Source organism: Ruditapes philippinarum, unplaced genomic scaffold (assembly GCF_026571515.1).
Source record: "Ruditapes philippinarum isolate M1 unplaced genomic scaffold, ASM2657151v2 ctg4213_1_1_1_1, whole genome shotgun sequence".
Lineage (NCBI taxonomy): Eukaryota > Metazoa > Mollusca > Bivalvia > Venerida > Veneridae > Ruditapes > Ruditapes philippinarum.
In genome coordinates, this window is record NW_026861985.1 from 1 (window position 1) to 71,433 (window position 71,433).

Here is a 71,433-nt window from a genome sequence, read left to right on the forward strand (position 1 = left end):
AAGGGGGAAAAATCCAAAACCTTTGTTCAGAGACTATCATTTCGATGTCTGCATGTCCAAAATTTTGTGGCAATTGTCGTTAGTATTTGCATTGTCTCTGTCACGCTTATTGGTCAGCACAAATTTATATCCAAAATCTCATTAAATCCTTAAGAGTCTTACTTTTCATCAAAAGTCCCTGTTTCAGCACAAATACAGCATAACAAGACTTAACCTAAAGCAGAGCGAGCAGTATTTATATATAAATTGTACATTAAAGTTTCACATTTCACCCCTAAACAAAACATAATGGACTCAACCAAAAACAAGCGTCTATTTCTTTTCTAATTATGTATTTACATGATCATGATCAACCAAAGCAAACCTACTTTAACAGCAAACCTATTGTAAAAATAATACTATGACCACAGCAGATTTCGTACAGAAAATAACACGTATCTCAGGGTAATAGTGGATATTAGCAAACCGAGAACAGAAATAACACCCGAGGTGGAACTGTGAGTGTTTTCAGTTCAAGGGTTGCTGATAATCACTATTACCCTGAAAGACGTGCTTTTTTATTATATTGAACTAACATTTTAATGGGTTTTATTACTGCCATGCATTAACATCGGTATTGCGGCCAGGGGAGAGAATTAGAACTAACATTACGTTGTATTAAGTCAATATAGATTACTTGCCCCTGGGAAATATTGCAAGGTTATATTTCAAAAAAACTATTTTTTTTGAATTTTTATCCCTAATTTTGACTAAGGGTTTTAAAACAATATAATTTTAAAATTGGCCCATTCAAATTATTTTAAAATTGTACACTAACAAGTAATTTTTTTATTGTTTTTTCATATTTTTTGAAACAATAAATTTAATTTTTAAAGTAACTTTTTTTGTTTTTACAAAAACCACTTGCTATAACTAAAACATGGAACTTAAAATTCTATCACTATTACCGATAATATGCAAAATATACCCCCTATATACTATAAAAAAACACAAGGAATGAAAAACGCCTTTTCCCCACCCGAAAATAATTTACGCGAACAAATCAACAAAACAACGGACGAAAATAATCATCTGGCCATTTCGATAAACAATACATAATGCATCAAATACCACCGATAACTTTTTTTAATTTCGTGCTATATATGAATAATTCAACATTTTTTTTGATTATTTCCTGCGATCTGAGTTTGTCGCCGACTCCATTTCGTGACGTCACTGGATGTTTGATTCGAGGAGAATAATATTTATTAATATTATTTTTTTAACAAGTTCCAAAATAAAAACAAGTTTGCAAGTAAAATACTGTCAAACTAGAACAAATGACTGATTTATTTCTTACAAACAGGGCTGAATTTACTTTTGATGGGCCATATCAAATAAGTACTCAATTTTTTTTTTTAAAAACGAAAGTACTATTTCAAAGATTTACCGTTCTTGTTTGCGGGGTTTCCCTTTCAAATGTATTTATAAAAGTAATTGTTAAAAAGGTTTTACATGAAGATGTTTAAATCTACTTTTACATAGAATAATTTGGTATAAAAGTTTTTATACATACCTGTTTTTTTGGAACTTATTAAAAATAATTTCAATAAAATATTATTCTCCTCCATTCAAAATCCAGTGACGTCACGGAATGGAGTCGGCGACAAACCTCAGATCGCAGGAAATAATCAGAAAATGTTTGAATAATTCCTACACAGCTACGCGATTTTTAAAAAGTTATCGGTGGTATTTGATGCCATTTATGTATTGTTTATCGAAATGGCCAGATAGAATAATTTGATCGGGTTTTGTTTTGTTGATTTGTTCGGCGTAAATTATGTTCGGGTGGGGAAAAGGCGTTTCATTCCTTGTGTTTTTTTATAGTATATAGGGGGTATATTTGGATATTATAATTAATATTGGTTATTTGATAGAATTTCAAGTTCCTGTGCTGCAACACAACGCATTTTGACGTATCCGCCTGCAATACGGTGACGTGTAACAAAGATGAGGTATTCTTTGAATATCATATTATGTCATAGGTTATAGTGGAACTTAGTATTCACTTTATTACGTCACTAAGCGGTTCTATGAAGTACTATGAAAAATAAAAGGCTAATATGAACGGAATTCAATATAGTTTCGACTTTTGTTCTTCAATGAAAATTAACACACACAATTTTAAAGAAATATGTACAGCGTTTTCATTGGATGACAAATAAAGCTGGACACTTAATATAGATATTATAACTTTTGCAATATGAGGCAAGCGAATGCACATTTTCAAACGTCTCTTTAATTTTACCTAGTCTTTTATTTTGATATATATTATTATATTTAAAGTTTTTGTTGATGTCACCCTATTCCAGATTTGTATGGTAAAAACAATTAAGTCATCAAGTAATGGACATACCAATTACATGCTCGGATGCGCAACTTCAACGGTTTGTATTTATTTTCATAAATTTCTGTGACTGTGATTAGATGCAGTTACAATTAATGACTTTCTGCCCCAGTTTCCATCTTCGTTTATAGACTAGTCGTCTATTACCGTACTGTGCAATTTTTCCCTGGTCAAATTGACCAATTTTCTTTAAAATCGGTGAAGATAATAACGAATTATGCCGAATTTTCTTGGATGTTCAAAAACAAAATCTGGAACTTCAACCTTTGATATCTAAACAAGAATATTGCACGTCACAGGTTGTCTTTTCCAAGGAATAAAATAACATTTAAAGGAATTTTCGCATTCTCTGTTATCATACTTCGTTTTCACATTGTCATTTCGATTGTTATAATATAGGCAGCCTGTCAAAATCATTAAATGCATAAATTAAAAATTTCAAAGGTAATACGACCGTATGTATATTGTAAATTGCTAATTGTTCTATGGTTATATGTAGTATTGTGCAACTGGATCAAAACGGGAGCTTCATTCAAGATCATTGAGTATTGACTGTTGTAACAACGATCTGTGTAATATGCCCCAAACAACACCAGCAACAACAACAGCAGCAAAAACAACAACAACTGCATTAACAACAACAGCAGGTACACAAAGAGAAATTGATATTAACAAATTATAAAGTGCTGAGTTTTCATGATTAAATTAAGCAAGCACCATGTTTAATTTTATGAGGTCATTGAGTTCAATGAATTCTTCTGGACGAATACACAGGTGTCAAACCTATATTAGACGAGTCGCTAGACGAGTCTGAAAAAGATCTTGTAGCTGTGTACGAGTCTAATAGAATTAGTGTTGTTCTCAACAATGTATAATGGCCCCTTTTGTTTTTCACTTCTGACTCATTCGAGAATAATAATTAATTTTTATCAAAGTAATGAAAAAGTTCGGAAAAATAGATTTTCTATATAGGATCTGAATAATACATATTCTAAAACTAATACGATATTCGTACATATTCTGAGACAGATGTTTCAATAAGTAAAATCACCTTTATTTAAGCGCCAGATCCGTGCATATCCAACCCATGCGTTTTTGGCACGTGCTCAACAAGTTCGGATAGCTTCAGATGTACTTGTGATCACGGATACACCGGCCGGATTTGTGATACATGTAATGAATTTTCTTTTATATCTTTTCGAATACTAAAATATTTCTGAATAAATGCTCGTCATTTAATTTTCCAGACATGATTGCATGCGTATATATATAAGTATACGACATTGCTTGATCGTTGGCTCAGTATTGTTTATAAATTCTCCCCTTTAATATATGCATTAAACGGAAACATGTGTAAAAATAAATTATAGCGAGCGGCAATGAGGAAGTATTTTTCTATGGTCTTGCATTCATATTTCCATTCTATAACTACTAAAAGAACTTAAAATAGAATCTTGAACCATTTTTTTCATGAGCTTTTTTGTTTAACACGGGGAGATCTTAAAAAAAACCAATTATATTTATACAAATACGATCACAGTATTCGAATACAACACTTATTTATATTTCAGTCCATGACCCGTGTCACTCAAGCCCGTGTAAATTTGGCACGTGCTCACAATCTGGAAGTTCATTTACATGTACATGTAATCATGGATACACTGGACATACTTGCGATACTTGTAATGAATATAGTCTAACATTTTACGCCTAATATTAATTGTATTCATTCATTAATTAAAGAAATATCAGTGAACTTTAAAATGATAATTATGATTTTCATGATGACGTCATGATGACGTCAGTAGTGTTACATAGTAGTATAGGTCCTGAGTAGGAATTGCCATGTTTAAAAGATCATGTAACACATTTTTTATGGTTTTAAATCATAAATATGAAGCTCAAATTAAGATTTATCAATATTGTAGATTCCAAAAAGCATTATTATATATTAAGATATAGATCTATCTGAATTTAACATTTCATGTAAATAAATTTATGTTATCAACAACATTAGATCCAGATCTATTTCCTATAAAGTTTAAGTCAAACTTTACAATAAGAAATGAATGCATATATTTAAATGATTACATATAATATGCACAAATATTTTCAGTACATATTTTACATATTCTTCGATGTTTGAAAATTGTCTTATTGGCATAATTATGTACATTAATAATACTGCACTTGTTTGTAACGTCGCTTTTCAATGGATAATCGTGACGTTTATAAATATAGTTTTATATACACGGCTGCTGTCGATTCATGAAGAAATCTAAAAATCTTATTTTTTTTCTCTAAAAAATGATGCTTGCTGTATTATAGATTCGTTATAAAGATTGTTGACAGGTTATATGGTCGTATTTTAACGGCTGTTTGTAATATAACCCTCGCCTAGCGGCTCGGGTTATATTTACAAATAGCCGTTTATATAGGGCCATATAACCTGTCAACGACATTTATAAGTAATAATATATAATTTCACTAAGTGTGGTTAACCACTTTGATCACAACATACAGGATCTTATACAAGGTGATGCAAAAACAATTAAGAAAGTTTTAATCAAAATGATTTTTCAAACGTAAGTTCATTTGCAACTGTAAATGTTAACTCGTTTCTGCTTTAAAACACTTTCACACGTATTGTGGCTGACGGGTTGCCTTAAACGATAAGGCGTCAGAATTTGCAGCAATCGTTTATCCCTTTGTGATCGTATGAGCTACTTCATTGGTTTGAATTACTAGACTCTATGCATATCTTAGCTCCAGCATGTGAGGTGGTGTTACTTTGCGTTAAGTTAAACCAAATAAAACCAAACACATTTATTCGTGTGATGCAATATACATAAAACCGATAGTGTCCATATCACCATTTTGCTTCTTGCCAAGAATGAGCTTTAAATGTTTTTTCTTTATTCTAGCATTCAGCAATTGTGTACCAGATCCATGTCTTCACGGCTTTTGTTCTGATCTTGGATCTTCTTACAAGTGTACATGTGACCATGGCTACAATGGAACAAACTGCAATATAAGTATAACAAATTACTTTATTCATTGCAAAACTATCATTTTCATTATCATTTTACATTACTAGTAAATGATACGATTATGTATCAACTCAAAATGCCTTAAAATATTTTTGGCAAGTATCATTCTTCAAATCGAATTGCATGAAACTATGATCAAAGATCAAATTGCTTTCTTCATAGTAGTAAAAGGTAATCAAGTGGTAAGACAAAAGCTTTAGGATCAACATCTACCGGGTTCAAGTTCTACTAAGGACACTGCTTATTTCTCAGGCAGCGAAACTTGCAATATATTCTTTCACGTCAGATAGTTGTAAAATAGGAATCAAATATGGCGGTATAACATTTCGGCGTCATACGATGTAGAAGCTGTATTGGTAAAATAAATGGTAATAGCACAATGACAATAGGTAAACGCCGTTAATTTTGTAAAAGTGTCAAGAACTAGAGTGCACTTAAAGAAAATACTTGTTTGGTTCGGTTGTTTTAAATGGGAATTGAACGCATTTTCTTGTGAATATCGCGGCGGTCGGTCAACTTAACCGGCTTTCCTGGATGATTAACCAAGAATTACAAATTTCTCCGCAAGTGATCACAAATAATTTGTTAAATCAGCGGAGAAAGATATGTGACCATTAGCTCTCAATGTCCAAGATCAACTCTCACGGCAAAAAAACTACTCCTTGCCCGAGGATCGAACCATTTGTCGCAGAAGTAAAAGTTCCGATTTCCTCCCTGTCACTGTATGGGACTGTACATTGGATATTATCGTGTTTTGAATCAAAACAAAATCGAAAAAAAAAAATATCCAAACGTCAGAAGAAAAAAAAAGAAGGAAACAACAACAACAAATCCACCATTTGTCAGCTCATATGACACTGATATAACAAGGGTTTTATATTTTCCCTTAATACATGCCAGATATGACCTACATACTAATATCAACAAAAGTTCAAGATTTACACCAAATATCATATATACTGTGTACACTAGGTGCGAGCATTATTTGCTGCTGTATATGTCATTTGATTGTCTGGAAAACAATTGTATGTGAGACTCATAAAGAAAATTGATTATTTTGTACTTGAGGAAACATTTCTCCTATAAGAAACGGTGATTTCTTCAAAATCAATTTTCTTCTTGATACTTGTAAAAAGTTCATACATGGCCTATTTTAAGGGATATATTGAATCAAACCAAAATCAATTATTTTCATATGAGCTAAAAATAGATATTTTCTTACCTTTGGTAATTTCATCCGTTTGGTTTTGACTCAAAACACGGTTATATCGGGTGTACGGTCCCATACCGTGCAATTGATGTTAGCAGGCGAACCAGAAAAAAAAGAAAATAAATACTGTTTTATAAGTTTTTTCTATGTCGGCGGGTGTAAACAGCTGGTACTGGAAGCAACGCCTCCTACAATTCAAAAGAGGTTTCATCTAAACTTTTAGAGAACCAATTGCGAAAATATTTCCTAAAATATAAGTCCCAGGTCTTGCGACTTGACTCTTTCTAGCAATGCTATTGCTATTTTCGTTTTACTTAATGAATTATTACATGTAAACGAATAATGACATAAAGTATCTTAAGCCTTTATTATGTCATGTCCTTTCCTTTTTCATATGTAAGTGAAAAGAGATACTTTCGTGGGTGTACTAACTAATATCTCTCTATGAAGAAGAAGAAATAGAAAACAAAACAAAAACAAACAAACTATTTTTGTGACACTTCATTTTATATTTTTTTTGGTTTTTATTTAGAAGACCCGTGCCAACTCTTGCCTTGTAAACATGGAGTATGTAATTCAACATCAAATGGGGCAACGTCGTGCACGTGCAACGCCGGATATACAGGATTTTATTGCGATAGTATGATAAAGTTATTTAATTATTTATAACATATAATAATAAGCTTAATTATCTTTAAGAAAAATAATCATGAGATGTGTAACTTTTTAATACCATCTGGGTTAGAAAGCTGGTAATCCAAATAAAATGAGCCGTGTCACGACAAAACCAACATAATGGGTTTGCGACCAGCATGGATCCAGACCAGCCTGCGCTTCCGCGCAGTCTGATCAGGATCCATGCTGTTCGCTATCAGTTTCTCTACTTGTAATAGAGTTGGTAAGCGAACAGCATGGATCCTGATCAGACTGCGCGGATGCGCAGGCTGGTCTGGATCCATGCTGGTCGCAAACGCACTATGTTGGTTTTGTCACGACACGGCTCAAATGGTAATTGTAGTAAAAACCATTTCATTTTAAAGCTGTACGCCTCCAGATGAGCCAAAATTTTTTAAGAAAATCAAACTTGTGAAAAAGGTAGATCTACTAAGATTTTAGAAAAGTAAAAAGTTACAAGATTCAAGTAATAATTTACATGATATGTATGATAAATGACTGATTTTGCAGCATGTATCATCGTATTTCTACTGCGTGACTTACGCAGTAAGAGCTATTTTTGCATATTTTGACCTCTTTCTTGTAATTTTACGTGGATTGTAAGTATGTTAATCAATTGTAAATTACCGTCTTTGTTTACATCACAACTTTTATACTTATAAATACATTTTCAAAATTTTAAGGAATATTAACATAAATGCTGTAACTTACCAACCATTATGTAGTACATGTAAACAGATACTCGTATGTAAAATATTGAATTATATAGCGCCGAAGGGAATTCAATTTTTTAATTATTGGTCAGTTTGAGGCTTATATCTTATTTAAATTACTACAATGAGGTTATAAAACTTTTTCCTGATCTCAAGCTCGAATCTCAGGATTTTCATTGGTCAGTCCACATTTTGAACCCGTTTTTGACCAATTAAATACCTGAGATCAGACTTTAATATTACAATATTGTTTATAACCATCAGTCCAGATCTCGAAATTTCTTGTTACTGTTTAAATCAGTTTCATCACAACCACGGGGGAGGAACTGTTACACGGAGGATGGAGTTCTTATGATAACATGTTTGCAGACCTTATGATAACTGTCACGGAGTTCCATGAAAATGTTGAAATAAGTGGCAGTAACAAAAGTTATCATAAGAACTGCATAGTATATTTTGAGTTATCACAAGAACCTCGGGAAATTTGAAAAATCGGGTATATATTTATTAGCCTTGGCTTTATGTTTGCAACACTCCATTATAATTACGTAATTAAAGTACAGCAACGAAGATCACATGAAAAGGTCAATAAGTACAAATGAGCAAGTAATTTGAAATTTTTACTAAAAACTTCAAGATTTGTTTTTTTAAAAAAGGCGATGAAAATGGAATTAAAGGTTTTTGTAAACATAATACAATATGTAGGGCAAGCTTAATTATCAAAGTTGAATTTAGCATCACAGAAATCCGTAACGTTATCCAGGAACTCCGTGACAGTTATCATAAGAACTCCAAACAAGTTATAATAAGAACTCCAAACAAGTTATCATAAGAATTCCAAACAAGTTATCATAAGAACTCCATCCTTCGTGTAACAGTTCCTCCCCTGTGATAACGCACATTGACCAATAATGCGAAAATAATGCCGAGTATAGCAAGCCGATCGAAATTGAAATTGTATTAATAACATAACCTAAAATGGTATCAGAAAACTATAAAACACTAGTTTACATATAAAAAAGAAATCGTTATTTTGTAGTTCCCAATCCATGTAGCCCAAACCCATGTATTCATGGACTTTGCTTGAAATATGGAACAACTTTTCAGTGCCATTGTTCGAATGGATATTACGGACACCATTGCGAAAAGAGTAAGTTTCAAAGGAATACGCCAAAATAAAATGTGTATTAAACTATCATGTCAAAGAATAATGTTTATAATATACATAATATAGTGAATGAGGTATGTAAAACTACACGTATAATTGTTAAGTATATGTTTCTTGTTCATGCACATAGCGCATTATGATTAAAAACGTGAATAATAGGAAGCGTGTGGGTCAACTTTAGGGCAACTGACAAGGTTAATTGAAACTTGCCATGTACGACACTGGCTTAAGCAATATCCAACATTAAAGAAACTCCACTGAGGTACAAAATCACGAAACAATAAAATTTTAAATTCTTACATAGATTAGCTGAGGCACTTTATATGTAAAACAATTAAGAAATAAACTAAAAAAAAATCGTAATTGTGCTGTTTATAGCATAATTTATATTATTATTAATTATATATGTGAAAAGCGTTGAAACTCTTTTCAATTTTGGGTCATTCTTCACAGTCAGAATAATTATTCTGGAAAAACAGAATGAGAGAATGATCTGAAATTTTATACACAAGTTTAGATCTACATGACATCAAACATTATCCCGAAATATTATTTCCAGTTTTATCTTGTTAAAAACCTCAGTGGAGTCCCTTTAATGCATAAATATAGTGATTTTTTAAAAAAAATTTAAGCATGTGTTCAAGTGGCGTAAATCATCAGATCTGAACCATAACATGGTGGCTGTATATGACAAGTCTATTGTCAAGGCTTGACCGATGTTGCTTAATGAATTAAATATCTATCTTCACACTGTAATCCTTTGTAAAGGTTTTGAAGATCCAAATTCAAATAGCTTGCAATTATCACATGATCAATTAAAACTAGCCTGCGACATTTGGGTGTCTGTCGTTTCGTGCGTTCTTTAGAGCTTCCGTTTTTGTCTATTTCATTGGTACCGGTATTAATTCTTAATAATGTTTCCGTATAGATTCAGGTAATATGCATCTAACATGATTTTGTTAACTATTATTTGTCAACAACAACAACAACAATCACTTTTATTAGAAGCCACGTCACAATAGTAACAATATGACTGATTAACATAAAATAAAGAGTGGGTAACATGATACATAATACAAATTCTACTTTAAACTTTTTTCATCACATGGGGACAGTAATTATATTGTCAAAACTGCTGAAATGTTGTTTATGTTTCCAAATATACATTTATGATTAACTGATAAATAGTTAGTACATGTACATACATGTATGTAATACAATATATATGTTTACTTATAGAAAAGGTGTAACAAAAGAGTAGTATAGAGCATTATGATACTAAAAAAAAATAATAATTAACACATTTTGTTATTATTTCTTCTATAAATTGTATAGTTATTTATCAAATTATCATACATACTAATGAAAACTAATGCAAAGGAATATCAGGTGGCGTGAGAAAATACTAATACGTCACTACAGGTGCACGCTTTTCACGTACATAGACAATACTACGATATTGCAAATATTTACAACCGCTAAGAAAGGCTATAAATATTAAATCGTTCGTTTACTAAGATAGTCAGGGAGCAATATATGAAAATGAGGAAGAACTTGAATTCATTTGGATTTAACTTAGAAAATCGTTAGGCCTGTCTTGTTTAGCTATTAGTCTTAAAGTGTTCAATAATAGAACGTGCTAAAAATACAATATTTTTAAGAAGATCAAAATTTTCTGTTGATAATAATTCCTTAAATTTCAACACGTTTGGTCTACTGAAAAAGTAAGTTGGGATGTATCGCTTTCTTTGCAAACAGAAAAAAGGACACACTAACATATAGTGAAATTCATCACCGACTTCATTTAACATACAAAGATTGCATTTACGCGCTTCATATGGAAGATGTGAGTTGCGCCACCTTCCTATTTCAACAGGTAATTTATGATTTCCTGTTCTAAAATGGAAAAGAGAATGAATGTTATAAAAATCATGAATAAAGGAAAAAATCATTTATTTTCTAATTCGCTCTGCTTAACCGAAAATAAATTATTTATCACCTAATAAGAGTTGTGAAACCTTCAGTCTTAGGCAGAATAAACAACAACACTCAAGTAGGATAAAGGCCTTCGCATTGTTTCAATATCGAGAAAAACAAAGGAGAGAGTTATAAACTTTAACCAATTTAATTATAACGTTCATAATGTCGTAACCAATATACAATATCAATTAACTTTAGCTATGAGAACAGCCTATATATAATCATAAAATATTCGACAAATTAAACACCTAAACTTCTTGACACAGATAATAAATTTTCTATACTGTCTTTCACATAGCCATCTTTGGCTTTCTCACTACGCCAACGACCGTGTCGTTTAAATAGTCTATCTAGTATACCAAAATTAGCAGCAGCTGTACATCCGCCACTTCTCAAACTATGAAGTCCAAACTTGGTCTTATCTAGACCTAAATCTTTTAACATTTCAAGTAAAACCTCTCTGGTTCTAGTGTAAGATAAAGGTTTAGAACCTTTCAAATTATACTCATTACGAGACTTAAGATACAATACTGAACGAAATATAAAATCTTCAGAACTATCGTCTTCGTACAAATTTACACATTTCAAATATTTTTCTAATACAGTGACTGGACATGTAATTAATCCAGTTTTAGCGATTAAACAACTTTTCCCTTCTCTGTAAATATCAGTCTTACTAGTCTCAATAAAAATTGATAAAAAGTCTTCATGAAAAACCAAATCAGATCTTTTAATATTAGACAGTTCTGAAAATCTTAAAAAAACCAGCGTACGCAATAAGACACATAGCAACATTTCTTAAATTCATTGTATTTGAATTATGTCCTAAATAACGAGAAACCATTTGATTAAAAATATCAGACGTTATTGGCTCTTTCTTAGAAACGGAATGACCCAGGATCCGGTGTGCAGCTTCCCTAACCGATTTCACTACAAAACTTCCACAAGGATTAGAATTGGTAAAACCAGCTAGTTCATGCGCCCATTTCACGCCGTAAAATGTTTCATCAACTGTAGATGACGATTTATTACTTTGAATTAAAGAAACTAAGTATAAACCAAAATCAATGTCTTTAGCTGGCAATGAGATTAGATTGTGACGACTTGCCCAAATACTCCAAAGTTTAAATGTTCTCTGGTAACACTTTCCAGTATTAAAAGCTTTGGACTTAAGTAAAACGTCTGGAAGCTTGGAAGCCAGGGAAGACAACTCCGTATCCCGTTGACAATCAGAAAATAATCTTTTACCAATGATATTTCTGAAATGTATAAAAGGAGAGAAAATATATTAACTTGTACATGAATAACAAAATCATAACAACTGAATCCTCGATTCCACGAAATCCTCGATTTCGTTATCAAGCCCTCGGCTATACATTTTGACCCTCGATCAATGTTATGTAATACCATATACCTAAAATGTGTCAAATATCGATCTAAAATGATTTCGCGATAGCATATCTTATTTAAAAATTCAATAACAAACAAAAATGTGTCGAATATCAAACTAAATATTCATTTATGATATAATATCTTATTATCAAAAATTAATAGTCCTTTAAGCAATGTGACCCTCGGTCAATGTCATTTAATACCTTAACGCAAACAATTGCCAAATATCAAACTAAAAATTCATTAGCGATAGCATATCTTATTTTAAAAAAATAAATGGAAAACTTGAAATAAAAGTAGACACAAATCAACTTATTTGCATAGTTCTTTGCACACTTAGACCCTCGGTCAATATCGTTCTATACTGTACACTAACACGTGCCGAATATTAAACTAAATATTCATTTTGTTATAAAATTATTTATTCTCAAAAGTTAAATATCAAACTTGAAATAAAGTTATGCAGCAATCAACTTATTTGCGTAGTTCTATGCACCTTTGAACCTCGGTCAAGGTGTTTAAAATACCACATCACTAACATTAGCCGAATATCAAACTAAATTTTCATTTTATGATAAAATGTTTAATTGTCAAAAGTTTAATACTAAACTTGAAATAAAATTATGCAACAAAATATCTTATTTACAAAGTTTTGTGTACATTTGACCCTTGATCAATGTTATTTAACACCAAATCGCTAACACTTGCCGATTAACAAACTAAATTTTCATTTTGTGATGAAATATCTAATTATCAAAATCTAATAGCAATCTTGAAATAAAATTCTGCAACAGCAACTTATTTACACAGCTGTTCTTTCTTATTCAAAACGCACTACTAAGACTTTGCTTAAAAACTTATCAGAACCAAAAATAGATTTTTGGTTAAAGTATTGTACAAAAATCTCAGAATTTGGTTTAAATGCAAGAATGTCCGCAATTTTGCTCTTTATAACCGCGTTATTACCAAATATCATGGACCAAAAAGGAGCCGCCGGCCAGAATGGAGCTACCAACGTCCCTTTGGCATTACATGTAATTATATGATTAACAGTTCTTGAAATCATGTTTATCGGTGGAACTAGCCAGTTATTTTCTCCTGCCCAGTCCAAAGAAAAAGCGTCCACACCCTCTGTACCCGGTACCCAAACTAAAGAATTGAACCGATCTACCACGTGGTTATAATGATTTGCGAATCTGTCAACCGTATGAGGGCCAAACATAGCGTCAAGAAAATTGAAAAAAGCCAAAGAAACTCCCCAATCATCTAAATCAAACAGCTTACTCAAATAATCTGCGTACAAATTTTTATCTCTGGGAACCCATTGCATATAAATTGATATTTGATTTTTCAAACACAATTCAAACACAGATAACGATATACTATGTAAATCGGATTTCATACTACCGCTTTCAATTATAGATACACAATTTTGATTATCTGTGCACCATTTGAGTAAACGACCTCTTATCAAAGGGAGAAAACTCTGCAAGGCAAACAATATAGCGGTCATTTCCCGCCAGGTAGAACTGGTATTTTGTTCAAATGGAGACCAATTTCTATGGCAAACGGCGGTCGGATAACCTTGTATGTAAGCTGCGCATGCGTGTTGACTTGCATCAGAATAGATTGTTACTGAACTTATATCAGATACAAATAACTTTTTAGTCAGCCTTATAGTAAATGCTTTCTCCCAAAACTGTAACTCTGTAATTACTCCTAAATTCGAAACATCTATAACTGAATTCCAACTAATCCTACATTCAATAGCTCTGTGTAGATTTTTGGTCATGAGCTTACACACATTTCCTAATACTGGAATCAGTGAAATAATTTTACCAGTACACCTCGCCATATCTCGCGCAGACACGAAAGGAAATTTACCTATGATAAAGGTAATACACTGTACTACGCTTTTCACACGCCTATCGGGAATTTCTAAAACATTATCCTTTAAATTCCATAATAAGCCTAACCATTCTAAATTTTGAACTGGAGTTAATATCGATTTCTGAGTATTGATCAAAAATTCCGCTTTGATGAGGACATCTTTAACAAAATCAGCATCTTTAAGAGTACATTCAAACATTTTATTTACTCCACACCCATCATCTAAAAACAAAAAAAAATATGATTTCCTGAAGACGAATGAATTTTACAATAGATCTTAAACATTTAGTCCAAATAAACGGTGCGACGTCAAACCAAAAGGTAATACAGTAAAAACATAATATTTAAGCTCAGCGTTCTCACTCCATGAAAATCCAAAAAAAGTGTGTTGTGCTGTGGCTATATCTATGTGGTGATATGCAGATGAAATGTCAAATTTAAACATAAAACCATCCTTTAACAAATAATCTGACGCAACCTTCCAGTCCTCAAATTTAAAATGTTCCTTCTTAACAAATGTATTCATGACACTTAAATCTAAAATTAAACGCTTTTTTCCCGAACTGTTCACAGACACTGAAAGAGGGTTTACCAAAAAAGGCTGAAAAGGCACTTCTAACACACAGCCAGACTTAACTAAATCAGCAACTGCGTCAGTTACAAAATCTGAATGGTCAAATGCAGATTTATTATTTTTCATGAAATATGATTGAGGAATATTGTTAAAAGGTATGACGTAACCATTTTTTACTACGTCAAAAATAAAATCAGATGCCTCTAAAACATTACACCAATAATCAGCGTGTAATCTCAGTCTACCCTTTACGCCCGAATTTACTTCAAAATTATCATCTTTAGAAACATACTGAAATTCAAAATATCTTGAATGTGAACATAATATATCAGTTTCAACTTCATTTACTGAAAAATTACAAAAAATACTATGAGCTGAAAAATACTCATCTATATCATTAAACTGTCTTTCTTCAGTTTGTTTCGGCTGGCTGTGGCTTGAATGACATTCCTCGGTTATCGCCCTTGAATCCTGCTGGGGACTGGTACGTGATAATTCCCGGGGAAGTTCTGCTGATGTCGGGAACGGGACGATATCTCTGTCCTTGAAACGATGAAGATTGTTGAAACTTTGGACACTCTGCCCTGACATGCCCGAAACCTGCACATGCGAAGCATTGGACTCTCCGAAAGGGACGAAAAGTTTCAAATTGGCTACTAGTAGTAGTAGAAATAGGATTAGTCGCAGAGGCTCGACTACTGGATAACTTTCTCTTCTTTGACAATGCCCTTGCCTCGGCTCTACGAATTTTACGATCATCGTCGCTATCACTTGCCAATTCGTCGGACTCGTATTCTGCGACGGTACCCCACCCAGCAGGGGATTTGTCTGCTAACCTGACAAGTTTATTCCTCTTATGTATTTTCTGCACTGTAGACTCAAGCAACTGAAGCGAACTTAACTGTTCTCCTGACTTCACTAAAGACTGCACGCGCTCAATGTCTTCTAAAACTTCACAATTAAAATCGTACTGTCGCTTGTTTCCTTTATATTTAAAGTCAACAGGTGAGCGTTTACTGGCAGTTTCTTGAAACTTGCGAATGCTTTTCTCTGAACACCCAGAAAATTCCTCTCTTATTTCTTCTTTGAAAGTAGAAAGTTCTTCTTTCAGAAATGATTTAAAATCAATTAAATCCTTCCCATAATTTGAAGGACATTCACCACGTGTACTCTCCATAAAGAAAAATGTGTAACGCGCACAATACGATGTGTTCAATGCAATATTGTCCTCGAGTCCTCAAGTCCTCGAGTGGCGATTTACCCGCCTTTCCATATCAATACCGGCGAGCACGAAATATTCGTGCTAACTATGTTATACCTCACTTAACCGGACAATTATAACTCTTAACCTGCAATAAATACATTTGTTTTTGAGGTCAAATGTGCCTTTAATGTAATTACATTGGCACATTAAATTAAATATATAGATTGAATACTTTTACTGTTAGCTGAAAAATGAAAAATGTCTTATTGTTTTTTATTAATTTCATAATCCAGCTTCAAGCCCATGTGCGTCTAATCCATGTGTGCACGGGACATGTACACATATTGGACACTCGTATAAATGTAGCTGTAACTATGGATACGTGGGACTAAGATGTGATGCAGGTATGTCAACATCGTGTTAATTGTCAAAAGCTTGCTTTAAAGTTAAGATGTTCGAACTAAGTGTCCTTCGTGTGGCTTATTTGTGATACGTAGTATTTCGCTCCGCTGGGCGCCAGGCAAAAAAGAAGAAACAAACAAACAAAAGAAAAACTAAAAGTATGATGGCTGATTTGTGCCATTTGTGTTTTCGCCGAAGGAAAAGTCGAGAATTAACACGTTAAAACGGCGGAGTCGCGTGACGAAAACACGCGAATAAGTGGGGGCGAGGGGCGAAGTTTAATAAATAAAATTACGCCCGTGAGGGGGCCAGACGAGATTTAAGAAATAAAACGGCGGGGGCGCGGAGCGAAAACACGCTGATTAGCACCCCGCTAATAAGCGTGTTTTCGCTCCGCGCCCCCGCCATTTTAACTTGTTAATTTTCGACATTTCACTTGGCGGGGTCGCGGGACGAAAACGTGCTAATAAGGACGGGGGGGGGCAAGTTTGATTTATTCAAGTTCGCCTCGCACCATCGCTATAATAAGCGTGTTTTCGTCCTGCGACCCGCCGTTTTATTTATAAAATCTCGCTACGCGCCACCGCGTGACGAAATTTTATTTAATAAACTTCGCTTCGCGCCCTCGCCGCTGATTAGCGTGTTTTTGCTCCGCGCCTCCGCCATTTTAACTTTTATTTAATTTTGACTCTTCGCTTGGCGGGGTCGCGGGACAAAAATACGCTAATAAGCGGGGGCGCGCGATGAAGTTAAACTTGCCCTGCACCCTCGCTAAATAACGTGTTTTCGTCCCGCGACCCCGCCGTTTTATTTCTTAAATCTCGCTTTGCATCCTGCGGGACGAAGTTTAATTTATTAAACATCGCCCCGCGCCCTCGCTTATTAGGAGTTTTCGCTCCGCGCTCCCGCCATTTTGACTTGTTAATTTTCGACTTTTCGCTTGGCGGGCTCGCGGGGCGAAAACACGAATGGCACAAATCAGCAACCATAAAAGAAAGGTTACTATTTTGTCATACTTTCGCTACGCGGGGCGCCAAGGGAAAACATGACCATAAGACAGATTTTAGGCAAAAAATCGACTCATTTGTTGTATGATCGTGTTTTCGACTGGCGTCTAGTCGGTCTTAAGGCGAAAACAAAATATTGATACGACAAAGTAGTCACTCAGTTGTAATTTCGTTTGACACTTCGCAGAGCGAAATTACAACTGTGCCACCATATCTTAGTGATTGAATGCTTTATAATAAATGGTACAAATATGCGAAATATTATGATGGCTGATATGTGCCATGTCGTATTTTCGCCTCTCGGGACGCCAGAATGAAGCACAAAAATACGACAAAGTCACCACTCTGTCGTACAAGTACAAATGTTGCTGCAATGCAGCAATTGAGAAGCTCCGCGCAAAATAAATGTGCTCATTACAGATACCTTACCAAATTATTCCTACGCACAGGTCATGTTATATTCAGATTAAGTACTATTGTAGATTTTTTCGGAATGTTTAGTAAACCATTTTTTGCATATTTATACTTGTCTTATGCACTGTCCATAATTAAAAAGAGGGGAAAATATTTAATATAAAAAATGCTTTCACTGATGCCTACCTGGTAAGGAAAGTAATTCCATTGAATACAAACAAAACTTACAAGACTTACAAGACTTGTAAATGTTATGTGACATGACTGTACTGTGCTCTGTTTCAGTAACAGAAGATAGATAATAGAAATATCAAAGTCTGTTATAAATGTAACAAATATACAAATAGTAACAAAAGGGACTAATATTATAATATAGTAATATTACATGCGTATTTTTCATGTCAAATTTAAAAAAAAATGGTTTCTTTCAATACTGAAAGTAAAACACACTCAGGAATGAAAAAATGGGATGAATTTCCAAAAGACCAATTTCAGGATTTTTTTAGTTTGTTATACACGCGTTACATGGTGATACAGTATTTATCAATATAATAGAAGACTGTTACCTGGATTTTAGGTAGGTATGAGGAAATTCATTAATATCATATTCGTGCGAGAAAAAGATATGAAAGCTATTTGACATTGGTAATATATAAAAAAACTATTGTTAATTAATTTTTAGGGAGATCAATATATATTTATTTTTGTTGAATTGTTTTAAAACCATTCATAAAAAACATTACACTTCATGTTCAAACTGCAGATCAAAGTTTCTGTTGTTTTCATGATATCTATCTATAGCCTATGCTTAAGGTGATTCCGCTTTGTCAGCCATGTTTGTTTTAACTAAAGTCTGTCCAAAGTGAAAGTAGGCCAAAATTCATATAACAACAAAGCTCTTATTGTAAAATGATGAACCATTTGAAAATACACTTCCAGGTTTATATTTTAAGGACAATTATAAACAAAAATAAAAATGATAACAATAAGAATATTTACCTTGAATGTGCTACATTTCTGAAGACCAAAACATTCTGTTGCAAAGTTTAATGCACATTTCATGAATGGCAAAATCCTTTTAAACGTCTGTTTTAGTGCCAACAAAAGCTATTTTTTTGCAGCAAATACAAAAATCTTTCAAAACTTAACTCCAAATAAATCAGTTTCTCATGTCTTTCTAAGCACATGGCCTCCATTATTTTTTTTTGTAAAAAAGTAGTGCAAGAAAACAATCATCATTTATAGCCTTATGAACTACAATTACAATGAAAACTGAACCAAACTTTAAAATCTAACCTTTTTATGTGTAACAGTGAAGTGTGTCTGTTTGTCATGTACACAAGAAATAGGTAAATGATGTTTATTTTCATGGTACTACTTCTTTACACATGTCATGGAGGCCATGTTTTTTCAAGGTCAGATTAACTACTTTCCTAAGATATATGAGTTTTTTTTTAAGTATTTTGTATTTTCTGCAAAAAATAGCATTTGTTTGCACTAAAATAGACTTTAAACTGGATTTTGCCATTCATGAAATGTGCATAAAGATTTGCAACAGAATGTTTTTGGTCTTCAGAAAAATGTAGCATATTCAAGGTAAATTTCTTATTGTTATCATTTTTTTGGTTTAAAATAGTTTTTAAAACATAGAATTGGAAGTGTACTTGCAAATGGCTCATCATATAACAATGTGAGCTTTGTTGTTATATGAATTTTGGCCTACTTTCACTTTGCAAAGACTTTGTGAAAATAAACTTGGCTGACAAAGCGGAATCACATTACTGAGGGTCCATCCGCTCGTAAGGCTACAAAAGGCAGCTTTCGCTGTCGAGTACAGACCCCCGAACATGTCACCAGGTATACCATTATCACATAGAGGTATGTTGTACCAATGACGCTAATGAAATGTAACTTTATATACTAAAGTTTAATATTTCGTAATAACGAATTGATATTTCGTAAAAACAAATTATTATTTCGTAAAAACGAATTAATATTTTGTAAAAACGAATTAATATTTCGTTAAAACGAATTATTATTTCGTAGAAACGAATTATTATTTCGTATAAACGAATTAATATTTCGAAATTACGAATAAATATTTCGTAAAAACGAAATAAATCCCGGGAAAAAATGGAATATGTCACTTTTATGGCTCCGTATTCCCAACTCCCGAAAAAATACAAAAACGATTGTATCATTGTCTTCGTTTTGTTAAATTTATTTGTTTTCTTCTTCTTTATCTAAATTTAGAATGTAAGAGAGATGTAATCCTATTGTTGGACAGCAAGTTTAATAGAAATGGGAATACTAAAGGGTTTCTTTCTTCTTTTTTCAACAATACGGAAACAATCGGAATCAATGGGATACAGATTGCTTTGGCTTATTACGATACTCAGGTTCATAGCATCTGGGAACTTAACACGTAAGTTAACTTATATAGTAATATAATGGTATTCCGGTGTTTACAGTTTTATGTAAATTATCTAACTTGTTATCCAATCGCTACACTGAGATAATACATAGTCACTGGTTGACCTGGTTTGCACAAAGAACACGTGCTTATGTTTGTGATACTGTTTGTGAGCAGTTGACCTAGCAATCAATGGAAAAGGTGTGGCTAAATGTTCCGCTACGAAAAACCGGAAAGGTCCATAAATTGGCTCAATCAAACCGATCACGTACTTTCGCAATTTTGCCTTGGTAGTAAATGATTAAGGCTCATATTTGCCATTGAACGTGACTTAGTATGCATAAATTGATCTGCTAGTATTATATAAATAACACATTGGTTTGTTGGTAACAGTAAAAATATCATCTCGAGGAAAATACTGTTACTCTTGGTGTAGCCGAGGGTAACCGTATTTTACCGAGGGATAATAGTTTTAATGTTACTCACAAACACATGTGTTATTTATTTGATTACCTCGAACAAATACTGTGATGGTCTGAAATTGTCTACTAAATCTTACTGTAACAAAAATAAACGAAGAGTAACAACTTACCTTTTAAGTTTTAAGGGTACTGTAGGCCTACTTGAGAAGTTTTTTCTCTCTTTTATTCTTTAAGCAAGTGATGATATCTACCAGTCATAAACATACAATAAGCTGTGTTTTATTAAGAAAACAAAACACTGACCCATTTATACGTTTATGATCTGTAAAATCTGATCCTTCTGACTCGTATGATTTTTGACAAAGTGCTTTTACAATATAACGATGATATCCTTTGTCTGTCCACCATATATGTAACGTTTCACTAATAAAAATTGTTAAATAATTTTTTGTTGCATGCTTTAGGCGTCTGCATTTTCCAGTTTGACACATACTTATTCCCATTGCAATTACTTCCGTTAAAAACTGATGTTTACTTTTGACTATTTGACAAAAAGACATTTTAAAAAGCACTCTAGGGTGCAAACAACTAAATTTTGTGGGTGTCATAGTTACACTGGTGATGCCCCATCGTGGTGAACTTCGAAAATAAGAATGAGTCGAGAAAAAATTGCAGCCATTTTATTTCATTTTATTTAGAAAATAGATCAAGTGACCAGATTTTATACTGTTACAATGTACTATTACCTATGTAACATTGTACAATTCTTAGTCACGTGGTACACTTGCAATAACAGTAAGAATAACTCCAAGAGGCCTATGGGAAATTAACATTTCGAAAAAAGTGAATGGTTATAATATAACTTGTCGCCTTATTATTCTTTATCTTGTTTCAGACATACGGACAAACGCAGCCTTCTGCATGATCTTTACTACTTGAATCTTCCAAAATCCAATGTTACTTCCGACTTTTCCATTGCTGTGTATCATTTACTTCAAAAGTACTACGGTATAAAACTGGCTACAGGAGCAAGCGGTGAACGCCCTCGTGTACCGGATGTAGCTGTTATAATGACCGGAAGTACAACCGGATACCGATATTCTCAAAATAACATTCGTCATCAGTTATTATTGCTTAAATCACTAAATGTATCTACTATCGTATTTGGTATTGGCGACGCTGTGGATCATAGTGTTACTCAGGACTTTGATCACTCGATATATAATTCTGACAATTATGCTTTTGATGGTTTTTATTTCGGTAAACAAGTGTTGAGCCTTGTTTGTGGATGAAACCTTATGAAAGTTATTGAATTCCAAAACAGATTTAGATATGTTGTTGTTGTTTTTGCTTCTATAAAATTTGTGATAGAATATCTGACTAATTTAAACGAAACTACTGTAACGTTTATTTTTTTCAAGAGGTCACTTATTATTTTTATAATGATTCCAGTGGATCAGAAAAAACTACCAATATTAAAGTTAAAATGACATTATGCCCATCCAAATGGGAATGACGAGTGCACAGGAGAAAGTAAAAATAACCTTATTTTGCCTATAATTATGTTCAATTTCACATTCTACACGCTCCACACTATTCCTTTCCTCTAAAATCAATATAGGATATATTATGAGTGTAAGTTTAATACTGAATTTATTGAACGAGATGAATAAAATTATATTACAATTAAATTCAGTAGTGAATTTACACGAATTTAATATTCTATTTATTACATACCAAAAATACCGTTTGAAGTGAAGAGAACCACTTTGTATTGACGGGCCTATAGTATAACGCTATCATATAGCGCGACTTGACCTTATATTAACGTCAATGTGTCATTCAATGTAAAATGAACTCTATGCATAGGTGTTCGGCGTGTTGATTGGTCACTACCCCGTGCCATCCTCCCCCGTCTAAAACTCTCCTTCCTCTCAAAACCATGTCAACTGCAATAAATATGATCAAATTATATTATTATTTGTAATAACTGTTCAATCCAAACATCATATAAAACTATAACGAACCGTTTTTTTCTCGATTTGTTAAATTCTCCATCCCAAATGAAAGTACACATGTATAAACGGATGCATTCGTATGGAGTATTTTCATTGGTCGTGTATAAACCTTAGACCAATGAAAATACTCCGTACAAAAAATAAAGAGAGCACTCTGCAGAACAATTACTTGCATTTAGATTTGGAATTTGACATATTGGAAAACGGTTTGTTATAGTTTTATATGACGTTTTGATTGAACAGTTATTACAAATAATAATATAATTTGATCATATTTATATGACTTATGCAATACAAAAAAATATTCATTCATTTCGAATAAACTGCCGTTTAGTCGGGTAATTTTGACAAAAAGCCAGCGTTCTGTCGACTAGCCTAATTAATTTGGCGTGAACGGTTTGACCCATTTTACAGACTTTTTTTCTTACTGTCAAACCGTTACGCCTAATTTTAACTGTCATTTTTCATTTTTACGCACGGAAAATTTACAGGCAACACTATCGATAGTTTGGACTGACTTTCACTGCTTAAACCTGAAAGTAACTTCAATGTCCTCTAAAGATCAATAGAATATAAATTCTAGTACTAACTTCTCCTAGAAAAAATATTAGATTGCACCTGTCTTAACGCATACATGCGATTTATTTCAAATTTTTACTGTCTTATCTATCTTCGGCGGACATGTTATGACGTCATCGTAAAAAATCGATTCGGTGAAAGCTGGTAGTAGCTACCAGTGTGTCTAGCAGGTAAGTGTGGGTTACGCATGAAGATTAAATTCAAAAATATCGGGGGAAATAAGTCTATTCATTATTCTTTAATAAATTTGTGCATTATTTAATACTATTTAAAAGTATCAATGTATTTAATCTAATATGCAATGGTAGCAAATAGGCTCCACACAAGTACTGTTGTTTAATATTTTTTAAATGTTTTAATACATGAATTCAACATTTATCAATAGGTGGTTTGCCTTCTTGTTTACTGCTAATGACTGCCAAATGTCACTCTTGGGTAAAATACTGACTTCATTTATACATGCTTATTTATATGACAATTAAGAACGTGAAAGAAATATTGAAGGAAACTATTTGAAATACACTTCAAATTATTCAGTATTTGTACAAATAATATTTCAAGAGTTCTTTTTCACCGCTTGCCGATATATAATACTATATCAAACTTACTGATAAAGTTAAATGTCTTCTTGACATACTTTATTGATTTACTAAAAAGGAACTTTATTGTGATCCAGCCATATGCTGTGTAACTATAAGGGAAGGGTCACATATTTTAATTGAAATAAATTTTAAGTAGCGGATATTTAAAAAAAGTCATTGAGAAGATCAGAATTTTCAAATGAACAGATTAAGAGACTTATACATGTATAAGGTGTATGTTTTGTTGTTTCATACTGTTTTTGGTGACACCTTTTTTGTGTCCCTTGTTGTTTTCTTGTCTATGGTAAGTATCTTCCCTTTGCCCCTAGCTTTATTTCGCCCCCTCCCCCTGCCCCGAATTTCCCTTCCCCTTCCCCTGTGCCCGTTTACTTAGTGGTCCTATTAATCATTCATTTATTTTCTTTGATTTCCTTCTCAGTTAGATTTTAGTGATAAGCCTAACCGTGCTCTCCCTTGCGCCCTGTCCCGTTTTTGTTTAGAATCCTCCTGGGCTCCTTGCCAATGGTTCTTGTTCCTGGGTCGTGTGGGGTTGCGTTCATTGAACGCCGCCTTTCCTTGTTCATCTTGTTTATCATATTTTATGTATACCGAACCGTAACAAACAGATAATGATTATCAATACAATAGAGAAAATAAGAATCCCCAAAGAAAGTCCAACACGTCAAAATTGAAAATGTTGCAGGCTCGGTTTGATTGAGCCCGTTCATGGACGGTACAAGGTTTCGACAGGCAAACAAAGAAATGTAAAGAAAACAGAAAAAACTTATCCACATATCCACCTCTAAAAAAAAAAACACCAAAAAAAAAAAAAAAAAAACACCAAAAAAAACAAAAAAACGCCTGAAACTGCAAAACCGAAACATAAATACATATGAGTGCCAAAGACGGCTCTGGTAGGTGCAAGTGCTCCCTTGCGCCGATTTAAACAGAATTCACCACTAAATCATAATAATGTTGACATTTTTAATCAACACCCACAGATGAGGTAATCATAGAACTTTCAATGTGACACATTCGAGGTGCCGTTTAATGAAAAGCGGGAACTAGATAACATGGAATTATAAATGGGTATCAGAGGTTTTGGTGTCATTTTGCTACAGTCGTTCTAACAGACGACTACAGTAATTTAAACAGACTATTTCTCCAATCTGTCTTGCATTGTTATGCTATTCTACGTCTAAATAACGGTCACTAAATTGCCGCTTCCTGTGTTTTTATCATAAACCCCGTCATATCTGTGGGACAATTGCATTTTACTGAGGACTCTCTGAACTTCCATTTTATAGTTTGAAATTCAGAATTTTAAAGTTATTTTTGGTTGTTTTGAACTACACAACTGTCCTCATTTTTTTTAAAGATAATAAACTAGAAATTGATATTGAGTGTAATATAAATTGAAATTCTTCTTTGCTTCATCATGTACATGTATAATAATTTTAATTAAATAAGATGTACCTACAATTACATTGTATTTTCGTATCCTGGAAATCATGGCAGGGTTATAAAATAAAATGACAGTTTAGAAATTTCACCTAATGACCACAGACGTTAAAAATCCAACTTTATAATTTCAACTTTGACAATTTTAATGGACTTAAATGCAGTATGATCTGACGTCGGACATCATAAACAATTTAAGTAAAGTTATCAGAGTTTCCTTTTCACATTTTATTTTGAATGCTGAAATGTGTGTGAATAAAAGAGTTATTCCTGCAATAATTCATATAAATAACATAAACAAATTGTATAGTGAAACTTGTCAAATACAATCGATTGCCGCCTCTACCTGTGTTACAGCATGGAAATTTAACAATTTTACCATGACACCGCCTGTGTCATTCCTTCTATATCTCCAAAATGGCCGCTTTCAATAATTTTCAACGATTTAAAAAATTAGAGTGGAAAATTTAGACTTCTGTTGGACTTTGAAGTATGATAATTTGGAACCTTGCATAAAAACGGTTCTCTTTCAGGTAATGTAGACCGTTTCTTTGAAACTTTTCTAGTTTTCGCTTCCAACAACTTCTAATTGGGAAGCGTCCGTGCATACAAATGCAGTTCGTGACTGGACTTGGAAAAAGACAGCGCCCGTCCAAAATTATCTCGGTGTCTCTTTGACAAGTCTAATTAGTTGGACTATCTGTCGACTTACAGTTGCGGTGACTTCGAGATGACATATCTTCTTTAAAACTGAAATGATTGTAATGACAGCTTTAATTCCTTTAAGAGTAATCAATTCCCTACCATTTGGTACCACGATATTGAAAATTGGTGAAAAAATGTTGGAATTATGGAATTCATATTAAGATGAGTGCTGAAAAATGAGAGGCGAGTTGCATACCTTTACTAAATATATTATACATATCATTTTTTTTTTTTTTTTTGTTGAGATGAAAGTAAATGAATTAAAAGCATATACCACATATTAAAACATGTTTAAAATGAAAAATACTGCAGTTTACATGGTTTTGAGAGGTAGGAGGGTTGATAAGTGGGTGGGGGGGGGGGGGCGGTTGGCCCGGAGGTAGTGACCAATCAACGCGCCGAACACCTATGCTCTTATGTAGAATATTTTTTTTAAAACATAAGGGGCTAATTACTCTTACAAGCCTCTGTATTAAGGATTGCAATAGTTTTCTCCCCTAGACTTATTGTTCTATTTATACTCCCTTGACAACTGACAGCACCCCCTGATTTCGTGACAGGAACAAAATGTCGTTTGCAATTATTTCTTTAAGGTGTGTAATAATCTTATGAATTAAAAATGTATTTATAATGTTTAATGTTTTCTCCCGTATGAACGCAGATGTTGTCAACTTGTGTTTTACCCTGGGGATGGCTGCAACAACATAAGCTATAGTATTTATGACCTGACATATATACTATTATACTATAATATTATTACAATCAGGCAAAGAGTAAATGTAGCAAACAAACTTTGAATTGCAAGTATTTGTTCATATCTTTTCGGTAGGATAAACTGTCCGAGGAGGGCCATGCATTTTCGTATGATGCAGCCGTAAAATGGCTGCCATTTACAGTATCAAGTGATTATCCCAAGCACCACCGCGACTTAGCGCGGGAATTATAAATATAGCTAACCTCGGCGCGTCGCATAGGATGGAAAATACCTGTCTCATTTTATTGTAATAATTATTTACAAACTGTGTCTTTCGGAGTTTTTTTTTATTAATATATAACCAATAATGATGTTAATATGAATAAATAATCATATCTCAAATCTGTGACTATGACTTACAATGAAATTCTACCTTTAGTGTATTAAAAAGGTTTTCAATTTCCTGTAATTTTATTCTGTGATTATGCTTCAAAGCAGTCAATTGACCGTGAATTTTCTTTTCATATTTTGATTTCCTTGAAATCATTTTTGTCATCTGAAGGCATGCAACTTTAATATGATGATACATTAATTACATTCCATGAAAATGTTTAAAGATATAAAATATCTCATGACATGTTTGTTCATTTAATGCTTCAGTCACACTACACCGTATAGCGTTAACGGACGTCCAACGCATAACAAAATTTTCAATCCGTCCATGTCCGTTCGCATGCGTTTCTTTTCCGTTTATCATGCGGCGTTTGCGCTTCTTGTCCGGCGGTCAATTGTAATGACCTTCTTAAACTTTGATAGTTTGAGTTAATGATCCACATTTCATGGAGTGTCGCGTTAAACCCGCCAGCAGTATCAAGCGGCCGTGATCCAGGCACGTATTGACCTGTTGGATGCGAATGTAGATATTGTCGCTTATGAAAATAGGAGAAGAAGGAGGCGACTGCGGAGGTGGTGGTCAAAGGCTTGGCTGGGTCCTGAGAGACGTCGAATGTTTGGTCTCTACGATCAACTCATGATGGAGCTGCGATGAGAAGACAAGCGGTCATTAATGAACTTCATGAGGATGCCTCCTGAGATGTTTGATGAGATTCTGGAACGAGTGGGTCCCAGAATAACAAAACAATATACCACATACAGAACCCCTCTTGACCCTGGAATGAAGTTAGCCGTTACACTCAGACATCTTGCGTCAGGGTCAAAGTATTCCAACATGCGGTTTGCCTGGAGGATACCTCACAACACCATCTCTGTCATCATGCGAGAAGTAAATATTTTTATTTTCCCATGATTCTGAATGATAACTCGAACAATTACATGTATATAATTTCTGGTCTTTTAAAATATCAATAATTTGCTTACATGATTATTTCTACTTTTAAAATCGCATTTTTATTTACATTTTCATGTGTGCAGAGCAATTATAGACGAGTATGTGGACGAGGTCATGCCTTTGCCAACAACAACTGCTGACTGGAAACGCATTTCAGATGGCTTCTTGGACAAATGGAACTTTCCTCACACTTAGGGTGCCGTTGGATGGCAAGCATATTGCCTGTAAAGTGTCCACCTAGTTCCGGGTCCACATATTTCAAGAAGTACTACTCCATTGTCCTGCTGGCCCTCGTTTACTACGACTACAAGTTCATTTGGGCCGACATCGGAGGCCGCGGTGCTGCGACTGATGCTCAGTTGTGGAACGAGTCCGACCTTATAGCTGCAACTGAGGACGGGGAAATTGACCTGCCGGACCCCGAACGCCTGCCACACGACACGCAGGATGTGCCATTTTTTCTATATTGGTAAGAAAAAAAATGCGAGGAAATAAAATGAATGAACATACTGTAATAGACTGATTTCTTTTAAATGTGTATGCATGTAATATATTACTTGTCTATTTTCAGGCGACGATGCCTTTGGCCTGAAGACATATATGCAGAAGCCATACAGTCACAGAGCCTTATCCACGATGAAAGGATTTTTAACTACAGGCTGTCAAGGGCTCGAAGAGTGGTGAGCATGGAAACTATTATGACGAAACGAAAAAAAATATCGGACTATTTATACCAGTTTTGTCCGTCACGTGACCGGTAGAAATACGCTCGTTGAACGTTCAAAGTACGTTTTGTCAGTTCTTTAGCGCTGCGTTTACGTTTTGTGCGGTACAAATCCGTTACTAGTACGGTGAAGTCCGTTAACTGTACGTCGTTTATCCGGTATATGTGCGTTGATCGTCCGGTCACTGTGCGTTTTGTACGTTTTTTGCGCGCCGTACAGCGATCATGAGAGCACCGAGCAGCAGCGGGAAATGCATTTCATCACCGGATAACTTTCAGCCGCATTTTTCTTTGCGTTTGGCGTCCGTTAACGCTATGCGGTGTAGTGTGACTGAAGCGTAACTTTACATTACGCCTTTAATGCAGCAAACATAAAAAGTCTTCACAAAAAGTAGTATGCAATCATACCTATATAACATACGAATGTATGTAATATTTTTCTTGTTAATATGTTATATTTGCTACAGATAAGATAAAAGGGAATAAGAGGACAGGTTCCTCAAAGTGGGCTATTCCAGCTAACTGGGCTGTTCAAGCATTAAAAGTCACAAGTTATATCTCTTATCATAAAATGTAGTGAAGGTCATAGGTATAATGGACGGATGAATAAAATAAAATGGCAATCTATCATCTTCAAGGTAAAGTATACTTTACATAAACTTTTGTTTTATCAACCATTATTCAATCGTTGCTTTAGAATTGTACAACGTGACTTTCCTGTATTCAACCTTTATTTTTTCCATATATCGTACATGTATATCGAACATTTGAGGGCGTATGACCTTCTATTAAGCGGAAAATATCCTTAATGGTTGCCTTTTGTATACCAATTAATCTTTTCGAATATATTTGTGAAAAACTATTATGTTAGTGTTTAAATGAATTAAATGAAACGAACAATCATAAATGTGTCCCTCAAAGTAAAAAAAAAGGAATCCAGAAATTGCTATGTTTATATCTGAGAGTTCAAACTCTTATTTCTGGCATTATTTTTTCTTTAGGGATATTAATTTTTGTGGCTGTGGTAATCGTTGATGGAACCGGAAGTTCTTGTGACGACATTGATCCGCAGGCCTGCACACAGATGGCCAGTGTAAATGGAAATTTGTGTTTAGATACCGACATTTCTACAACTGTAAGTCCGAAGTTTTGTGGAAAATGTCGTATGTATTTTTGAAGGTTCTTCATAAAAAATGCTTAAAAGCTAAAATCTCGTGAATATTTTAAAATTTTGTTTTAATTTTAACATAACCATTTTAACACAAATATACCATAATATAGCTAATCGAAAACGCTAAGCGGAATATTTGCTTTTACTCACTCAGAAACCTGCCTCATGCTACCGGCAGTTCTCATCCGTGCTAAATACTAATTGGAACACCCCGACGATTATTCATAATAATCTCTGAGTTTCTACTACTTGAAAGTAGTTCCACCATATCTACAAAACTTTATTTAAGTGGACTTATACCCAATTCTTACTCAGCAAATCCCAGTATTTACAATATACGAATATTCGTATTTGTTTACATTCGTAGGTTAGACTGAAATACCATACACATTTGTATAAATAAACATACTATTGTCTTTATGGATCTTAATCGAAGTTTGACGGAAAAGGCCGAGAAGATGTGGATTGTATAATAATCTGGCCGAATATATGGCATGCTGTTCAGTCTTTTATTATAATCGTGAAACAAAAAAAAATATCAGGAATATAAGATCTAGGCCACGTAAAAGATTTTGTTGTTGTTCGTGACATTTTTGCCTCGTTTATGTCTTATACTTCTTGAGTGTATAAACTGTTAAGATAACACAAGGAAATAGCTATCATTTTACAACATAAGGTTAGCTTTTTAATGACATTAAAAAAATAAAACAAAACAAAAACAAAAAACGTTCCGAATATATCAACAATTAATTAAAGTTCTTATATATTTATAATCGTTATATATACATCTTTTAGCAACCATTTGCTATAACTGCAATACAACACAGTTTGACGTGGCCTCGTGCAATACCGTGACGTGTAACAAAGATGAGGTAATCTTTGAATTTTTTTACGTTATTTAAAGATAAGGTAACTTTCGAAAATAATAACGTCATAAAGGCATTAAGTTATTAAACGTTTCAGGACATTAAATTTTAGAGCAATTAAGAATTAGAACTTTTTAAAACATGAGATTGTTACTACAACATTTAAATGCCGTCTATTCCAGATTTGTATGGTTAAAACAATGACGTCATCAGGAAATAGACAAACCAGTTACATGCTTGGGTGCACTACAGCAACGGTTTATATGTATAAGTATAGGATAGATCATGAGTACCAGTTGGATGTGAGATTGATCAACGAGCGAAGCGAGTTGATTAATCTCACATCCAACTGGTACGAGCGATCTATCTGACTTAGACCACAGATAGTTTTCTCTGGTTAAGGTGAAGATTTAACATGTGTAACGGTTTTTTTTTCTCCGAGAATTACATAGGGATATCCAAATATTTCTTATTCAATCTATAGGCCTTAATGTAGGCAAAAAAATGCACGAGAAAATGGCATAATTCATGTTCTTTCATAAGTTTTTTACTGAAGACACAATCTATTGAATGATGGATAGATTTCACATTCTATCGCAAAGGTGCACTCAGACGAAAATTGGGAAGAATTTAACATTTCTGAATGTGATAACATTATAATTTCGCAACTTCGGAGATATTGTTGTTATCATTTAAATGGTTTAATGACATAACACCGTACACTGCGCTTGGAAGCAAGACTGCTTACCGCAATGTACTCTTAGATAGAAATCATGGGCGATGAGTGGGCTTGTTGGAGAAACGGGCAGGTAACTTTTATTAAACGTTTTCCTTAATGCTTTAACAACCCTAGGGTTCAGCATATTTATTGGGTGTCCGGCTGAAGTTGAAAATTTTTTACTTGACGTACAGATTCGTTTATTTATTGTATGCTTTATATACATCCTGCATTGACTTTTTTACTTCATTCATGAACTGAAAAAATATAACAAACGTCCCTCTGAAGCCTTAAAGCATAGACTTTCCTTAGCGTTGCAACCGCAGCCCAGTCACCGTTCGGAAACTCCACCCCCTTGCCCACCAGTGAAATCCCGTCTTCCCAAACCAGTAAATGAATGTACATCTACAGTGTATGCTATTAAGAGTGTGCATGGCATAATTCAGGATGCAATTATTGAAATCACAGTGCCTGAAAATATTAGCACAAAAGCCGTCGTAAAATTTAGATACATATAACATTATATAGATTTGAATAGATAGATAAACGCATTTCACATCATTATTGCTAGTTTTTTCTTATTAACAAATACAGTAATTATTCTTGTAAAATGATGAAATGTCGAAATAAATTGGTCAAAGGACTATTGCTATCTGTTTGTTTTTAAGAAGGGAATTACACTATTTACTTTACAATATTCATAGAAATGTTCCCCTCATAAAGCGTGCACATAACGGTTTTTCCTTTCAGTTGTATACAAACATGATAGTTATATCAAACACTTGACTGTGATGTGTGGGACATATCAAACACTTTTAAGCCTATCTGATTGGCCGAGAGAAAACAGCTGTGGTCTAATTATTTTTATACAATGCACATTTCTATCAGTTTATATTGAGGTTTATGTATATCATGACAATCAGTTCGTTTGTTATAAATAGACCTGTTGTCTATAAATAGCTAAGTCAATCGGTCATTTTCTATAGACGAACTTTGATATTCTTGAGCCTACTATCTTAAAGTAATATAAACGTTATGTTGACTAACACATTTACACATGTACACACCGGTTTTCAAGAGACTAGGGTGAACTTTCTTTTGTATTTCTGATGTTATTTCCTACAAAAAATGAATTTGCGCATTATTAATTATCAAAAAATTGTTGCAACATTTACATATAAGCCCATGTTATATGGCGGTATATAAACTCTTAATTTTGACATGGTTATATGTAGAGCACTGCTCCATAGGAGCCAAGCGGGATATTCATTCAAGGTTATCAAGTCTCGATTGCTGTAATAACGACCTGTGTAACCACCCCAAAATAACAACAACAACAACAACGACGACAACGACAACAACAGCATTAGCAGCAGCAACAAGTAATAAACAATAATTATGATATAATATACGTATATATAAAATATATTTGTTCTTTCATAAATTAGGACAGTCAACATGTTTCATAATATGTATAACATGTATAACAATTATTTTACAATAAAAATACAAAAATAGTTTACAATAAAAAATGAAAATGAAAATAAACCTATATTTATGTATGCAATCTTTTACTTTATATCATTTGCTGATGTCCGTTTGTTTAAAACTCTAGAGTTAGATCTATTTTAATATCATCATATTCAACACTTATGTTTTCAGCACCAGATCCATGCGCATCATACCCATGCGGCTTTGGCACGTGTTCATCAGATTCGGATAGCTTCAGGTGTATTTGTGATCACGGATACACAGGGCGGATCTGTGACATGTGTAATAAAACATTTGTATTATCTTCACACATATTTCTTAATTTTATATTTGAAATAATTAAAGAATAAATATGGGTATCTAAATTGAGCATAAGTGGGCCTATATGGATTATATGTCGTTATTTTATCGTTGGATCTAAATTATCACAAATATTCTAGATAACGTGTTAAGTGCAGTAAGAGTTAGTAGAGGAGCCAAAAGGCCCTATCCCACCTACTCGAAAATGCAAATAAATAAATATTGAATTAAATGCGGTTAAAACGCGCAAAGTCAATTCCAAGAACAGTTTCGGTTCGGTATATTATGTCGAAATCGTCGTTTTTGACCAACGCAACGAATTGCCTTTTAACATTGAGTTAAACTTTGGACATGTACACGTTACCTCATAGTTTACCAGTACTGGTTAGTTCCAGGAAGCGGACTCGAGAGTGGCTCGAGAAGCTACTAGATTGTTTTTTATTTGTTTGGGTCGTCAGACCAAACAAATAATGGTAGCGAAATTTCAGACTCTAATGCTGTTAATTGCAAATGCCGAAAGTAGTCCGCTTTTTTGAAGCGGTTTCTTCTCTTTATATGTACACTAACGCCGAAAAATTCAGGGGAGATCACTGCGTCAAGATGGTCAAATCACAGGCGCATTAATTTTCAAGCAAGATAATTCCCGAATGGTCGAAGATCGCTTAGGAAGTGAGAGGTCTGGAGTTCGCGTCCCAGTTAAGGCAATTCATTTTTTTTTTCAAATTGTTTAAGTCAAATAAACATTGGATTGAATATCAGTGTTGCAATTAGTCTTATAGCCAATTTACTACAATTAAAACGCAAGAAAGCATTGGTGGCACTATACAAAAACAAATTGGTTTATAATCTCACAACTTTCACCTTTCTGACATTCTGATACCCAAACAAATTCAGCGCCTTCTGTGCTTTGATTATAACCGCTGTCAAATAGTTTAATTTTAACTCAATGAAATACGATTTTATGAGCTCATTTTTGGAAAACGCTCATTCACAAGTAGCATAAAAGGTAAATTACTGATATGGTTAACTGCTATGCTAACTAGCTAAGCGCACTTCTTCTTTAGCTTTGAGAGAACGAAACCTTTTTCAGAAAATGATTGAAGAATTACATTCCTGTTAGCAAAAGAGGCACAAAAAACACAAGAATATTGAGGACAATTTAACTACTTAGTATCTTAGATATTTCGGTCATTCATTCATATTCAAGGTTGAATTATTTAAAAAAGCATTCTATCATAGATTATTTTGTTCTATACAAAGTGTTTATAAAAATAATATATCTCAAAACGTTTCTGTGCTTGACCCGTGCGAATCAAGTCCGTGTAAATTTGGCACGTGCTCACGATCTGGAAATTCATTTACATGTACATATCATCGAGGATACACTGGACACACTTGCGATACTTGTAATAAAGATATTATTTCATTTTTTTTCATATTTTATTAATGTTAACAATGATATACTTTCATAATGACGTCAGCAGTGCATCTAAGTAGCATAAAGACCACATGAGCGGGATTTATCACTTTTAACAGGACCGGTAAAATTATATTATGTGACTCATTTTAACAAATTCCCGAAAGAAAAGTTTTGGCTCAAACTTTGTTTAATATTCTTATTTGCCTGTAAACATGTTGCAGTAAAGTATGTCTTTTTTCAAGAAGTACAAAGCAATATTGCGTACCTAGTATTGCAGGATTTTCCAGGTCACGTGCCTGCGATTTGATAAACTCTGGTCCATCGGAATCATTGATTTCAGCACTTTTAAGTATTGAAATTGAAACCGTCAAAGCCAGTGCTAGGGGATGTGAGGGATGTTGCACTTTTTTCATTATCACTCATGTACAGAATCAAATAAACCGAGTCTGCAATTTTCAAGTAATTTTGTTGTGATTAATGCTTACGAGGGATCACTCTTTTATTTATTTTCTTCTTGCAACTGATCATTATGTTTAGTCGTTCCTGCTTTATTCAAATGTTTACACTTGATGCCGGTGTGGCAATAGACATAATAATAAATTAATTTTGAGAATTGACACTGCCCATTTTGTTAACCACCTTTAAAGTTAGGCCAAGAATGAGTTGTAAATATTTTTTTCTTCATTCTAGCATTCAGCAATTGTGTACCAGATCCATGTCTTCACGGCGTTTGTTCTGATCTTGGATCTTGGATCTCCTTACAAGTGTACATGTACCAACGCTTACAATGGAACAAACTGCGATACAAGTATTATTGATTACTTTTTATTCCGTAAATTATAAACAATATTGTAATTATTTTCAACTCTTTACTTGCCTACTGTTAATAATATGAATATTGTATAAAAGTACTACGCCTGAAACTATTATTTTTAGCTGAATAATATTCTTTAATAATAGCTCTGGCAGAAATATAAATATGGCCCACGCCGATATACATTAACAGAGAAGAAAAATGCATTGACGGATACAATCATGCAAGCACTCGACGTTGGTGCAAGATTTTAATTTCCGTTACTCATTGTTCCATCTTAAGGAAGTGTGTGAAGGATGTTCTTTTTTTCATTATTCCTCATGTGCAGACTAATCGATTATGAAATTGTCGTGTAATTTTGTTGTGGTTAATGCTTTGAAGGGGTCACGTTCTTTCCAGCTTTTAATACAATTATGGCAACGTTCTCTCATTGTAAAACTTACCTGTCAAATAACATCACAATACCACGTGAAAAATGACGTAACTGTTTTTCTTTATACGAAAAACAGATAACGAAGAATAGCTCAATAGCTCAATAATTTTAAGAATAGCTGAAATGAACCTTCATTCGTGCATTAACATATTTAAAAGCCCCCTAACTTCTTCCCTGCAGGATCGGACTATAACAGATATTAATAATTAACAACTGATGAAAATAATAATGCTTTAAGTAGAGAGAAGTCTGTAAATTGCTATCTGAAATGCGGTATACTTCTTCGTGTAATAAGATGGACTGCCTGTATAAGACTCCCCACGCAAACCGATATTCTTACGTTAAGGGACAAAAGCTCTAAATTCGATGAACATGTGATGTGCATAGAAGCTAGACTATACATCAAAATTATTTTTAATTCAGGAGATCCATGCAAATCCTCGCCTTGTAAACATGGTACATGTAATTCAGCTGTTAACAACGGAGGATTTACGTGCACTTGCACCACAGGGTATACAGGAACTTTATGCGAAACATGTAAGCATGACGGAATGTATCTCCATTTTTTGACAATCTTACTATAGTCTGATTTTATTGACCTGTCAATTATGCATACATTATAGATTTCATTTAAATATTCGATCCCACTTCGGTTTGGTCCGTGTAGTTTACGAGAATTAATGTAGTATATATTAGTCATGGATTGAAAGTCATGCCAGCTGAATGTGAAGGTTTTCGTTAATTCAAAATAGTACAGTCGGTTAAGAGAATGCCTGATAATTTAGAGGTCTGTGGTTCGATCCTTGCTGTTGCCATTGTTTTAGTACTCTCTTTATTTTTGCCGTATATTTTAATGGAACAGTTTGTAGTGTGTTTTACAGCATTGAAAAGATTTATTGATTTTAATCCGTTTTAATTTTAAACATGAATTCTTAAAACATGTTATAGACATAATAAAATTAAGTAAAACATATTAAAACGAAACGAACATCATAAAATAATCATATATATAGCTTCAATATTATTGAATGTATTAATAAGAAGAAAAAACATGGACCTACGCGGTCTCGAACTTAAAACACGTGTTGCACTTAGATTATAAACTCGTGCTTTACCCTATTGCGCTATAACGCAGAGTGCACTTAGTTGAGAGATACAAATTAAATTAAATTCCATCGCACAGTGTACATCTCACGGAACTTACCGAAAATCTACCGAAGATTAATATACTGTGTGCACCGACCGTGTAATCAGTATGTAATTGACAGGTTAATAAAACCAAACAATACATTAGCTTGAAATCAATTACTATATACATAATGAGCTGCTCTTTCCGATAATATGCCCTTTATATACTTGACTGGTTATTATGTCATTTTTAATAGTATACCAGCACGAATTTATCATAAATTCAACATAATGTAATGTTATTTTTTAAGGACATTCAACTATAATATATATCAGATGACTTTATTGCATATGAAAAAAAATTATTACTGCTTTAAAATACCATGCAGTAATGCCAGTCGTCTCTAGTGTAGAAATTAAGTTGGCAGTCGGAAAAAGTTAACTTTTGGCTATAAATGATGCTAACTCTTAATAAAACTGATTACCATTTCGACTAGACGGAAATAAAGTAAATAAATAAATAAATAAATAAGAAATAAAATAATAAATAAAATAAAAATAAATAATAATAATAATGGCAAATATTGACTCATTGACTTAATTGTAAGTCCATTATCGCTGATAATTCTCTCGCGTCCTTAAGCCTGATATTTTGAAATCCCAGAAAATCTAGAAACAACTCGTTCTTGTATTTCATTTGTTTATAAATTTTAAATTGTCATGGTTAAAAAGACAACGTTTACGTCATGCAATTTGCATCGAACGAATGATTTGTCCGAACTCCTTGGAAGCCATTACCGAGTGTGTTCAGTTTCATCATTATCTATGACCTAAAATACTTCCTAGTTCACATATCTATTGGTCATTTCAATGTTACACATAGTCCTAGTTCACAAATCTATTGGTGATTTCAATGTTACACGTAGTTGATTGTACACTGGTATTATTTTATTAAAATTATTTACTTAAAATTCTAAAATTCTGTTTGCAAGCCCCCTCAATTTAGAGACCATTTAAAGCAATGGCATATTTACTATTAAAGATATACTATTCTCAAATTTTATAATAGAGAATATTAAATGATTATTGCTAAACAGTATCATTGTATGTATACAATCTTCACACATAAAAGATATGTTATGTTTTAAATTCTACACACTTAAATTCTCACAATATAAATATATAGTGTCATTTAAAACTAGCAGTTTTTTTAGAAAAGGCCAACTTTTGATCTGTAATAGAGAATGCAGCTCCCATACATAGTTTATTCTTTCTTTTATTTATATATGACATATTCAGTAAGAATTTTATAGATTTCAATAAATTTCTATGATTAGGATATTTTACTCAAGGATGAGCATAGTTTATCTTTAAAAAACTATTTTTGTTTTATAGTTGTTAGTCCCTGCAGTACGAACCCATGTGTTCATGGTGATTGCTTACCTTATGACGTCAGTTACCGGTGCAGATGTCACCAAGGATATTACGGACACTATTGTGATATAAGTAAGTACATATTAAATAAATCTACCATGCAGGATACTTATCTTATTTATATACATATACTTGTAAAAGATTGGTTGTAAGAATCTATACTTGTTAAAAAGGTTCATATTAATGTCAAAATATAGCGCTTTAGTTGAACAAGATAAACTATTCTTCCCGGTTTTGCTGATGTCTATAAAAAGTGAAAAATATGATAAACAAGATCAACAAGGAAAGGCGGCGTTCAATGAATGCAACCCCCACACGACCTAGCAACAAGAACCACTGGTAAAGAGACCAGGAGGACCCCAAACAAAAACAGGACAAAGCGCAAGGCAGAGCACGGACAGGGTAATCACTAAAATGATACACAAGTAAATGATGGTAACCGGCAAGGAAATCAGGGGAATGGGACAGGAGATTTCGGGAAGCGGGGCAAAATTAAAGAAATAAAAACTAGGGGCAAAGGTCGCCTGACTAAGCATATGGTTCAGTTTGATTGGGTTTGTTCGTGGACAACGTTGTACATATGAGCTATAATATATGACCCTCTCGTCTGCTTCAACAGAAATCAATATATTATTAGCAACATTTGCCAATATGTTCACATGGCGTTTATTATGGCACTTTAAGGTTGCGTTCATATCATTTTTTAAAAGGCGGTGTATGATTCCCAGTTAAGTAACAAAAATGTTCCTTGATCAACGAGCGAAATATAGCAAGAGTTTTTATGAGGTATACATATTTGCTGATGCCTGGCACACGTCAAGGAAAATATTAACGTCAAGTCGCAAATAGGAGAAAGAAAGAGTGAATCTAAAGTCAAATAAATAAGTTTTTCAATATAAATTTAAGAAGAATCAACTTTTTAAATAATTTCGTCCTCTAAAAGTCCATGAATCCACTGAAAAGAATCGTTGTCATAAAAATGCCTGCAAAATATTTATCAATCTGTTTAAACAAACGCTTTTTGTCATGCCTCTATCGTCCATGGAAAGGATGAACAAAACTTCACCTGCCAAATTAGACTTGTTAGTCGTTCATAAAAGGGTTCCATATTTCCAGCTTAGGGGATGTATTTTTCACAAATGTATTTGAATTTATAACATGTCGCCTAGATATACTTTATTTCATTTCAGACACACGGACAAACACAGCCTTTTAGCTGATATTAACACCTTAAATCTTCCTTACACAAATGTTTCTTCTGACTTTTCAATTGCTGTGTCCTATTTATTTCAAAAGTACAATGCCACACAGCAGGCGACAGGAGCAAACGACGAACGCCCTCACGTACCGGATGTAGCTGTAATTATCAACGGAAGTACAACTGGACACCGCTATTCTCGTAAAACCACTCGTGATCAATTGTCACTGCTTACAAATAGCTACCGTGTATCTACTATCGTATTTGGCCTTGCCAATGATCATAATGCTATTCAGAACTTTGGTCATTTGATTGATTACTTCTACTACAATTATAATAGTTATTTCAATGCTTACTATTTAAGTGATACAGTGTTTAGTCTTATATGTGGATAAAATAAAAATCAATACAAAATTATGGTTTTAAACAATTGATTTTTTTGCTTTGCATTTGAAATCACGACTTAGTGTTAGAACAATAATTTTATTTAGCTGAATGTACATGTAACGTTGTTATATTTAGAGCACATACTTATAGAGCACATTTTACTGAAATTTAATCAAAAAAGCACAGAGGAGATTTATATTATTACAGTAGATGTTTATTTTTGTGTCTAGATGTACGGGAGATACGGCGACATATACATGGAGCCGGAAGTTCAGGCGGACCTAATGTAGCCTGAGTGAGATAAACATGCACGCTATGTGTAAATCCCAGATAACTGTTTATTATATGAATATTACTATTATTGTCAATTTCTCCTGAGACAATGTTATTATTATACATATTTGCTAAAAACGCGAAGTGGATATACTACTGACCTAGTTAGTCCAATATTGTTTTCTTGAGAGTTTTACTACAGGATGAAAATGCTTGTCAACATTGTTTCGCTGAGACGCATCTAAAATAAAATGAATTTATATATCACTTCCTACGTTTATTTGATACCGGTCTGTCTTTTCCTAAATGAAAGTATATTGTGTAGAAAATGCAAACGTTCCAAAATGGCAAATTAGCATTTTGAAAATGGTCTCTCCTTGATTCGCGGCTACAAGTCTTGTTGCACAAAAATATTCTTTGAAAGAAGTGATTTAAAATGAATATTTGGAAATCGCTAACATGGTATGAAATCCCTCACTTCCACTTGTACTAGGTACTCGAATAAAAAATATTCAAGTACACTAAAGATACACCATTTTTATAAGGTTTAAATCAGTCACTTGCCACTGAACCATTACCACCTTTTATTATGAGTAGATATAAATTTTAAAATGGCGTAAAAGACTTATTTTAATAAACGGGATGAGAAATATGCATTAACATAGAGATTTTACTTCAGAAAATTTGACAATTTCTTCTGAAATATTTAATCCTCCGGTATATACTTATCTGTCATCCAAAAAAGTTCTTCACTAATCTAAACCTAAGACAAAGTATGTAAACTGTAAAACTTATACGGATCCATATTTAAAAAATTTAAAAATCCTTTATTTACAAATGTGGTTTTGGTTTCTATCTCTTCTCTTTCTCTTGAAAATTCATGTAAAAATTGAGTTTGACATGACATGTTGGACTTCGCAATAAATTTTGGTATTTTGCCATGGCAAAATTATAAAACAGTTGCCATGGTAAAAGTTAATTAATGATAATGATTGGAATCATTTTGTTACATAGTGATGATGATGATAATGATGATGGAAACTTTGATGATGATGAACCAATGATGATGATATCTCTATTGACTAGTGGATAATAGCTGGAGTCATGATGATTGGGATGATTTGGATAATGATGATGAAGATAATTGAGATTTATTGGATGAAAATTGGGATAATGATGACGATTATAATGAACATATTAGGGTTTTTATTGAAATGATGATAGTTATTATGCTTGTGCTTGGGATGAAGACAAAGATGATAATGATGATGATAACTTTGAGTTGAGAAAATACTGAGTGAATGCTTTTAAGTCCTTAATGATATGACGCATCATTGCAATATCTGCATTTATCGACATGTCAATTGCATACTGATAATATGGCCAGTGAACATCGTTCAAACGTTCAAAGATATAAAATGCATCACGTTAAAGTATGCTTGGTTTGTCTTTTTTGCCCATTAATTTTTGACTATTCATTCGGCTCAACACTCACAGTTATGAATTTACACTATGTCAGCATATTTCATGTCGCAAGTACACATATTTTGTGTTCTAACATACATTTGGCTATACAGCCAATAATTAACGATTGCAATGGACGATTTGATCAAATAAAGGTTTTGTTTTCTCCTTTTATGTTGAAACCTGTTAACTTTGATTTAACGTTATTGTTATTTTTATCGTAATGATAAAATTTTAAAATTATAATCAAGAAGAGAGATATTGTATAAAATATATTTATTGACTTAAAAATCGAACGTGCTACCTCCCTTATCCAAAGCCCACTAAGCTACCGTTCCAGACATTACTCTTGCTTAACGTCAGGATATTAAGCGGATATATTTTATTTTGTCAATAATTTGCGTTGTTATTTGAGATTAATAATATCGGTCATATTAAACACAATATATGAATACACAGAACGGATACGGTAATTCGTTCTAATCTGCACTAAGAAAATAAACATGTAAACAAAAATTTATTTCATGCTGGGGTTGTTGACAAGTTTATTTCCAATATATCAAGTAAAAGGACATCTAAAATAAGTGAATCCGTACTACTCATAGGTACAAAAGTAAATATATTATTTATTCATTATTATGGTTGTAGAAACCGAAAGTACAAAATGCCAACCTGTTGACATTAAGTCGGATTTGTTTAAAATTGTACATCAGTGGGCATATTTAAATCAAAAATTGTTGTCAGACATATTTTCAAACATAATTGTACCGAAACAGACTTTATTTTCCTTTTGATGTCAAATACATACATTTGTTTTACATCTCTGTGTTTCTGTTCTCATCTGAAACAATGTAGTAGAACTACTTTTAATCCGTATTAACTCCAAGGTTATTATTAATAAAACCAGAGGGCTTTCCGATTGGCCGTTGTATAGAAAGCGACTCATCTGACACATGAAATTTTCAGCATGAGTCATTTTACTGAATATGCAACAAATAGTTGAAATAGTTTATGCTGATAAACGAAAGTCTGGGTTTCTATTTAATGATATAAAACCCATATTACTCAGAGTATATCACTCATACTGTTGTTAACATAACTTTGCCGATTTCTTTTGTGTGGCCTACGTGTAAATTTACGATTCCGTAGCTTTCCTTATAAATGTATTGTGTATCTTGTTCTTTAGAGCATATTTCTCGATTCAAAGAAAAGTAACATTTTTTCCCACTGCAACGATGACGTTATTCCGCAGTTAAACTTATTTTTAGTAACAACGGCGCTGATTACCTTTCGGGTAATCTTCAACCCCTAACAAAACACTCGAGCAATCGTATTTAAAAGTACGATAAGAAAGATAATTTCAAGGAAATTTATGAGTTGACAAGTCTAATTTCATCTATTCAAACGTCACTTGATGTATTTTTCTTGCAACAGGGAACACTTTCAGGGCTTATTTTAAGTAATCATCAATTCTTTTGATGATTATTTTATTTCCAGTGTCAAGATGTTTTCCAAGTACTTCTCTTTATCAATAGTAACATGTAGGGACATGTATATTTATAAACACATTAATGTAAACAGAACAAGGAAGATATCATATCAAGGGATATCAAGGGATATAATTGTTGAATATAACAGACACTAAATAATAAGAGTATTTAATTTGGAGAAAATTTTTCTGTTCAGTGGATGTGTGTAAGACACTTGAAGTTGTTGAAATCCCGTCTTGCTTTATATAAAATAAAGAGGAAAAAATTGACCGAAATATTTTTGTCTAGTTTTATATTAGTTATTGCTGTTAAACTCGTTTACTGAAAAAGCCAGTTTTGGTCACAAGTGGCTGTCGTATAATTCACTTTTAGGTAAACTAAGTCATGTATATTATATAATTCAAATAAATAACAAACACGGTTTTAAGCAAATACATGTATTTACTTCATAATAGGAACGTTAAACGAAACATAATTTATATATGTTATTTGAGAAATGATATCGGTCGGCTATTTAACACCGATTTGTCGTTTAGATGCGTAGGAATTGATCACGAAGGCTGGTTAACTTTTTCGCATCAAAACGATAATTCAGATTGTCATCACTTAGCATTTTTGAATGACGTCGTCACAACGGTAGTCAAATAAAACGACGCCACTTACAATGTTCAAAAGCGTTATAAAGTTGTCATTGTCCAAAAATAATAAAATTGGTCTTGAATTATTCAGAAAAGATTGCGAATTGAGAATTTTTGAAAAAATTAAAACGTCAAAAATAACTTGACCATTATGTTGGAAATGTCACGGCTCAATTATGGTTTACTGACGTCACATTTGACGTCAAAAAGAATATGAATCGAAACGAAAACAAAACAATGGAAACACTGTAGGCGTTTTAAAAGTTTTTTTTTAAATAAATCTACATAACAGGTTGGAAAGGTTTTATTCGTTTCCAAGTAAAAAACCAGACAGTGTTATTTATGCACTAATCATTATGATATTTAGTGTTTATAACAATGCAGTATGTTATTTATTGCACCTGTTTCTGTATTTTTTTTGTCAAAATGTAGCAGCAAATGAATGTGTAAATTAATATTAGTTTAGATGTTCCTTTAAGAAAAATGGTAGACTATTCTATTCATTTTTGTTGAACTGGACATTTCTTCTCTGGTCACTTCAAAACGCTTTTTTACGTTTTGTCTACGTCGAATGTCCCGCCTTAGTTACATAATTCTTTTTTTCGTATAAAGGTGAAAACTATGGAGAATATCTTAAATAATATAAATAAATGCCATTTTTCTTTTAACTCACATGCAGTATATAATTTGTTCATAGAAATTATCATGGCAGGTAAGACAATCATTCGCTGGTATAGTTATTTATATCCTAATCATAATGAATGTATTGAATCACGCAATATATTACATCTGTTTCCGGCATTTAATGTGTTAAATGCACTAACATAAGAATCTGTACAGTTGATTTCTCATCACATGAAGGTGAATTATACTATTCATTTCGGTAGGAATGATTTGATTATTTCTTCATTCCAAACAATGTTTCGCGAATCAGACATGTATTTATAGTTCCGCTGTCCGGTCATAATTACAATTCTAAATGCCAGTAAAGTATATCATTATTTATAAAGACTTTGTCAGGTTATAAGGCCCCATATAAACGGTTGTTTGTATACATAACACGAGCCATAATGATATGGTTATATTGCAAAAATTCCAGATTGTAAATTGCCATATAATATGTCAAGAATCTTTATGACTTAGTTATAATACACCTTATTTTAGAACAAAATGAGATTCATTCATGTGGTCGTCCATATTGGTTATTTAAACGTCACAATTGCGCAATGAAAATCGACATTACAAACGTGCAGTATTATAAATAAACATATCTTGCATTTTTGTAACTTTTCATTTTATACACATACACTTATCATAAAAACGAAATAAAACTTCAAAATAAGAGAACATATTGGCCCTTGGCTTAACCTGGCCATTCACGAAGCATTTCCAGAAGATTTTTACGTTTAACGAAATATAATTATGTAAAAATGCATTATTTTTACCAACATTCATAATCTAAAATTTTTATCAAGTATTACCATTTTAACTGACTTAATTGGTTTAAATTTATTATCTTTAAGGCAATGGTAAATTTTGAGTCTTTTTTTTTGCTAAATATTCCATGAACATACCATGGTCAATTTTTATCGCCTGAAATATTTGCCATATTTATACCATGATAATTTTGTTTTCCACAATAAATACACTCATTATTAATGCATGTTTGAAAACACGATTTTATTATAATACCTCTTCTATATGTTTGGAAAAAAATTGTCATGACTTATCTGTAAGTGAGCAAGAACAATACAAATATAAATAACTTTATTGCAGATAAAACATTTTTACAATGTTCATAGCAAAACAAACATATATAAATCATATGAAGATGATATCTGACATGGAATGGAAAAAACGTTACGTTATTATAACGTTACGTTATTCCTAGAAAATAAGTAAAGTTCGTGAACCAAAACTATCGCTTTGTAAACATGAATGTATTCGTTTTCATTTATGTGGACAAAAATAAAGATTGTGTTAATCATAACGAACTGCTATGTATTAATGTTTATTTATTTAAGAGTGCAGTCAATAATATTATTAATGTAATTAATAGTTTTCTGAAAAAAAGTCTGAGTTGCATTTTATTGATTATATTTAAAATGGATTACACATTATTTTTCCAATTCGGAAGTGAAATAAGATGTTAAAGTGTACTGAATATACTGCAACACAGGTAAAATATTTTTTACTATGACGACCATTTTGCCACACACTTTTGAAAAACTGTATGTAGTATTTCATTTATCGTGCCAATGTCAGAAAATTTAGTAAAGCCTTTATCTTTTCATTTCAAACCTTCAGCTTTGCCCTGCAGCGAGAAAAGTGCATTTTTTTTAATCTTGAAAGGCATTTGATGTCTGACACTTGGAAAAGTTTGTTTTTGTAAAACACGCAATAAATAAAGTATCAGAAGTAGACACTAAGGTATATAATAAGATATTTCATCTAAAATGTAATCTATGTGATTGATTGTTTGCGATTAAAATCTTAAACATATCAGACTGAAAACGTTTAAAATTGTTATCTGAGATAGTTAATTTTGAATGAGAAACTAAATAGATTAGAAGACAATGTTTTTTAAAAGATCTTATAGACATTTCTTTGGCATGTTTAAGTTATTGGAAATAGAAAGAATATTATTTGGATAAAAAATCAACAATTTGAAATATCATTTTGCAATAAAATGACAAATTTTTTTTATAAAAGGAATCAAAGTTAAAATAGAAAACGACAAAAAAACAACAACAACAATAACAAACCCAAACATATCACACAACTTAATCATCAAGAATATACTTTTAAAAATATATTTTTATTCGTTAATGAGAATGCCCACATATTTGAGCAACTACTGTATTCTCGTCCGTAAACCAAGTGACGCTCAAACATTATGTCGTTCATATTTAGGTTGACCAAGACTATGGATTGAATGAACTGGCGTTTCCGTGAGTTTTACCCATGCCGGAAATTTCATTTGGCATGGGGATGCCAGATGAGTCGCGTGCTAAACAAAAACGTCATTTTAGCGCACTTTATGGATGAACTGCGTTAAAATGATGCCGTGTTTATCAGAGAAATAATTATGTTCTTAGGATGACTTCATTTCGCCGTTGAACACATTATTAAGTTGCAAGTTTATACGCCATTGTAAGAAAATAGTTACGGGTGAAATGACTTTAATTTCCATGAACATGTATCATTGAGGTAAACCATTTTAAATATGAAATAATATGGCAGAATATACAAGTGTTGTGGTGATGAAAAAATATGTGTTAATAAGTGTTTCTAATAATAGAAGCAGGCCTCTATCCCACTTGGCACCATTGTTGTGGTGTTGAAAAAGAAAAGCCTTATGTTTTCTATAAATAGAATTTTATTACTTATTACCTAATGTTCTTAGTTTGCTCAGGAGTATTCTTTGATAGGATAAATCTAATTGTCAGGAAGCCACCACACTTTGAATGCAAAGGGAAATAAAACACAAATTTGAATAAATTTAAATCAACCAAATTTTTAAGGAACTAAGTTTTTATTTAAACTTAACTAAAAGTTACTTAAAACTAAACAAGTTGACGAAATGTACTTTAATATAAACTGTTTGTAATTAACCAAAAATATGATAATCAAAATAAACTAGTAAATAAAAGATTTAAACCAGTAAAAAGTTGTTTAAACTGTTATAAATGAAAAATATGGAAAATAACTTTAATGATTCTGTGCTGTTTAACTAATAAATCTGAATAGTAGCAAACCCTTTTTTAATCTATATCAACAAAAATAAAGATCTAATGACTCAATATGCAAGAAAAAATATCTGAAGTTAAGAAATCGAAAAGGCCATGAATTCTTATTTAAGATCAGCTCAATAAAATCATATAAATGTTGATATGTTTGGGTATTGTAAAAACACTACACATCTCAAATCTTAAAAAAAGACAAAAAAAGATTTCACAATAATTACTTTTTGACATTAACAAGATTGATTATGCAATGAAAGTTGCTTTATCTGCCTCAGTACAAAGAAATAAATCTTGAAAACATGCAAAATGTGTAGGTTGAAAAAATAACATGAAATGTGCATAAATAAAGGATGTTATATTGTAATATTAACACTATTTACAGATGCCTTTGTGATTTAAAAGCGTATAACCTGCCTTCTTATTTCATTAATGATTAAATATTTGCCACCTACTAGTGCATGTAAATAAACCAAAATATTACAATCTAGACAAGCAAGTGTACAACATAAAGAGTATGCCACCTGTCTGTGCAATATTAATACTAACATTCACAAAACAAATAAGATAGCCTTGTTCGCAATCTGATTAATACATTTTATATATACATAATCTATCTTTGTTAGAGGAAAAGAAAAAAGAATAAAAAATAATAAATATATAAGTATTTACCGGCAAATTTCATGTTTTAGGTTACAACAACATCAGAAAAGAGTGATTCAAACTGATTTACATTTAATACCTATAGTTCACATGCATATCTGTGTATTTCAGATATATTAAAATGATTGAATCTTATATCAAGTCAATATATAAATCAAATTTGAATGCGTAACAATAAAGATGACTTTGTGTTTTAGGAAACGACGTCATGACGTCATCGACGTTCCGAAATCAGCACCGACGACGTGCGCCGGGTAGACCATAGCGATCATTTTGTTTGGTGTGTAGTTTTATTAAATTATAACAGTAGTTTTGCTTTTGTTAGTTTAACTTCTCATTATCCAATCGTGTTTGTTTTTTTTTAAATATAAAATATTTAAAAAAATCATAACTTGAAATAGATTTTATTTATTTACAAATGAACAAACTTAGACACCTAACGACTATTATTTCCTACGGAAGTCGGCAAGTTTTATTATTCTGAAGCGCATGCTGGTATTTTTACACACAAGTTTATGCAAATGCAATATGTATGCATATCAGTATAAATTTTCTCCCAGCAAACGTTCACTTATTGTCTTAACGAGAAATGGTTTACAGTTTCAAAGGAAGAATAGGACTTAGTAATTCGTGAAATCACAAATTTTAATATCCTCTTATAGGAAACGAATACTATTGCTGCACTTAAACACAACATAAACACTCCCTTTCATACGTATCTCCTTCAGTTACAACAATTACAAAGATTTGAAATAGATAATGGCGAAAAGAAGTGATTTATATCTATCTTTTCTACTTAAGGTAGAACACACCTAATGGGCACTATAAGGAACTGTAAAATTGACAACATAGGACAGTTATTTGCCTTAAATGTCACCTGCATGCACAATTTAAACAAAATTTACCGCGTGGTTTATGAGTTATGGACATTTTTCTGAACTAAAACTTTGCCACTTGAAGGGCTTTTTTTTCAGAAATGAGGAAACTCTAAATAATCTATAATATCATCATTATGAAAAATTTATTCCTATTGCTCATTGTTAAGAAACAAATAATGACATTTAGGTAACAAATTAAACAAGCAAAATGATTGTTTTTAAACGAAATGTTTTTAATATGTATAAAAATGTAATCCTACCCCACCCACTTTTAACACTTATTTGACCATTTCCCTATGTAAAAAGCCTTTTTTAAAATATCCCTTTAAATTTCCGAAATGAGGGGCTGTTTCAAAGTTTGCCTAAATTTTCTTGAATGTATATCGGTTGGTCTTGCAAAATATGAAATACTGTTACCGTGTGGGTTTTATTTTATTTAACTTTGAATATATCTGGTATCATATTTGCTTTTTTTGGCATCATTAAGTAAATGAATACCTACAGTAATTATATAATTAAAATGAAGCACTTTTTTCTTCCATTAGGGATCTGAGAAATTAATAAAAAATGTTCCAAAGAAAAAATGAAAGAAAAAAAGTTGCCCCTTCTGGGGTTTGAACCTACGCCCCTCAGTTTCAATACACTTTACAGTGATTTTAGCCTATTTGAATACTCTTCAAAGTTGAGATAGTGCATTAGGGGTGAACTACCTTAATATCTTGGTTTTATTGACCTTTGTTCAATGCTTCTTTTTGTCCTTTCAGCGAATTTTTGACCATATAATTTGCATTTATTTTGCGCTTAGCACATAAATTAACAACACAATTCATCGATATCATCTATTTGTTATAAAATAATGAGTTTACTGGTGTTTTTTACACTTATGCAGTAGAATTTAATAGGGGTATCTGATTGATACTAACAAGGGAATTTGTGATGGGTCTTCAAAACAGTGTAACGATAATCATAAAAATCTTGATTAAAAATTGTTGCAGGTAACAGGCACGAAATTATAAAAATCGATCAAAATAAATGTATACATGTGAATTAAAGAAAAATTATAAACATAATAAAATTATGTTTGCATCTACCGCCCTTTTGCACAATGAAAATGAATGCTTCAATAAGTCAATAAGACTTCAAAAACCAAGTTATATTAATGCTTAAATGTAATGTACATGAAACATTAAACGAAATATAAACTTGCACAAATCTTTACAAAATGGAGTCGAAGTCATCAATTTAAGGTTTTTATCTAGTATTACTTTCACAAAATATTTTCAGTGTGCATTTTACGATAAGATAAGCAAGGGTTTAAAGCTTATGAGGCTGTAATCATGTCAAATCTTCAGTTTTTAATCTCTGTCAGAATGTCTTACTCATTAAATAACACAGGTTTTGTAATAGTTTTATAATTTATGTTTCTCTGTTAATAAATATGACTCCATTTTTTCGTATATTCTTTTATAAACGCATTGAACAAACAGCGCTATATTCTACCATTTCGCGTCTGCAAATGTATGCATTTAATAGTTTGGTATATGTTTAGTAACATTATATCAATACTGTTTAATATTTGGGGAGGTTTAGTTAACTCTCGTCTTTTTATTAATATTAAACTCTCTGATATAAAAGTTGCATGTCTTCAGATGAGGCAAAACATTTCGATAATATAAAATTGGAGAAGAAATGTAATAAGATATTAAGAAAAGTAACAAGATTCAAGTAATAATTTGTAATGTGGTGTCACAGATTTGCAACATATTTCGTTACAATTTTGTTCAGTTATTTGAATTGTTTGATATGGGAATGCATTGTAAGTTTTACATACTTTAGAATAAATAAGAACTCCGTACACTTATCATTGAAATAATAACATGCTTTAAATTTAATAAGACAAATACTTCAGTAAAAGACAAAAGCACAACAAATGATAATTATATTCGCTGATGTCAGCGTATTCTGCTTCATTTTGAGTTTAGTTTTTAAGCTTGTCATTGAAGTATTATTCAGTAACGGTTTTAGTTTTAATTTGCTAGACAACTTTATATATCTTTTGACAATCGATAATATTAACCATATGTTTTGGAAATAAATTCCCAATCTTTGTTTTGGATCGACACATTTTCTTCTCTATGAACAAGAATGTTTAATGCTATTAGATTCAGTAGTTGTCACCGTGTCACCGTTTGACACTCAAGTAAATAAATGAAATAATAACATTGACAGTAAATGTTTGGTACACTCTTTTACGTTATAGTAAATAATGTCGAAATTCCATGTAAATTTATCCCAAAATAACTAACGTGTTTAAACATTAAATGATTGAAAGATCAAGGCATTTTGATTGCAAATCATCAATCACGTCATTGTCGGTGTCAAATGCTCCATAAATCTCGTTTATTTTAAGCTAATGCAGATTAAAACAGTCAGGCATTTGATACCGTTCAAAATTTTTATTTTCCAAATTGTAAGGTAGAAAAGTTGATTTTTTTGTTTCTAAATGCTATATTTTTTTGCTGACAAATGCCTTTTCTTTTTAAGAAAGTATTTAGAAACATTAAACGAAAACAAGGTTCGAATGTTTAAAATTCGGTCAGCTGTCATATGATAGATAGACAGTTGGCGTTTGTTTTGTTAATGTACAGTATGACATTGTAGCTTGATGTAAACATTACAGTATACTTCAATCAAATAGAATACCTTTTTGTTATATTATTAACATAACATGATTGAGTTCAAGCTCCTGGTATATAATGAGTATGCATATTTTATTTCTGACAGATTTCCCCAAAAATTATTCTTATCACTATGAAAATTATTAAAAACATAGTTTTCATTTTTATTGGTATAGACTTTTTTCTTTCAGCAATAAAACAACAGCAAGTAAAAGCTTGAACTTCTCCATTATCGCGTTGAGCCATCTGTCTGGTAATGTATCAACATTTTGAAGATGATAGAAAAGTATAATTTTTCGGTTTATTAAATTATTTTGACAGAGATTATTCTTACCAAGTAAGCATTCATTCAACGTAAATATGATATGTACCCTTATCATAGTAATAAAACGTGTATTTCAAAATTTATAGCTCCTACATCCTTTGTTATATGTGAGTGATTGAATATATTGACAATTGTAATTGTAAAACAATGTTAAAATGAAAAACAGTGTTGTTAACGGTTGGTCATTTCATTAAACTAATCATACGGTCAGTATTATTAATATCACCACAGTATGAATACTTAATTTTTTGTATCGTTTAATTAATTTCATATAAACAGCAACAAGTTGCTCAAAATGACATGATTAATCATGTCTTACATGATTTTGTTACTTTACATATCAACAAAATGCATGATATCTCACAATCCTGTCAAAATATCCCTCATTTAAGAAGATTTATAAATACCTATTCTTCCAAACAATACTTTCCGTTATTATTGAAAGTTTTTACGAATGTCGAGATCTTTTTTGCAAAGATGTTATTTCATGCTAGCTTTATGCAAAAATACTGTTTTTTACCACTTACCTTTTCTGTTCTCTTGAAGATATAGTTATAACACTCATTTCTCTAAAAATAAAACAATGTTTTCATTTAAAGCAGTGTGCCTCCAGTTTTATACCAATGTTTATGAATAAAATGTATTGATTAAAAAGGAAAATGAAAATAGTGATTTTTACACTTTAAATCTAAAACAAGGTACAACGATACGGCAGAATATGCAAAATAGCTCTTACTGCTGAAATCACTCAGTAAATTATGGTGTTAAATACTGCAAAATCAGTCATTTATTGCATATACATGTGTAACATTTAAACTATTCTTGAATTATTGTGAATATTTTTACTTTGCTTAAAATTGTAGTTCATTTTCATCAAGGTTGATTTTCTTGAAATATTTTGGACAATCTCGAGGCAGGCAGCTTAATGAATACAATCTGATTTATTGAAATAAGTGTTGTTGTAAATAAATCCAATAGTGAATAAGCAGATTTGTTCTTTTATAATTTTAACTTTCATTGAAGACCACATTGTTACATATTGATTTGAATAGTTTGTATATGATTTTCATTGCTTAAAATACTACCTACAAAATCAGGTATTCTTTATTATAATTATCTTTTTTATTATTATTATCATCAATTTAAACAACAATATGGAACAGGGTGCAATACGTACAATGCTGAAGCAGTTGTTAGAAATTTAAGAGATATTGCAAACATCATTTCTACTACTAAAGCGTCAAGCAGGCGTCAAGTGTTAGTGTTTTTGGCCTTTCGGGATCATTGATTATAGCACTGTTAAGCGTTGAGAATTGAGTACGCTCAAGCCGTGCTAGGTGACATGAAGGATGTTGCACCTTTTTATTACCCCCCATGTACAGATTCAATCAAGCCGAGTCTGCAATTTTCATAAAGATTTGTTGTGATTAATACTTCTGATCACCCTTTCTCATATTTGTTTTGCAATAAGGGCTATTTTTGCATATTCTGTTTGGTTCATATTCTGACCTATTGTTTGATTGTATAGTGTAAGTGCTGTTTGCAAAGTATAAATGACTTTCTTTGTGTACTTGACAATATTTTACTTTTAAATCTATTTTATTCATGAACATTAGCATGAAGCTCGGGACAGAAACATTGTTTTCTTTCTTGGGATATGAATGAATTGCAAGGAGAACAGTACCTCTTTCAGAAAAAATGTAAAAAAGCGCTATATCATTGCATATCACGAGCATAAAAAATGTCTTTGCAACACTGTTTGCTAAAGATATTACTAAACTCGTGAAAACTTACAATAAAAACTGAAAGTATTGTTCCAAAAACTTAATAATCACAGGGATTGTAGTTAGATATCATATATTTTGGTAATAGGTCACGAAAAAGATTAAATATTTTCAACAACACGTTGCTGTTTATTTGAGATACATTTGTCTTGTGTAGTTTCAATAGCGAAAATATTCATATTTCCGCACATGCTTTGCCAGAAACCTTAAAATGGCTCTTAAAATGACAAACATAAAAATAGGTGTAATAAATTAAATAATACAAAAATATTAAGCAAACATACTGTGGTGATATGTATAATAATGACACTAAATGAATTAACAACGGTAAACAACACTTTTTTTCATTTTAACATTACCATTGCCAATATTTTCAATCACTCATATATGATACAGGAAGCAGGAGCCATAAATTGTGTAATAAAACCTAGTATACACTATTTATTATTGTGAAGAGGGATGATAAGTGTATAAATCATACTTACATTGAATGAATGTTTACATGGTAAGAATAATAACCTGCCAAAATAATTCAGTAAACAAATGAATCAAATTCATTTATCAACTTCAAAATATTAGTAAGTTTCCAGACAGATGGCTCTACGCGATAAAATCTTTAGATGCTTTAAATACTTAAACACGTTACAAGGGGAGTAAATTTGTAAGTTCAATCTTACAGTAGATGACGGTTGTACCGGCATTTAGCACTACCTTTCCTTTCGCCATCTTGTACAGGGTGTAGATTTTTGTAATATACCCATATTTGAATTTTAATGTATCATAAAATTTGTGTCAATGTGTGATTTATATGCAAAATAATATGTTGTAAATTTTTGTGTTTGCTGTTAGATTTTGATGTGTTTGTCAGATTGTCAAGGCCAGCCATGACTCACGTTTAGTTTGGCAAACTTAATGCTATGGTAAATGCGACATTGTGTGCAGAACAGATTAGGTGATGTAAAAGCCAATGAATTGTTTGGGTTTGGAGAAAACGTGGAATGATTTTTTGTTATGATGCGAATGAATAATGAAAGAACATTTTTTGTTTATTTTAGGATGTGTTAGTTTAAGACATTTTTCTAATTAAGTTGAATTTTCGCATGTGGCGTTTTTTACTATTCGCAACTAGCCTTTTGTGTGTGTTGTAACTGTAATTTAAAAAGAACGATGTCAGCATATGTTTCCATGGCTTTCTTCGCTTCATTGTACTGTTGGATGATCATTTAGTCATCATTGAGCCATGTCCAATATAAAATAGAGAAAACAAGAATCCCTAAAGAAAGCCTAACACGTCAAAATTGAAAACGTTGCCGGCTCGGTTTGATTGAGTCTGTTCATGGGCGGTACTGCCATGTGCAAACTACTGTCCACGCCCCCTAGCACCGGCCTAATCAGAATTTAACATTTACACATAACAGCCTCCGGAATAAGTTTGCAAATCCGGAATTTTCGCAAACTCAACTACCCTTTTTAACATAGTTTCAATACAAAAAGTTAAATCAAACAGTGATTTGGATAAAAATAGACGATTATTGACCGATTACACAAAGATAGAGCAATAATTAAACGCTGTGTGAGCGTTCAAAGTGTGACCTCCCATGGGGTTTTTCAATTCTCCCACCGGTTTTTGCGTATCCCACTGGGACTTTAGTTGGGTTGAAACCCCATTTCTTAAAGTGGGAGAATAAAACCATGGGAGAAAAATTTTTTTTTTTCTAAATATTTTTACATGTGTTGAATATATAATACTTATAATAAACTTATAAGTATTCGAGGAATATATTTAAAGAATTTTGCAATTCTCCCATTGGCTGAACTAACCCATTTAGTAAATGGGAGAAATCTCCCAAAATTAAAATGGTGCGGAAACCTCCCAAAATTAAAATGGGAGAAATCTCCCATGATGGCTGACTTGGAGAAATACCCCATTAGAGCGTGATGGGAGAATAACATTATGGGAGAATTCATCTATATCTTTCATGAAATGGTAAAATTTTGAATCTAGAATCATCCGCAGATGTGTTCATACGGCGGTTATCATGGGACCTTTAATGTGACACAATAGTGTCATTCCATACAAAGCGGCGTATGGTCCCCAAGTATTAATAAGCGTGTGCCTAGTACACACTACTTATTACTATGATAAGGGTACAAATCTTACTTGCGTTGAATGAATCTTTACTTGGTAACAATAATAACCTGCTAAAAGCAATGTATCTGTGAAACTAAAATAATTTAGTTAACCGAATAATCAAATTAAATTATCAGTTTCAAAATATTAGTAAGTTTTAGATGGTTCTATAGATGCGAAAAGAAACATTTCATTTGGTTTACTTCAACAAGGGTAAGTCTTCACTTGCTGTCTTTGTTTTCTACGTAAAGAAAAAACCTATTACCAATAAACGTTAACAATCAATACACATGAACACGTCAGTTCTCATACAAATTCACATTCAATTTGGTATCTATAATCAAATATTGGACTGAGATTCATGCTTATTTGCATAAAATTTTTGGAAAATATTGTGAAGTGAACGAAGAAAGTAATTTACACATCGCAGACGGCACTAACAATCGATAAAAATAACCATGCCAAAATTTGTTAAAAATAGCCCTTACTGCGTTAGTCACTCAGGAGATATATGGTGATAAATACTGCAAAATCTGTCATTAATCGCACATAACATTTAAACTTTTTTTTTGTTTTTTTACTTTATCACTTTTTTCACAAGGATGTTTTGCTCATCAGGAGGCAATCGACATTAAACACATATTTTATGTTTATGTTTAGCTATAAAATATTGATTTTGGTAGGATGGTCGTCAGGTTTAAAAACGCATTAATCTTTTAGCAGAGACCTTCAAGTTAACTGGACAGACATAGACCGCATAAATGACATTGACTTTGAAGTTCAAAGTACTAAATTTTTCTTTATTTGCTATTACTGTCTATAAATATGTTGTTATTGAATGAATTGACTTCATATTGAGATACAATACTCGTTACGATAAGAAATTATGATGAACTTCACTTTTGTTTACTTTTGACATTGACCTTGAAGGTTAAATTATTAAAAAGCATTGATGTTTGCTATAACTTATTGTAACTGTGTAATTAATGAATGTATGATCTTCATATATGGACAAATATTTTTTTTGGACAAGGTCATTTTAAAGGTTGTACTTACCTTAACCTTGAGCTTTAAATAAATCTTACCGACAAAGCCAGTTGATGAAAATGGTTAGGATCAAATATGAATCTGCCTAAAATATATTTATTTCACCCCACTCTTTTTTATAACTTGAAAGTTATAAGTAAATTCTTATGGATATTTACAGAAATCCTTCATGCAAAATAAATTATTATATATATCAAAAAGGTCAACATTTCTTAAACATTCATTTGTTTGCCTACCTTATACCGTTGGATTGGCAAATCGTAACTTTAAAGGCCTTTTTCCTCTCCGAAATGCTTTTCTTTTAATTTCAAAAAAGCTGTTTAAGTGTCATGTTATAATTTCAGAACACTGTTTCATTGGCCAATTACCTGAACCATCTCTTGCTTCTTTAGTCGTTTTGGTTATTTATATTTATATTGATTTAGAAGTTTGTATGAAAGTCAAAATACTACTTTGTTTACATTTCACTACTTGTATAACAAATTATTCAACATTCAACGTTATTTTCTTCAGGTGATATGCGTCTAACAGGTTCTAAAACCATTATTTAAACATCGTAGAACTAAAATTTCCCCTTTCTAAAGAATGAAATCATTATTCATTTCTGAGGTATACTGTGCCTTTAAATAAAAAATAAACGATGCCTTTTGCTATGGACACTACACCATACAAAACAGTCTATGATAATGACTGTTAAGAAAGAAACAAGATAAGTTTGTAAAACATGCATGTGTCCTCTCGAAAGTCATGTGGTCAGGTTATTGTGACTGACATTTGACCTAGTGACCAAAAATTAAATAGGGGTTATCTATCGCATGAATAGTCAATAAGTAATTGTTACCGTAAAGGTTGTGTGCAGCAATTTTATGACAAGGTTATCACAAATCTTATCAAATAAAAATCCATAAATTTTATAATCTATGTAGGCCTCCGTAATGACAGCCAATTTGTTATATTACATAAGACCTTGAAATGTCCATACCAAAACCATTTTCAGATTAATAAAAAATACCATCGAAGGCAACTTGAGTTAATGAAATATTGGTCGGAAACCTTCTTTACGTACAATGTGACTTTGACCCTTAAATCAGTAGGGGTTATCTACTAGCCAAGACCGATGCACGTGTGAAGTTTGAAAGTAAAGAGCTCATGAGTTGTTGAGATATTGATCAGAAAACGTTTATATCTATAAGGTCAAGTGATCTTGACTTCTGACCCCTTGACACTTAAAATCCATTGAGGTAATCTTCTGACCAAAAGCAATGCATCTGTGAAATTTGAAGGTCAAGAATCCTAGGTTGTCCAGTTATTGATAAGAAACCGTTTTGGCAAACAAGATCAATGTGTCATTGAACTTTGAACCCTTGACCCAAAACTCAAAAGGGGCAATCTGCTTGCCAAGACAAATGCACCTACGAAGGTTGAAGGCCTTTGGCTCGTCAAGTTATTGATCAGAAACCCTGACCATGACATTGACTTTTGACTCCTTAACAACAAAATCAGTAGGGGTCATTTACTGGTTATGAACAATCATCATACCAAGTTTGAGGGTCAACAGCCCATGGTTGTCAAGTTATTGATCGGAAACCGTTTTTACCTACAAAATCAATAACACCATGACTTTGAACATCTTGACCCCAAAATCAAAAGGGTCATCTACCGGTCATGGACAATCGTGATAACAAGTTTGAAGTTTCTAGGCGTAGGCATTCTTAAGTTTTTGATCTGAAACCTTTTTTTTCTACAAGGTCAATGTGACCTTGACCTTTAACCTTTGTTTCCAAAATCAGTAGAAGTCCTCTACTGGTAATGAACAATCATCACATCACGTTTGAAGTTTCTAGGCCTAAGCGTTCTTTAGTCATTGATCGGAAACCGTTTTTACCTTACCTACAAGTTCAATGTGACCTTGACCTTCGACCCATTGACCCCAAAATCATTATGGATCATCCACTGGTAATGAACAGTTAGCATACTAAGTTTGAAGTTCCTAGGGGTATGCGCTTTTAATTATTGATAGAAAACTGTTTTTACCTACAAGGTCAATGTGACTTAGACCTGTTATATTTTAAATAATGTTAAAACATGGACTACATGAGAGAAAAAAATTATACAAAGATTGATATACATTTTACATGTATTAGACAATGAGTTTCTGTTCCTATATCACTCACAAATATTTTGTTTCTTAATTTGAGAGGCATGATTGATTTTTTGCATATGATTGCACAACAAATTCAGTTTTATTACTATCCAATGCATTCGTGTTGATGTGACACTCACACTTTTTCTTCAAACGAAGAAAACATATTAACATTATGACACGAGTCATTTGCAATGATATGTCAAAAAGTGCATAAATATAAGTAAGCAATCTTCATTCTATTACCTAAGCACAATAAAATATGATAAACAAGATCAACAAGGAAAGGCGGCATTCAATGAACGCAACCCCCATATGACCCAGCAACAAGAACCAATGGCAAGGAGCCCAGGCGGACACCAAACAAAACCAAGACAGGGCAAAGACAGAGCACGGACAGGTTAATCATTAAATGATAAAAAATTGTAACTGATTAGGAATTCAAAGAAAATAATAATAGGCCCACAAAGGGGAAGGGAACAGGAGACCGAGGGAAGGGGGGGGGGGGGGTAATCAAAGAAATAAAAACTAGAGGCAATGGGAAAGATACCGTAGACGAGAAAACAACAAGGGACACAAGCAAAAGTGTCACCAAAACAGTATGAAACAACATAGACATACATCTGAGGAACACAGTGGGGCGCCGCCTTGGAACGGTCAGCAGCATTATAATGACTGCTGGGGAGTTTAAACCGGTAAATGGTGCACCAAACCTCTCTCTTAGCCCCACCATGTTCCTATAAACGAGACAGTGTAAATAAAATGAATCCCCGCCAAGTGAAATTCTAACAGTTGTCATGGTTACAAAAGGTTAAATAAGTAAAACACTAAAATGATCATGTAGAAACATATGAAAGTAAACCCAATGACCATTACAAAAGTACTCAATGTCCTAAAGGAAGACAGAGCCACAAGAAAATCACCTACAAGGGCCCGACGAAGCAAGGCATTAAGACAATTCAGTCCAAAAGGGCTTTACGAACTATCCATCATAGAGTCTCCCACTTGGTCCGTCAGATGCAATCAAAAGAGGAAAGCGTAGTGTCCAACTGTAAAAGGGTTGAACACTAAACATGCAGTATGTCTTAAAATAGTAGGGTCATAACCTCTTTTAATAAAACGTTTAATGATTTTAGTAAAAACAGAAGAAAAATTACCATGACTCAAAATCTTACGAAGTTTGTAAATCACATCTTTAAAATAATAAAACAAATATGTTGTTAATAAAATAATTACTGAATTAATTCAAGATAAAACAGATGATTTATGCTGTCAATGCCTTAATGTAAAACAACAACAACAAAATAAATAAGTAAGTAAAAAAAATGAAAATTTAACAAAAAAATAACAACAAAAGAAAAACGTATAACCGAAAAAAAAAATAAATAAACAAACAAAAAACAACAGCAACGATGTATAGTTTCGATATGATTCAATCTTCACAACTTGATTAAAAATTGTTTTAAGTGACTTATTCAGTTAAAATGTCGAATTGACAAGTAAAATTATATGTTTATGCAAGATAAATATATTTTGATTATTCCCAGTCACATTTTTGTAATGTTTATGTCCGACAGGCCAATGACTTATTTTTAGTTTCAACGCAAGTTTTGAAATGTCCCATTTTTTCTCTCGATTGAGCCTGTTATTTTCCGAATTTCACCACGAAGGAGTGTTCAGGGAAATAAAATAAATAACACATAAGTTTGTAAGTAACAGTAAAAATATCATTCCTCGAAACAAATACTGTAACCCTCGGCTAATTCCTCGATGACATTTTACTGTAAATGTTATGTACACAGTAATATGCAGTTGTTGTATTTATATACCTTTATTTTGACATTTTCTAAAACAAGACAGTGCCTGTGTTTAATCACTATTGTTACTGTGCTGAAATGTTACAAATGTTTAGCATATCATGATTAATAATATGACTGATCATTTAGAAAAGAAATGCTTGTTATACTTAAGGGTTTCCCTTTAAAAATATATTTTGATATCAATGCGTTGTCAAATGTACTTCAGACGAATACGTTAACATTTGATATACACTTATTACACATATTTAGACGCCATATCCAAAATATGTTTCAAACGTTAAATCTTCATTTTATAAATTTCATAAAATCAGAAATAGCTACGTTTTGTTTAATAAAATGGGTTTCATATCGAGTACGTGTACCTATATTCTTTTCGTATCCAGGCGACCAAAATAAGCTTTAAAAGCCATTTCATTATGGCGAAATATGTGTGAAGAAAACAAATCAAGTAAATTGAATTTATTCATATTGACCTGGGGTATATCATAATTAAAACGGGTGAAAAGGGACAGTTTCCATTAATATCAGAACATTTTGCTGCTAGCAGATATATAAGGATGACTACATTACATTAAAACTGTGCATTTCAAACTAAGAAGTGGTTTGTCCTGGAAGGTTTGTGAAAAATTGAGAACATTTATAACAAAATGATGCTCTTTGGCACCGGCATAAACTTTAACCAATGTCAGTATAACAGATTAAGGACATTAGTTAAGGTCGTTGACTTTTAACTACTTGCCCCTCGGCCCTGTGGGTTCAAATTCTGACAGGGACTTTGGATTCTCTCATGTAAGGAAGCTATCCAGCTAGCTTACGGAACGCCGGTGGTTCTACTCAGGTGCCCGTTCGTGCCTGAAAAAATGCACGAAAGGGCACCTGAAGTTTTCCTCCACCAGTAAAACTGGAGCATCGTCAAATGACCTATACTACATCGGTATGACGTAAAACACAATCAAACAAACAAACAAAAGATTTAGGAAATGCATATGTAACAAAGTTACAAGTTGTATCATTCAACTAAAATATCTTGTAAGTGTATATTACGGATCATTTTCATGTAGATTTTTATATTCTATCTATTTCCTTCATTTGGAAAATATATTTTTATTGTTTGTATATGGAAAGTGTATTTAAGTAATTTCCTGACACATCTAAGATTTTTATAATTTTCTGCAATAAACAAATGCCTACTTTGATATTATTTCATGCAATATTATATAACGTAATAGAATAGTGAAAAACGGAATCTCTAAAGAACGCCCATAACCGACAAAATTGTTATAGGCTCGGTTTGAGGAACGGTACTAAAATTTGAAAGGTACTGTCAACGCCCAGTGGCACCTACTACAATAGAATGCAACGTTTAAACATGAAAATGGTGAAAGTTTTAATTAAGAAACATCCACAGATGTGTTTAGACAGCAGTTACCACTGAACTTGCAATTTGACAGCGAATGGTCTCAAAGAAACATTGACTTTAAATAAGGAAATGAAAGAGATAAGGATAAAATTTTCATTTTTTAAAACGTAATATAAACTTATGTTAAAACTTTCCATAAACACAAAGCGAGCAAAGAAGTTGCATTGACACATTGACGAGTCTTTGATAGGATGACTTAATATCGTAGTGTTTTTTTTTCAACCAAGAAATCGTAGTTTCGCCTATTGAGGTCACAATAAGTTTTGCCTACATATCTAGATATAGAGGCGTGCTGCTTCAATGCTTAAGGGATTTTTGTCCTTATAGGATTTTCGTTTTCATTTTCCGCTTAGTGTTAAACTTCCGATAATAAGAAAATCCTTCATCGTATTAATTATTAAAAAGTACATTTTACATTGCCAGTTTCATATAAATTATTACTATCGAGGCACTTATCGACTGCAAAACAGAAGTGTTAAGGAAGCATAGTCTAGTACTTTTTCGTAGGGAGAATTCCTTAACTTTTCTCAGATTATTTTTCCTCTTTCAAAAAACTGAAATATAATTTCCTTTTCACTGGTTTGAAACTATTAAATGGTTCTAATTTCTTATTAAATTTTCTACTCTGAGTAAGCCGAAGCATGGAAAACCGTCCATGAACTGTCTTTATCAAAACAATTCTGCAACATTTTTAACTTTGTCGTTTTGGACATTCTTTAGGGACACCGTTTTCTCTATATAATATCCAAAAACTCTTGTAAGGCCGTGTTAACAAAGGCGATAACATTAAAGCTCTTTGCACTACTTTAAACTGTCATTTTCACTCGCAAAACCCGATTGAAAAAAACGCTTATTAATTAGCACCGGTGAAAAGTTAAGGATGAAGAAACTTTCCAAAAACCTACTTACCGTTTTACTTCGGCGGGACAAACGTATATGAGTTATGAAATAAATAAAGTAAGAATTAACAGTACATTTACATTTGTCGACCTTTACTTTGGCAGATTGTGCAAAGCAAAAAATTTCCGACGATTTTTTTTAGCTGAATTTATACATTCAATAAAAGGGTGCTCGTGTTAAGCGCAATGTATTAAAGTTAATTGTAACAGTTGTTAGTTTGTTTCAGCGGCACCACCCCATGTTCTTTTCTCATATTTTCAAATATCAGTAAAAAAATATTAAACGTTGAATTAAATATCTTGTCTCATGCACTTACTTTCCACATAACTTACTTACCAAGTGGTACAGAGACAGTAACGTTAAAATTATAGGATGGGATGAATATTTTGCAACTTAGGCTTATTTTACACTAATTAGACACAAAATTTGATTATGACAGCTTTCACGGTAGGTACTTTTGCAATATGTAAAATATTTTTTTGGAATTGATCCGTTTGTAAATACAGCTTGTTTTTCACAAATGAAATGATCTCTTAAAAAATATCGAGAATAATCCGTTTATTGTCAAGGAACGCCATGGTGTCCGAAAGCCTTAAAGCGGCGCGCCTCCAGATCCATGCTAATTTTCATGAACATTTTGAAAATATGTTTCAAAGTTTTATTCAGTGAAATAACCAAAAGGAAGCAATTTACACAATATCTATGGCACTTACACCCAACGTAAATTACTAAAAAGAGGACAAAATATGCAAAAATAGCCCTTACTGCGTTAGTTACGCAGTAAAAAAATAGTTATAAATACTGAAAAATCGGTCATTAATCGCACATAACATGTAAATTATTACTAGAACTTTGAATCTTTACACTTTTCCTAAAATCTTAGTACATTTTTCTAAGGTTTGGTTTTATTGAAATATTTTCGCTCATCTGGAGGCGCGCAGCTTTAAACATATTATTTGAAATTCTTAGGTAGATAACTCTTGATACTCAAATATGAACGAATGTAAATGATAATGAAAACAGTTTTATAAATAATTGAAAATGGAGTTAATTAATAAAATAAACCTCGAAAACGGGATAAGCGAATTATCTAGAAATTGCACACAGTTTATTAGTCTCATCAAATGAAACATTTATTTCAAAATAATATTTTCCGGTCCATCATTTAAAAAACCGCAAAGTGTCATTTCAACTATCATATAAAACACTGTTTATTTAAGGAGATAAGTTATTCTGTCTGTATCTGTATGAAAATTTGATTATAAGAGTTGGGTATGGCGGCGGACGGGCGTAAACAAATCTTTCTGTGCACAACTTCTCCTATATTTTCTAGGGCTTTTGAATAAACTTTAGCCGCAAAGCTTCGCCATCAATTGCTTAAAGGTGTTTAAAAGGAATACAATTAATAATCGCATAATTTGTAAAAAAATCGTATATTTTTAAAGACACACTGGTCAAGTTTGGTCTTTAACATTTACCAATCAGCTTTACGTTTTTATTTCTTATTTTAAAATTTATATCACTTTCAATCAAGAACTGTTATTATCAAGTTATAAATAATCCTTTTCAATAGTTTTCAGGTTTCAAGGTAACAAAAGGTCTGACCATTGTCAATTGAACAATCATTTTTGTCTAACAATGTCGAAGCAAGAAGATATGGAGCTATCTCTTATAACATGTTCTGTCTTGGATAATTTGGGCTTCAGCAAGAAACAGATAATGTTACGAGCAAAACATATTGAGGAAGTTTCAAAAACATGTAATTCCACCCATTTAACAGTTGGTAGATCAGGTGAAGGTGTTCAACTAGCTAAAAGTGATATTGACACAATGTTGAATATCCCAAATGCCGTGTGCGTTGATGGGGGGGATGGTAAACAGGTTGAATTAATCATTCTCGGAACCGATTATTCTAAAACGGCGCCAGGTTACTTAAAGATAGTCTCAATAACTATACCATCTCATTTGCCTGAGTCACTCTTATTTCATTCATTATGCATGTATGATACTATCGAAAAAGGAAATTTTATATCGAGTCAAAAAGTTAGGTTATTCTTTCAAAATGATAACATTTTGCGTGACTGCTTAGAACCAAATGGCATTCAAATATCTCGGAATGGACCTGCGAGGACAATGACAAGTTCGAATTCTCTAGAATTTGACGATGTACTATCTATCTATTTTTATGGGGGTAATTATTTACAAATATGGAAGGACAGAAGTCGGATCAATACGTGGCCTTCTAAAGAAATTGTAAATGAAGTTTCTGAAATGGAAGGATATATTGTTCCTATCGGTGACAAACAAAGCGATATGCAAACATTTGAATGGAGAATATGTTACACTACAGCGGAAAAAAAATTGGTGTCAAGCTTTTCTGACACTCAGTTTAAGGTATATGTTCTTCTGAAGGTCATAGCTAAATCACTTTTTAAACCTAAGTGGAAATTTCTTACTTCATACATTATAAAGAACGTAATTTTCTGGGTGATGGCAGCAACAAATGTTCGCGAGTTATCACCAAATCACTTAGTATTTCTAATTCAAAAATGTCTTTTTTTCTTAAAACACTGCATAGTTAACAATCATCTTCCAAATTACATGATACCTGAGAGGAATCTGCTTAAAGGTGTTGCCATTGGCAAAGAAAAGGAAAGCATTATACATTTCCTTTCAGATTGCTTAAAAGAAGGTGGAAACGTAATTTTAAAAATACCTAAATTATATCATTGTATTTCAATATATATAGCAAAACCAAAGGTCCTGCAAATGTTTGGCAGGTGGAGAGATGAAGTTGAACATCAACTCTACATGTCTATCCAAATTGTTCTATCTTCTTTGAATATGGAAATGTTAAGGCAGTTGTTTCTTGACGGCATCGAAATAAGGAAATATTTTTACCAATTACTTCAACGCAATCCGAGAATTGATAAAATTTGTTCTGATTGTTTTTTGCTGGTATTACCAGATTTTCTTTCTTTATTGTTATCAGGGAAATCCATTGAAGACACTTATAATGAAAGAATTAAACTATTGAAAATTTTATAATGTAAAAGAAATCAATGGATTACACTTGTTTCCATCATACAATATTGACATATTGACACTTAAAGGGTTTGTTCAAGTCACATTACTTGTTTCAAAACTACTCGGTGACTCTCTTGACGTCTAAAATTCGTTACACAATTCGTTACCAATTTCAAAAATTTTGTCATTAATTTGCCTGGGTATTTTTAAAATCATTGGAGGAAATAAATAAAATACAGAAGAAAAAAAAACCTGCTTTCGCTTGTCATCTCTGTTTTTGTTATTATTTTAGATATTGAAAAGATCTTTCCAGATTTATCCAGCAATATTCAGAGTCTATAATGCAACAAGTTTTTCAAATTTTTATCTATATAAACGTTTTTATTCTAAATGTCTGGGGTATGTGTATTTTTATTTGCTTGTACATGTATATATGTAGTTTTTTTTTCAGAAACTGAAAGAAATGTAATATACGTAAAATTACCATAATTATGTTACAAGTATTCCTACTTAGGTATTTAAATAGTTTACTCCAGAGTATGTGTACCGCCGTTTGGCAGTTCCAAAGCAGATGCTCTTTACTTTCAATATCCATACAGAAAAATTCACAAAGACTAGATTCGGTCATTACAGAAATATTTTTGTTGGTTGCAATGTTCCTGTGTAAATGACTATATATATTAAATATTTTGAGAGTTAAGAATTTGCTTTGCAGTGTACAAAAACGTTTTTTTAAATATTTTTCCATTTGTATTATTTTAAAGAAATCGTTTTTACCATTTAATGAGCAAATTTGTCTTTAGATTTACACAGTCTTATTTTCTTTTGAATCTGTGTATTCTTCGTTTCTGACCTTGGATAAGATTGGTTTTCTATGATATCAAAGGCACTAATGTTTGCAGGCGTTAAAGTTTAGTTGGTTTGTTGTAATGCACTTTCCATTCTTTTGGTATTGATGATGTAAGGTGGTAAAAAATAATATCTCTGTATCAGGTTTTTTAAAAGGCAAAATTTTAAAACTAATTTATTTGATAAATATTTCTTTATTTTCATTTTGGGAAAATCAAAGATCCATTTTTTGTTTATAGATTATAAATTTTGTCAAATGATTTGGTCTTATAAATGTTGTAGAATTTCATTAATTTTAAATTAAAAGTTTCATTTTACTCCATGACAGTAGTTATTCTTTAAAGAAAGTGATTACAACTTTTTATTTCTATATACCATATTATGTATAAATTACTTTTAAATAAATCGACTTTAACTATTATTCTTGTGGTTGTCTTTATTATTTCTTCCAACAAATCATGGTTATTTTCATTAAATATTCTTTTGATCCAGGTTTATTGATTGGTTAATTGAATTAATGAACATTGGCAGCCGGTGTTAGTTATCAGCCATATTTAATGTCTTGTATAAAAAAACATTTTAACTTTGTCCGTTTTCGAATACCATTTTCAATCTATATAGTTTTTGTGTTATTGTTTCCATACTTTCTTCTGGTGGAATCGGAAAAACAGTTATTTTTAAGGTCATTTTTGAAATAATTAAGGACGTAAAGACGGAAATATTACCAGCTTGAAAAACAACACCCCCTAAAAACAAGAAAAAAGAAGAAGAAGAAAAATAATAATAAAAAAACAATAACATCCTGTTATCAGATGTCTTGCTTTCAATCTATTTATGTCTGCTTTCAAATTTACAAGGGCATCCATTTATAAAGTTTCCTTTGGTTGCCAAGTTTACCGTCCACGATCAGAATACGGTCTCGTACGAATGTGTGAATTATGGGGTGACGGTTTTCTGTCAAACTATCATTATGACGATCATTACGTAAAAGCTGTATTTTGAGTGTTACAAGTAATATTCTGGGGTAAAAATGCGATATTGTGTTTAAAAAGAAGCAAGAACAACACAATAAAAGTTTTGAAAGGACAACGTACGTGTGTTAAAACTGTCCAATTGAATGAATGATATTATTTCGAAGTGCATGGCGGAAGTACTTTAATCCGTTTCAATAAAAAAGTGTATAATTTTTGTTATTTTCTTTTTAGAAAGGAATGTACTTGCTTTAAATATTGACTTTGAAACGTTCTTCACAATTTTCACCGACTTCTCTTTGATATCCCACAATCTTCCTCAATCTATTTAGCTTGAGATTTAAAAGATCATAGGAACTCGGCAAAATGTTTAAAACAGCCGAGGAAAATTCATCTCTCTAAATAGCTGTACGCTTTATTTGAAGTAATATGCATTAATAAGTATTTTGGGTGTCCTGCTTGTGTGTGTGCCCGGGGGCGGCGTCCTGTGAACGTTGCCTTTGCCATGTTGATCTTTATTCTTGTTATTTTATAAAGGATATTTACGAAAAGCATATTGGTAGTGAGCAGTGAATATTCATGTACATATATATAGTTACATATGAACATAATAGAATTTCGTGAAGTTAGCCAAACAGCCAGAACAAAGTTTTGTCTCGTCCGACTGTTTCGGCTACTCCGGCTAGCCGGAATGCGGCTGAATCGGCTAGCCAGAAAAGATACAGTTAAACCGGTTCAAAAGACCATTGGTTTATTCAATAATGTAGTTTCAAATTAATTATGACCTCGAAATCTCGCCATTCCGGTACCAGAATAACCTAAATAAAGGCTATTTAAGATGAAAAAAGAACAAATTCATGAATTTTTGTGTGGTGCAAAGGGTGACAGTGTGTCCGCTGGCAAAGGTGTGTCCGTCGAGAATACCCTAGTATTATGCCGAGGAGAAAACTCTAGTATTATGCCGACGTGGGGCCGAAGATTGTGCTATAAATAGGCTGGCCCCTGTGAGGCTCAGTCTCAATTGCACAGAACCAAATGGTAAAGGTTCGTGTGTCCGCTGTCATAGATGTGTCCGTCGGGAACACTCTGGTATTTTGCGAACGTTGAAACAAACATCGTACTATACATGGTCATTTCAACGCGAATCTCGCCATACCCAACTGGCCCGTGTGAGGCCCAGCCTCAATTGCGCAGAACCCCTTGTATTTGGATGGTTAGGAGGTCTGACCGCTTGCAAAGGTGTACGTGTATGTAGGAAATACTCAGATATTTTGCCGACGTGGAACAGAAAATCGTACTATAATTTGACATTTCAGTTCATATCTCGCCAATTCCGTCTGGTCCCCTTGAGCCCCAGCCTCATTTTGCAAATCCTATATGGTTGGAAGGTTAGGAGGTCTGACCTTGTGTCCGCTTGCAAAGGTGTACGTGTCCGTCGGAAATATTCGAGGCGAAAATCTTACTATAAATTGTCATTTCAGCTCATATCTCGTCAATTTCGGCTGGCCCCCGTGATCCCCAGCCTTTTGCAGAATCCTATATGGTGGGATGGTTAGGTAATCTGACCGTGTGTGTGCTTGTATAGGTGTGTCTGTCAGAAATACTCGGGTATTTTTCCTACATAAAGCCAAGTATCGAAATTTAAATAATCATTTTAGGCCATATTTTGCAATTATTTAATGACGAAATGTTGACGTTTACGAATCGTATGATAAAAGGATTATTATCATGTGAAAATATAAGTTTTTGTGACTTAAAAATAAAAATGCCGCATCTCATCGGATAGCGTGGTTATTTTCAGTCAAAAGTCACGTGAAGTAAAGCTTGCACAGGGCCAGAAATTGGTAAGCATGCTTCATTGGATGTACTCGAACACAGTTGGATATCTTAAATATAGATGAATAAATACCGTCCGTCAATTGTGTTTTCTACGCCGACATGTATATACTGGTACAACTGTCGACGCTTGAACTGCTGTCTGCCCATTTGATTGTACGGTGTGTTCTAGCTGGATCCAAAAAGCCAATTTGGAAATATTCTGGTTTTCTGCAAACAATAAGCCGAAAAAACGTGTCTTATCTGCTCAAAGCTCGTTATTTGCAGCTTTCTCTTGTGATCGTAAGATTAGTTCAACAGAAACCCATAGGTACACAAGACCAGTGGGGACATTTAAACTTCATGAATGCCCTGTAATATCTTCGTGAATTCACGAATTCAACTTCGTGAGTTCACTTTTTTAACACACGGAAAACACTTATTTATGATTTTAACGTCATGAATTCACAAGTTAAACTTTATGAATTCGCGATCTCAATTGCACGAGTTCATGATCGCAACTTTCAAATCACGAATTTACGATTTTTAAATATGATTAGACCAACAAGGAAAGGCGGCGTTCAATGAACGCAACCCCCATACGACCCAGCAACAATAAAGAAGTAGCAAGGAGCCCAGGCGGACCGCAAACAAAAACAGGACAGGGCACAAGGTTAATCACTAAAATGATAAATAGTTTGTAACTGATAAGGAACTCAAAGAAAACAAATAAATTATTGAATAAAAGGCCCACAAAGTCAAAGGGCACAGGGGAAGGGGACAGGAGACCGGGGAAGGGGGTGGGTTGATCAAAGAAATAAAAACTAGGGGCAAAGGGGAACTTCATGAATTCACAACTTCAATTTCATGAGCTCACGATTTCAACTACACGAGTTCACGATTTCAACTTGTCTAATTCACGATTTCAACTTCATGAATTCACGGTTTCAACCTCCCAAATTCTTTGAATTGAACCGGAAAAAATTCAGAAATGAAATATACCC

General features: G+C 32.6%; 1 protein-coding gene across 1 annotated transcript; it reads left to right on the plus strand.

Moving 5' to 3' along the window:
• Positions 1 to 3,008: 3,008 nt before the first annotated feature.
• LOC132717545 (neurogenic locus notch homolog protein 1-like) lies at positions 3,009 to 22,218 on the plus strand (the record flags this gene model as incomplete). Its single annotated transcript, XM_060701032.1, is given in 9 exon segments — positions 3,009 to 3,033; positions 3,449 to 3,559; positions 3,958 to 4,068; positions 5,311 to 5,421; positions 7,179 to 7,286; positions 9,074 to 9,184; positions 16,536 to 16,646; positions 20,319 to 20,490; positions 21,796 to 22,218. Coding segments are annotated over 9 exon segments (1,257 nt in total), but the record flags the coding sequence as incomplete, so codon positions are not given.
• Positions 22,219 to 71,433: the final 49,215 nt, after the last annotated feature.